General features: G+C 34.6%; 2 protein-coding genes across 2 annotated transcripts; both read right to left on the reverse strand.

Annotated features, from left to right (window-relative positions):
* Positions 1 to 19,992: 19,992 nt before the first annotated feature.
* LOC137825552 (uncharacterized) lies at positions 19,993 to 34,227 on the reverse strand. The gene is made up of 14 exons (XM_068631244.1): positions 34,051 to 34,227; positions 33,749 to 33,873; positions 33,481 to 33,601; positions 33,317 to 33,381; positions 33,081 to 33,194; positions 32,808 to 32,882; positions 32,295 to 32,333; positions 32,144 to 32,215; positions 31,866 to 31,979; positions 31,224 to 31,295; positions 31,085 to 31,121; positions 22,462 to 22,574; positions 20,911 to 21,117; positions 19,993 to 20,355 (listed from the first exon to the last, which is right to left on the reverse strand). Exons 1-14 carry the CDS (start codon positions 34,124 to 34,126, stop codon positions 20,278 to 20,280), a joined length of 1,308 nt encoding a protein of 435 aa, XP_068487345.1. The 5' UTR covers positions 34,127 to 34,227; the 3' UTR covers positions 19,993 to 20,277.
* A 14,866-nt stretch (positions 34,228 to 49,093) lies between these two features.
* LOC137823509 (phragmoplastin DRP1E-like) lies at positions 49,094 to 60,729 on the reverse strand. The gene is made up of 15 exons (XM_068628682.1): positions 60,332 to 60,729; positions 59,661 to 59,724; positions 59,471 to 59,578; positions 58,820 to 58,921; positions 57,232 to 57,282; positions 57,068 to 57,129; positions 54,014 to 54,104; positions 53,868 to 53,932; positions 53,568 to 53,762; positions 53,369 to 53,488; positions 53,214 to 53,284; positions 50,926 to 51,151; positions 50,795 to 50,845; positions 50,349 to 50,717; positions 49,094 to 49,457 (listed from the first exon to the last, which is right to left on the reverse strand). Exons 1-15 carry the CDS (start codon positions 60,473 to 60,475, stop codon positions 49,329 to 49,331), a joined length of 1,848 nt encoding a protein of 615 aa, XP_068484783.1. The 5' UTR covers positions 60,476 to 60,729; the 3' UTR covers positions 49,094 to 49,328.
* Between the last annotated feature and the right edge of the window lie 9,105 nt (positions 60,730 to 69,834).

Below are 69,834 nucleotides of genomic sequence, written 5' to 3' on the forward strand. Positions count from 1 at the left end.
ACTCATCTGCCTTAGGACCAAAAGCCACTCCAGTGTTGACGTCAATGTCAACATGTGTCTTCTCACCAGCAGCACGTCTCAATGCAAGACGCTTCAATCTAGTAGGTCCTTTACTGCCTCGTCCAGATCGAGGTCTGTCTGGAGTCTGGTCGTCATCCATGTCTTTGTTAAAAAAATTAGGTAACAAACATTAGTTAATGTGCATCAAATTAAAATCATATAAAAATAATACAAAAAGTTCTAAATGTTTATTTACATGTTGCATGTGGGTTGAATGTTTATATGTAAATTCCTTCATTGTGGTCTTTACGGGTTACATGTACATCATCAAGTACATCGTCATCTTTATTAGTTATCATTGGTGTGAATGAACGAGTTTCGCCATTTTCAATATCATCTATGGCTTCCCCTTGTTTTTTCCCGTGTAAAACGGCATACCAATGTTCTGACGTAGGATCTTTCACATAGAAAACCTGAGATGCTTGTTGAACCATTATAAATGGCTCATCTCGATATCCTATCTTTCGAAAGTCCACTAGTGTGAATCCTGATTCATCAATTTTAACCCCACTTTTATTGTCAACCCATTTACACTTGAAAACTGGAACGGAAAACTTAGTGTAGTCAATCTCCCATATCTCTTCTATAAACCCATAGTATGCCATTGATCCAAGTACTGGATTTGTATCTTTCAAAGTCGAAAACTGCATTGACTCGGCTTCAAGAGTAACACCAGAATTTTGAACTGTACTCTTTTCATCCATGGACTTCGTGTAAAATATACAATTATTCACTTCGTACGCTGTACATGAGATGACATCAAACTTCAATCCAGCAGCCAACCAAGTCAAGGTCTCTGATGCCGTTGAATCCTTGAACACCTCATCTTTAAACCAAGGCATGAAAGTTCTATTATGTTCCATCAAGACCCATTTCTCTGCTTGTCTTGGGTTATTTGCCTTCACAATGGCTTTATGAGCTTCTATGTAAGGTACAACTTCATCTGTGTTATTCAATATGTACAAATGTGCTTGCAAGACTTCTGATCGAGATTTGCTTACAATATTCACACCACGTAAACATTTAGTTGTAGAACGCCTGTGGTGCCATGAATTAGCTGGAACACCTATTAGATTTGCTTTTGTCATGTACTCTGAACAAAATTCAATACTTTCTTCAGCTATGTACCTTTCAATCATTGAAGCCTCTGGACGATAATGATTTTTCACATAACCTTTCAAAATTTTCATATACCGCTCAACAGGATACATCCATCTTAAGTACACTGGTCCACACAATCTAACCTCTCTTACCAGATGCACCACTAGATCAACCATGATGTCAAAAAATGACGGGGGAAAAAACATCTCCAATTCACACAAGATAACAACAATTTCATTTTGAAGTTCATCTAGTTTTGAGGGATCAATGACTTTACAACAGATGGAAGAGAAGAATGAGCACAAACGGGTTATGGTATGTCTAACATTTTTTGGTAAGATCCCACGGATAGCTACCGGCAACAACTGTTGCATCAAGATGTGACAATCATGAGACTTCAACCCAATTAACTTCAAATCTTGCATTGACACTAGGCTCTTCACATTTGAGGAATGTCCTTGTGGCACTTTCACACCCTTTAGACATTGACAAAAACTAATTTTTTCATCTTTTGACATTGTGTAACAGGCTGGGGGCAAATATGTACGCTTACCCATTTCTATGGGTGCCAACTCGCCGCGTATGTTCATCTCAATCAAATCTAAACGAGCATTTAGACCATCATTCGTCTTCCCGTTAATATTAAGAAGTGTACTAATTAAGCTATCACACACATTCTTCTCAACATGCATTACATCTATACAATGTCTGACTTCTATCCTCGACCAGTAGGGAAGATCAAAGAAGATTGATTTCTTCTTCCAAATATTTGTCACAGATGACTTTTTTTTTGACTTACCGAAGATGTGGTCTATGTTATTTACCTTTTCGTAAACCTCAATACCGGTTAACGGAGTTGGTGGACCACTACCCTCTTGGTGTCCATTAAAGGCTTTTTTCAACCTCCGGTAAGGATGATGACTTCTAAGAAACCTCCGATGCCGAAGATATACTGTTTTCCTTCCATGTTTCAATTGTTAAGAAGCAGTGTCTTCTTCGCATATTGGACACGCTTTATGACCCTTAACACTATAACCTGATAAGTTACCATATGCCGGAAAGTCATTGATGGTGCAAAATAGCATGGCATGCAGCCTGAAAGTTTCTTTACCAAATCCGTCAAATACTTCAACACCCTGATCCCACATTAACTTCAAATCTTCGATTAGGGGACTAAGATAAACATCTATGCCATTCCCTGGCTGTTTCGGACCGGATATCATCATAGACAACGTCATGTATTTTCGCTTCATGCACAATCCAGGAGGTAAGTTGTAAATAACCATTATAACAGGCCATGAACTGTGATTTGTACTCATATTACCAAACGGATTCATTCCATCTGTAGCTAAACCAAGTCGGATATTTCTTGATTCTTTACCAAACTCTGGAAACTCATCATCAAATTTCTTCCACTGAATAGAATCAGCTGGATGTCGGTACATGCCATCGCATTTCCTCTCATCTGCATGCCATCTAAGATTCTTAGCATCATCTGGGTTTGCAAACAAACGCTTCATCCTTGGAATGATGGGAAGATACCACATAACCTTCATTGGGGGTCCATGCTTTTCCATCTCATCAATAGAATCATCATCTTTTTGTTTCAACTTATAACGTGATAACCCACACCTCGGACAACTTTTCAACAATTCAAAATCTTTCCGGTATAATATACAATCATTAGGACATGCATGTATCTTTTTATACTCCATACCCATTGGACAAAGAATCTTTTTGGCCTTGTAATTACGATTAGGTAGAGTATTTCCCTCTGGAAGCATATCCTTCAACAGCTGGAGCAATTCCGTGAAGCTTTTATCAATCCATCCGTTTATTGCCTTCAAATTCATCAATCTTAATACCGCCGACAACCGTGTGAAGTTAGTTGATCCAGGATACAATGGAGTCTCTGCATCGCTTGACATACTTCCATATCCATGCACTTTTGCAAAAGACTCAGCTCCTACATCACGAATCATGTCTTCCAATCGATCATCATCGTGTACTGCTTCATCCATGGTGGACCCCACATATTCTTCAGTTACGGAAACACGTGGTAAATTTAATAATTCACCATGCCATGTCCAGGTTGTATACGATCGAAGAAACCCATCACATAACAGGTGCTCCCTCATTAAATTAACATCCAATATCCTTCCATTCAAACAATTAACGCACGGACACCTGATCTTTGTTCCATCATGACCACTATTAATCGCGTTACGTTGTGCAAATTGTATAAATTCTTCTACTCCTCTTTCGTACTCATCACTTATACGAACAGAATTTATCCAATTTCGATCCATATTCTGCAATAATCATTGAGAATCAGGGTTCTATCTAACATTTTTGACGAGGGTCAAACACCCCGAACTCAATACCAGCACGTATTATTGCCGAAGGTCGAACAACTTCGGACTCAAAACAACAACGATAATTCTATTCAAAACCTAACAACTAAACTAACATAATATAAATACAAATTATAATAAATATTGAATAATATAAATTCAAAAATACAAATTATAAATACAACTAAACTAACATAATATTACAAATTATAATAAATACTGAATAATATAAATTCAAAAATACAAATTATAAATACACTAAACTAACATAAAAATTCAAAAATCCATAAAAACTAAAATATAAATACAACTAAACTGAATAATTTAAATTCAAAAATACAAATTATAATACATAAAAAAAATAAAAATTCAGAACATTAAAAAAAAACAAAGAAATTTAAAAAACCACACCAACCTTGTGTGAGAAGCCTTCGTTGGTGGCAGCGGCAGCAGCAGATAGCGGTGGCGGCAGCAGATAGCACTCAATGAAGCTACGGGGAGAAAAAAAAACAAGAATGAGTGGTGCAATGTCAATGTAACAGTGAACCAAAACGTGAACGAAAACGAAAACGAAAACAAAAGCGAAAACGAATCGGTGCAACGAAATCAAAAACGAAAACGAAAGAGTTTTACCAAATGTGAATGAGAAGAACGCCAACGGGAATGAATGCAAGCGCGAACTGGAAGCAGCAGAGCAACAGTGAAAACGAAAACGAAAAGCGGTGAAGAGAAACTGTTGAGGCGCGTTCAAAAATTTTTAGGGTAAAAAATGATTTACAAATGCGGTCATTGGGTAAGACCGCATTTGTAAATCACGCGCATTGCTTTACAAATGCGGTCATTGGGTAAGACCGCATTTGTAAATCAAAGCGCATTGATTTACAAATACGGCCTTACCAATGACCGCATTTGTAAAGCAATGCGCGTGATTTACAAATGCGGTCTTACCCACTGACCACATTTGTAAATCAAAATAATTTCAAAAATGCCACCTCTTTTTTAACGAATGCGTTTAAGCGCTGAGCCGCGTTTAATAATGAGCACTCTTTTCTTATTTTTGTACTAGTGGACCATCCGCCCTGTTACTTGTTGCACCTCCTTAACTGAGATTGGGCTTCTTATCGCAAGGATTGCAGCGCACTTCTCGGGGTTCGCCTCTATCCCACGCTCGGTGAGTAAAAATCCCAAGAATTTACCTGCTTCCACCCTGAACTCGCACTTCTCGGGGTTCAGCTTCAGTTTGTACTTAGCTATTGTCGTAAATAGCTCTTCTAAATTAGCCATGTGCAGATCTTTCACCTGTGAGGTCACCACCATGTCGTCCACATAGGCTTGCACATTTCACCCTATCATGGGCGCTAGCACTCTGTCCATCAACCTCTGGTAGGTGGCACCTGCATTCTTAAACCCGAAGGGCATCACTGTGTAACAGTAGCAAGACAACTCTGTCATGAACACTGTCTTGCACTCGTCCCTGTGATGCATCTTAATCTGGTTGTACCCAGAAAAAGCATCCAGGAAGCTAAGCATCTTGCAGCCCGAGACATTGTCCACCAAGGCGTCAATGCTTGATATAGGACATGAGTCCTTCGGGCAAGCTTTGTTGAGGTCGATGAAGTCAACGTACATCCTCCACTTTCCTTTGGCCTTCTTCACCTAGACCACGTTGGTCAACCACTCAGGGTATTGGATCTCCCTTATGTGGCCAACGCTCAGCAGCTTCTTTGTTTCTTCTTTTATGACTTGCCGCCTCTCCTCGTTGAACTTCCTTCTTCTCTGGCGGACAGGCTTGATCTGGGGATCCATGGTGAGGTGGTGGCACAGGAAGTCTAGGTCCATGCCTGGCATGCCCGAGGCGGACCATGCGAAGACATCCAAATGTCATGCTATGACCTCAGCAATCTGATCCTGTGCTGCTTGACCTAGTGATTTACCAAGCTTAAACGTCTTGCCTCCGATCTCCCTCTCCAGGACATCTCCTGCTGGTTCGAGTCGCCTCTCCCGGGCGATCCCTACACAGGCCATCTCAACACGGGCATCCCCTTCTTCACTTGGTGCCCTGGTGGTGACCATGAACACCCCTCTCTTGGTCTTGAGGCTATTTTCGTAGCACCTCATATTCTCCTTCTGATCTGACTTAATGGTTATCACCTTTCCTCCCAAGTCAGGTAGCTTCATCTTCATGTGCCTCGTCGACGCCACCGCCCTCAGCCTGTTCAGTGTAGGTCTACCCAACAGTATGTTATAAGCGGAGGGGGCATTGACGATGAGGTACCTGATGTTCTCCGTGCGTTACGCGGCACCATCTGTGAAGGTGGTCCTCAGCTTTAAGTGCCCACGCACGTCCACCTGGTCTCCCGCGAAGCCGTACCAACAGCCGGTATAAGGCCTTAACTGATCAGAGGACAACTGCAGCTTGTTGAAGGTCGTCTAGAACATCACGTCTGCCAAGCTTCCTTGGTCCACCAGTACATGGTGTACCTTTCTCTCTGCGATTACTACTGAGATCACCACTAGGTCATTGTCGTGGGGAACGAAAACTCGGAGGTTGGCCTTGGTGAAGACCAGGTCAATGTCAAGGGCCTCATCTGCCTCTTGCGCCTCTACCGACATCACCGCTCGTGCATACTTCTTTCACTGAGAAGCAGTGCAACCTCCACCTGAGAAATCCCCAACAATAGTGTGAATCTCGCCATGCACGGGTATCTCGTGCCCCTGATCTTCTCCTAACGCTATCGAGTTCTGGGATCCTTGTGACTCCACCAAGTAGTCCTTTAGGAAACCATTCTTCACCTGCTCGTCTAACTGGTGTCCCAACGCCAAGCAGTTGCGTATGGGGTGGCCAAACGCTTGGTGGAACTCGCACCAGGCGTTCTTGTTAGGCCATAACTTTTTGTCAGTTTTAGCGGGTATCTTCAATCTCTCCGCTATGTTGGGGACGACGATTAGGTCTTTCAATTCTACCACGAAGTTGGGCCTTGGTGGCACATTCTCCCTCGTGCGCCCCCTGGTTTGGGGCTTCTTGGGCTGGTAAGGCTGTTGTTTCACTGGAGCCCTCTTCTCTGTCATTGCCTCATGCACCCTTAGGGGCTGAGGTCGACCTGGTGCTCGCGGGCGCGAGGGGACAATGCATGTGCACTTCTCGACCTCTCCTTCTGTGACAATATGCTCCACTGCTCGACGCCTAATTTCGCCGAAAGTCTTGGGGCGATTCCTGATGAGCGATTCATTGAAGGGTCCTGGCACGATACTCTTCCTGAATGTGTGTACCATCATGGTCTCGTCCTTGGTGTTCAGCTTGACCACCTGTGTCCCAAAGCGATTGAGGAACTCCTTCAGGGACTCTCCCTTATACTGTCTTACATCGAAAAGATCGTAAGAAATGGGTGGGGGAGCCGATTCAAGATGTACTGCTCTTTGAACAACTTAGAAAGTTGCGCGAACGACGTCACATGGCCATCAGGGAGGCTAATGAACCAATCCATCGCTTTGCCTACCAGCGTGCTCATGAACAACTTGCATTGCACCGCGTCGGAGCCCCTAACCAACATCATCTGCGTATGGAAGGCCGTGAGATGAGCCTCAGGGTCCTCTACACCTGTGAAGATGGCTTTGGGCCCCACGAACGTGGCTGGTATAACGGCGTCCATGAACGCTTGCGAGAATGGCATTGGGAAATCCCTGGGTGGTGTCGCAGGTTCTTGATCTTCCACCTCGCGTTCCCCTTCCTGATTGCGCAATTCTTCATTGGTTCTTTACAATTCTTCATTCCTTGTTAGCGACGCAGCCAGATCAATTTGGATGCGTTCTTGTTCCGCCCTTGATGTAGCTACCGTTTCTTGGAGGGTCTGCATCGATTCCACGATCTGTTGTAGGGTGAGGCTTTCACCTCCGTTTGGTGCAACGGATCCTTGCCTCATGTTTCTCATCTTGATGGATCTTTCTGTTCTTGTGAATGGGACAGTGTTTTAAATCGTGCCCCACAATGGGCACCAAATGTTCCTGTCGGTTGACTCAATTATCTTCGCGCGTCTACGATGATCATACGTCCAATTATCCATGCTTTCGTTCGTGTCTTTCTTCGATCAAACACATGGAAATGCAAAGACAAAGGGCGTCCTAGAGGTCGTTTGCACTCCGACGCTCAAGTTAGTATAGGGCTAGGAAACACCAAAACTTAGTTGTCAAAAGCGCTCTGTGTATCTGTGGTAATAGCGTAAAAGCTGCGTAAAACTTGCATACCCAGCTCTGCTGTTTGAGTCTCCGATGTCTGATGTCTCATCGCCCTCACTATGTTGTCGAGGACACATCAGTACATCCTGGTGATCAATGTCTGACCACTCTTTGGCACCTTGGCTCACGTGCCTTGCGAGACACTAGCCCACGCCGCTTGTAGGACCCAACTTACGTGGCCCCATCATTACTAGTGGTCAACGACGCCCGAGGACTGGTCAGTACAGGAGAAAAAGGGAAAAACAAAGAAATCTTATATAGCATGGGATGACAATGATGTCTCATCCTCAAGCTCTTCAGATGATGATAAAGTTAATCTTTGTCTTCTAGCATTAGTAACAAGTAGTGTGGATTCTACTTCAACAAGTAAAGGTACCACCTATGATCAATTGCTTAATGCTTTTTATGAAACTCATGATGAAGCCAACCAATTGGCCCTTTCTCTGAACCGGTTGAAAGGATTAAATAACGGGTTAGAAAATAAAGTTAAGGATCTTGAGAAAGAGTTGTACAAAACCAATGAAGATTTAGAACATCTGGATTTAATCTACAAGAATTCTTCTTGTAGTTGTGAGAAAATGAGTTGTGAAAATTGTGAACTTCTTGAAAATAAGATATGCTATCTTTTGAAAACCTTGGACAAGCTTACAACTAGAAAGTCCAACTTTGAAGATGTCTTAGCCTCACATAAATGTGTTTTTGGAAAAGCAGGTTGGGGATTTTATCCTCAAAGCAAAGAAAAAAAGATTGAAAAACCTTTTTCAAATTTTCCAGAAAAACAATCGGTTAAAAAGTTGTTTCAACCGGTTGTTACATGCTTTTATTGCATGAAGAGAGGCCATTCTGTTAGGCATTACATGTTTCGTAAATCTCTTGTACCTAAAGGAATTTATAAGTGGTTTCCAAGATGTATAGACTATACAAAGAATAAATCTAACACTGAAGGTCCGTCCCAAATTTTTAAAGGGATCAAATCTTAATATTTAACAAAGTGTTGTTTTGCAAATTTCTGATTTCATCTGAAAGGTTCAGCAAGAATTGGATGTTTTGTACTTGTCAACATATCAGTGTCTTGTGCTAGTCTCTTGAACCTCTATAATTAGAAAATCAGTATATCTAAGGGTTAAACAATCATTCCCTGTTGAGTTCTATAAATGTACAAATTTCAATTCAATATGTTTTTCTATGTTTCTATGAATTATTTATTTGTGCTCCATCTGCTCTTCATACATTCTATAACTTGTAGTTATGAGAAAACATGATAACCACATGCAACATGTGTTTCTGATTTAAAACAATTTTTTTTCCAGATCAGAAATTTAACTGATTGTTTCTTCGAAACAACTGATTATTTCTGTCAGATAAGCTCTGAATGAATCTGTTTTTTCTTTTTAATTTTGTGTTTGTGTTTCTGTAAAACCTAGTGACGTGTATGATCAAACTTGTTTTAATTAACGTTTGAATGCAGTTTAACACTGGTACATTAGCTTTTTATAGATCGGATCTCTACCTATCTTGAAAATCAAATTTGTCTTAAATGCTTGGTCAAATATCACATGTGAATCTGTACTTTCTGATTTGACTGACCATGTCAGCTTTATTGTTCAGATTTGATTCGTTTTTATGTTGAATACAATCAACTTTGACCAGGATTCTTTGCTATAAAACCCAATGCGTTTAGTTGTTGTTTCCACACACAAATAACCAGTTAAACTAGAACTGTTATTTTTATCTTTCTTCAAAGCCTTCTTTGTAGAAACTTTCTTTGATTTAAGCAATGGTTGGATCTCCTCCATCTGCAAAAAGAATCAAGTCCAGGGGTGTCAAAAGCTCTGGAAAGCTTGAAGGTTGGTTTGCAGGAGATGCCAATCTTATCAACAAGTATCTACAAAAGACTAGTAGAAAGAATGTGAATACTACAAAGGTAGTTTCATTCACTTGGATGAAACAGCAGAAGTTGGATTCTGTCAGAGTTGTTCTCAAAGAACAAATGTTGAAGAGATTCCTAGAACTTACTGGAAACATCTACCCTTATCTTATAAAGGTATTCTACATTAACCTTAGCTTTGATGGTGACTCACTTGTTTCTCATGTCAAAGGTGTGGATATGATCATTACAAGTGAAGTATGGGTTGTTGTGACTGGACTGAAGTCTTCTGGACTACGAATCAATAGGGGAAATCTTGGAGCAGTGGAAGATTTCAATAAGATTCAGTTTTATAAAGGTTGTCTCAAGGATCCCCACTCCAAAGTGAAGAATTTTTATGTTGGTGGGTTGAAGCTTGATGAAAAGGCTTGTGGCCATCATAGTTTCATGGATTATCACACCTAAGGGGAGCAACCATTCAACTCTTTCTGAAAAAGATCTTCTCATGATCTACTGCATCATGAATAAAGTGAAGATCAACTGGATTCACACTATCAAAGAGCATATGCAAAAAGCCATGATGTTATGTGACTTTCGTTATCCTTATGCTATTTTGATCTCTAAGTTCCTTCACTATTTTGAAGTGGATATAGAAAGAGAGCTAGCAGAAGTTATCAAGCCCTCCAGTGAAATTAATAGTGGATCCCTAAGCAAGATGGGATTTACCAAGATTGGTGGAAGATGGGTAAGCAAAGATGGTGATTATGTTGGCCCAAGTGGAACCAATGAGGGAGATGAAACTGAAGAGGCAGCAATGCAAGATGATCCTGCTGCTGGAACTCAAGAAGCAGTGCATCATGACCTCAACATGGAGGAAAGGATGCCAAGCATGTCATCCTTTGAAATGCAAATGCTTAATAGAATGGACACCTTTGTTGACAATCAAAGGAACCTTTATGAGATATGCGAATCAAGGTTTACAAACATGGACACAAGGTTCTCTACTCTAGATGAACATATTGAAGAAGTTCAGAGGCAGATTCTGGAACTACAATTTCAAAGGGAGGATAGCCCTTCTTTTTAGTTTAAAAGTTTTCTTTTATGTTGTTTTTAATCCTACCACTTGTCTATTTGATAAGACAAATAGGGGGAGAAGTATTAGGATGTGTAATGTTCCTAAATATTGCTTTATTGCTTTTGAACATTGCTTTATTACTTGCTTTTATAAACTTTTGTATCTGCTGTATCTTGTTTATTGTTTAGTTGTTATTTTTGTTTTAGCAAAATTTCAACCAGTTATCTCTGCATTATAACAGATTGTTCTTGTATGGTTTTGCTAATCTTGAAATCTGATAGATATTGCATATCTGTTTGGACTGGACTATTCTGTGTTTGTTCAGTGTTTGCAGGATTCAACAGATTCTAAACAAAGAACATTCCTAAAAGCATCCCAGGGATTTGTCTCCATCAAATAGGGGGAGATTGTTGAAGATGGGAAGCTTTGATGTGCCAAATCCTCTTGAAGCCTGAAGTTGTGTGATATTTTAGGTTTAGGTTTTGGTTTGAGGTTTAGAATCTTTGTAAGATCAATTTTGAAGCTCAGACAAATCTATTTTTAACTTATTTGCTCCAACGTTAGCATTTCAAGTGTTATAAATATGGTTTTGATTCAAACGTTCTGATGATGATGATGATAAGTGAGATTAAAACTGATGAAACAGAAACTTTTGATACTCTGAGTTGAGTTGATTTGAGAGATTACAAAACTATTTGTGAAAAGGTTTCTACCAATTTTTTAACAAGATTGCTTTGTGCTTTGTTGTGGTTCAAAGAACTGATCAATAGGGTGTTGGTGTATTGTGTTTAACCAGGTGTTTTCTAATCCTGTTCAAGTTCTTCTAATTGTTCATATAACATTTTGTATAACTGTGTAAAATCCTATAAAGTCAGTGTGATTCTGGCTTGAGGTGGTTGTTGTGTGCAAGAAGGGTGAGTAGGCTTTGTGGGATTCAAAGTCACCTTCTTGTGTGTGGTGTTTGTGTAATCTGTGATTGGTTGCATAGTGAAAACTCAGTGGTTTAACTAAGGATTGGATATAGCTCTGTGATTGAGTGAACCAGTATAATCTTTGTGTGTAATTCTCTCTATCTCATCTCTCATTAAACTGTTTGTATTTTCCGCTGTCATAAACAACCGGTTAAATCGCAACTTTAACCGATTGAATTTCTGATTCCAGTTTCTGTTTGACTATTGAATTGGTTTTCTGAACTGTTTTCCTGAGTTGTTTGTTAAAACTTCATTCTAAGCAAAGTATTTGTGAAAATAGTTTGAAAACAATTCACCCCCCCCCTATTGTTGTAGCCATCAAACCTAACAATAAGAAAAACTATAAGAAAGAGTACAGTTAAAGCTCAAAAGGTTAAAGCTTCACACAATGGAGAATTGCAAAGTTTTTCTCACAATCCAAAAGACTAAACACTCTACTCAGCAAATAGAAAGAGTGATTTTTCTGTAAATAGTTGTCGATTGTCTTCAACATTCTCTTCATCCTCTTTAAGCTTTGTTTCAACATCTTCTTAAATGCAAATCTTCATTTTTATTGTAGTAGATATTCGAAAAAGAAACATGATTGCTTTCAACGTTTTTTCATCAACCTCTACTTTTAGAAACATTTCAAATATATACGAAAAATATGACAATTAAAGCAATTATTTCAATAATCATATTCATAAGATCTTCCTTAATAAAAATACTTTTTTTAGTTGTTGACATTTTATGTTTGTTAGAAAAAATATTTTAGAAAGATATTAAATAAAAGATTGTTTTGGCTTAATCATATATTTAAGTAAAACTCTAGGTAGAAATCTTGTAGTAGAACCATGTCTCATTTATCAGTTAGTTCATAAAGAACTATTTGGACTTCTATTGTTTTAATATTTATCTGCACATAAAAATATTTCATTAGTATATAAATATTATATCTTATAGTGTTTGTTATTATCAAAATCTCTTAGACTCCTTATATTTATAAGATTGTCTAGTGGGGTCTTTGACCATCTAGAGGTGACTAGATCATCTAGAACACTTACTCCCTAAAACTTTCAAGTGTGTAATATTGGGTTTCGCCCCTTTAAAAATCTCATGGAGTGAGTTTCAAAACAGGTCTAATAAGAATTTTATTTGAAACATAACATGCAGTACTCACAACATCTATCCAAAAATATTTTGGTAAATTACTCTCATTAAACATTATTCTTGTTAGTTGCTTAAGAAAATTGTTTTTCCTTTCAACTACACCATTTTGTTGTGGTGTTTTTGCTGCAGAAAAATTATGAGTAATGTCGTTTTCTTCACAAAAGTTGTCAAAAGATTCATTTTGAAAATCTTCTCCATGATCACTTCTTAGAGATTTGATTTTTAAATCTTTTTTTTTCATTTTGTATGACCTTGGAAAACTTTTTAAAGGCTTTGAAAGCTTCATTTTATGTAGCAAGAAACAAAGTCCAAGTAAATCTAGAAAAATCATAACAAGAACTAATGCATGGGAGATTTTTCTAATACTTTTTGTCTTGAAAAAATAATCCATATGAATAAGCTCAAGAGGTTTTTGTATTGATACAATATTTTTGGCTTTGAAATAATTTTTCACTTGTTTTCCATTTTTGTAAGTTGAACAGATTTTATTATTTTGTAAACCAATTACAAGATCTTTTGAAACCATTTTTCCTAAGTGAGACATATGAATGTTTGCAAATTTCCTATGCTAAAGCCATGTAAACTCATCATTAGAAATTAAAAAAATGCATTTGATGCACTATTCAAATCAGTCACATAGATGTTATTTTTCCTCAAAGCAACTTTCTAAGAACATTCTTGAATAATAATGCAACTGTGCAATTCAAAGATTCTTTATCCCTTTATCATAAAGTTGACTTATGTTAAGAAAGTTGTGCTAAACCTTCAACCAACAGAACATCTTTAATCTTTATTGATCTTGCAATATTACTTTATCCTAATACAAGAATCTTACCCTTGTTATTGTCACCATATGACAAAACCGTTTTCTTTTTTCTTGAACTAGGTGAACTTGGTTTTATCTCTAATAGTATGCCTCGAGGATTCGTTGTCAAGGTACTACAAGGAGTTAGTTTCAATAGTTGAGTTTTCAGCAATACCTTTTGTGATGCAGTAGATTTCTTATTGAGGTTTTTCAACTTCAACAAAAATCTTCTATTTCTCCGTATATTTCTTCTAGTTTCATCCATATGTCTTTGACATTTCTATAAGAGAGAATCTTCATGCAAATATTCGTACATAGTGGTGAAAATATGATGTTCTTTACTCTAGCTTATGCCTATGCTTCCTGTTTAGATACCTCAACCTGCTCTTTGTTACTTACAATGAAATTCAAGTCATTGTAATCAATTTATTTTGCAAGTAATTTCATTTTTTTTCCAGTCCAAGAATTTTCCATACAAAACAAATGTGATCTTATTTCAGCCTCCTCAAAGAAGCGAAAAGTGTTTATCAAAGTCATTTTGATTAACTTAAGAAACCAACTCTAAGGCCAACTTTTATAAAAAGAGAATGGCTTAATTAAACCAAAAGGGAGGTGATTTGGTTTTAAAATCTTTTTCTGAAAACTTTAACTTTCTTGGGATTATTTTCAAAATCTTGAATACTAAAAAATAGAAGCCATTTTCAAGTGGAATCAAATTTGATGGTAGAAAAGGAGTGCAACAATATAAAAAAAATAAAGGAAGAAAGAAAAAAAGTGATGTGAGCTTATTTTAGATTGACACATTTTTAGTGGTTTCACTTTTGTTTAAGCTCTTTGAATTAGGAGAATATGGTGAGAAGCTCAAAGAAGATTGTTATTGGACACGAACTTAACCGAGTGGTTAAGTAAGTGTGAAGGTTCTCTTCTAGAAAGAAAAAAAGAAAATACAATAATATGGTGAAGATGATGAATTGGGTAATTAAAATAATATAAGATGGAAGGGAGCAAGATGATGACCAAATAAAAAATGAAGAGCAAATAAGCAAATGGAAATGATAATAGGCATAATGAATAAAAGGAAAGGAGAAAGATGAGGAAGCTTATGGAATTGATGGAATGAACACGCCACTTGGAATGATGAAGGATTCCAAGATGAATGGTTAAGAGTCGCCACTTGGAGTATGCTATCACAAGATAAGACCCACAATTTAGGAGAAAATACTCGCTAAACACTCAAGTAGAGTTTTTTTTTCTATTCAAATTCAATGTGTCAATAAAAAAGGCAAGACACTTTATTTATAGGAGAAAATTCCTTGGAGAACAAGAGTGAGAGGGGTAGGGGCAGAGTTATGGAAAGGCTTCTAGAAACTAGGTCTAGCCTAGCTAATGTTGCCCCATGTGGAATGCTTCTAGAAGGTAGGTTAAAGAGTGATGACATGGGCAACATATGGGAGTGGGGTGGATTTGGCACAAGCCCAAGTTATACTAAGTACACCTTAATCTAGCTTATTCTTCAATTTAAACCCCAAAGTGAGTCCAAATTATTTACTTAAACGTGTCCTGTAAAAAGACTAGAAGGGAGAACAACTGATATTTTGATTCATGTTCGATTCTTCTTCTACTGAGGCTCTTCTGAGGTTTGGTGGGGTCTTGTTTTGTATGTTAAGATGGTTGACCTAGGTGTGAAGTGTTTGTGGTGTCCTTATTCATCTACTTGTCGAGTTGGGTTGTATCATAAAGCACACAAGAATTTGTAATGGTTCAGATCTTACTCTAGTCTTAAGAATTCAACTTAAGAATTGTTGGTTCCACTAACTTAATCAAAAGTTATTACAACAATCAACTCTCGAACCCATAAAAGAGGATATACACTATCAACTTTTAAATCCTGAGAGGGTCTTTTGCTTTATCAACTTTTAATCACCAAGATTACAAACTTATACAACCAATCCATAAACACAACAAATTACAAAGCATAAAATATTACTACACAATAGAAACCAATTCAAAAAATCAACACTTGATCACAACCTTCTTTAAATCTTTGGAGTGCACAAATGAGTGTATGAAAATGTTAATAGCTCTTTGATTGCTTTAAAATTTTTTTCCCAAAATTCGTGCTTCAAATTTAGATCCAAGTGCTTTATTTGTAGATTTCGAAAACCACTAGATAATTTTTTTTAACGTATTTAATCTATTATTACTGACTTTAATTGAATATTCTATGTAAATCGGTTGAAAGAAGTTTATGTTTTAATATCGTAATTCATCAGAAAATCGATTAAATAAGTTCTTCATTTACTATTCATTATTATCGGATCAAGTTTAATCCATTATCTCAGTACTGTAATCAATTATTATCTTGAAAATTCTAAAAAACCTAACATGGCTCACTATTTTAATTCGTTGTCAATAGGATATTCGATTAACCTATTATGAAACTTATCAAAAATATTTTAATCATTAATCAACCATATAATCAATTATTTTTATTTTAAAATATTTTGAAAATCATTTTAACTCATTTTAATTTGAATGTGTGCTCGTGTTATAAATACCTTTGTGTGAGACACTTATAAACAAATACACAAAAAGTCTAAACACATCTACAGTAACATCATCTTCATTCTTCGTGAATCTTAGTCATCAAAACATCATCGCTTGAGGCTTGAATGTCTTCAAGACCAAAGTCACTCCTGGCTTAACCAAATGGATATGACATTTTCACATTTTCATTCTTAATGACCATAATGTCTACTCTTAAGAATTGATTTGTTGGTCTTGAAAACACTTTTAAAGGTTGATTTGTTGTTGAGCTCAAGTGATGATGTTTTCATGATGAAAATTCATGAAGAATGAAGATGATGTTGTTATAGGTTTATTTTTCGTTATACTTTTAAGCTTGGAGTAGTGTACCTTCATTTCATCCTTTTATGTTCTTCCTTCATTTTTCATAAACATCTAACAAATGTGTTTTTTCTCTATAAGATCTTCTCATAAGTAGACTTGGATTGTAAATGTCGATTTGCTTTGACAAAAATTTATTTCTCTTGTGGACATTTTATAAGCTTTTAAAAAGAGAGATGAGTTTGATAAAAGTTCATGATGTGCTTCAATGACTAAGTAAAGGTCAGAGAAGGCTATGTAGTCATTTGAGTTGTATAATGATGGTTTAAATGATGTGTTAACCATTAGTAAAGGTTGACCACATCTTCAGCCTCATTGTCTTCAAAGCTAGACTCGTCCATGTCTTTCCATATGGATATAATTATCATAATGTTTTCCTCCATAGAACCCTTACATGTCACAGTAAGAGTGTCCGACCTTTCTTTGGTTCCTTTTGAAGGCATGGACCCTTAAGTATTCTTCTTCATAGAAAGCACACATGAAAGTTTTTCATTCTTTGGAGTTTAGTATACATATTTGCTTTCGCTCATCGGTCCATAACATTTTTTGGGTATGGGCTCGTCATTATTATCAACTAGAATATAATTGGTGTTCTTTACCACATCCATCATATTTATATGGTATGATTCAAATAAACAACTGTTTGCTACTTCTAGTAGTATTGGATCGTTCCTCTTAATATAAAAAAAGCCTAACCCTAAGAAGCTTTGATACAAAATGAAAAGGACATGTAATCTATAGAAGGGGTTGAATAGAGCTTCTAAAATGTTTTGAAAAACTTTTCCCATGATGTTCTTGAGCAAATGGTCTATGGGTTTTCAAAATATTTTCACAAGACCCACGAAAGGATAACAAAATCTGGTACCAGTAAAATACCAAAGGCAAAAAGACATTTGATTTTTATGTTGGTTCACTCTAATTGAACTAGAACTATGTGCAATTCTAATAAGTGTTATATTTCAATAATATTTTTCATATTAAAATACAAACACTTATGGATATTAATTGATAAAATAATTATAATATAACCCCTAATTTATGAATTTAAATTTTTTTACATATTTTCTTATTATAATATGAATAAGAACGATTTATCTCCAAATTTGTGTTAATTTCAGGATTCTAGAGAAAAATGGAGATGAAAGGACAAAAGGAGAATATACAAGATAAAAAGGGAAAGCTGGAACAGTCCAAACACTCGTCCACACTCGCCCAAGCCAGAAGGTTCTAAAGGATCACGCCCAAGTGAGCTCAATCACGCCCAGACGAGATCACTCCAGAAACATTTGACCTATTTTCGTCCAACTCGTCCAGCCGAGCCCAATCACGCCCAAGCGAAAAGTCACTTAGCCCAAGCCCAACTAGCTTAAATATGAGGCGTGAGACACAACCCTAAACATAAATTGGGAGAATAGGAGGTGTTACAAAACCCTAGAGGAGGCATCCGTCAAGGAGAAACATCCTAGATCTTCTTTTCTTACTTTCCATGCTTGTAATGGTTAACATGATTAGCTAATTCTACCCTTATGGATTGAGAGTAATGATGAAAAAACGCTCTTCTTCTATTAGTGATCTTTGTAATTTCTTCTTTGGATGAATGATGAAGGAGATATGATGAGCGGAAGCATTAAAGAAACTCAAGAGGAGTTTCCATGGATTGAAGTGGAGTTAGGAATTTATGAGAGTGAGAGGTGAGGCCAACTCACATGGAAAGAGTCTAGGCTAAGTCTTGAAGGAGACTAACCTAGGGAGAACTTAAGAACAAGTAGAATGGCCAAAATTAGGCAGCATTTCATTACTAATTCCAAGTTAAAGAAATACATGTATAAGAGACTCCTATTTATAGGAGAAAGTCTCTCAAAAACTCTCAAATGAGAGTGTGACAAGTGTCACCACCTTATTGGTGCAAATCATCTCCATTAAGGAGAAGACATGTGGAGACTCATGCCTTCCTTGCCTACATTTCTTTTTGCACCCCTCTTTTACTATTTTACACATTACTTTGTTTTCTATTTACATCTTTCTCTACTTTGGCCCAAAATACAAGGCCCAAAACTTCCTAACTACTCTATACAATTTTTACAAGGCTAAGAAGAAAAAGACTTTACAAACTCTTCATTAAAGCTCGATCTTCGTCTATCTTCTTGGTCGAAAGTTTTGAGGCTAGACGGTTTCCATCATCCCCCCTCTTGAAAAGGATCTGTCCTCAGATCTGAATGATGCTCAATGACAGCAACCTCTGTTTATTTGATGTTTTCCTCCTGGGTCCAATATCAATTTACAATAAATATCAAACAAACATGAGATAAATTTCCTTTTTAAAAGAAAATTAAAACAAAAGAAAACTAAACAAAAATAAGGCCCTTTATCTTTAAATTTCTTTTAAAGAAAAACACAAGGCCCCTTTCAAAAATATTTTTGTTCACTTTGTGTTGTTTATTGCCCAAGCTAGGCAACAACATCACGAAGTTTGGTTTTTGAGACTTTTGTAAAGAAGAATGAGCATTATATAATTAAAAAGAAGAGTTCAAAGTATTGCAATCCCCCTTTAAGGATTCTTTCTCAGTCATGCGTGTATTTTTTTTGTGGAAGAAATATTTATATCTATATCTGGTTCAGCTCCAAACATAGATTTTTCTTCAAGCACATCCTCACAGGGGTTTTCTGGAGAAGATAAAATGTTATCGATATCTGATTCAACTCCAGAAAAAGAGTTTTTTGTACTTTCCTTTTTCTCCTTCTCTTCTTTCTTTCTAACAAGAGCTTGGAATTTTTCTCTAAACTCTCTTTCTCTTCTAACATATTCTTTTTCTCTATATATAAAATTTCTTCCTTTTTCTACAAGCTCTTTCATTTCTTCTCTAAGCTTTTTCTTTTTCACATATGAAGGTGAAACAAACTTTCTTCTCATACACATCTTCAATTCATCCCAATTAAGTACTTCTCATTTTCTGCCATTTATAACATCAGTTTCCCTTTTTGTCCACCAAGACCTAGCACATTCTTGAAAACGTAGGGTAGCCATGGAAAATCTGTAAATTCATCCAATTGATGTTTTTCAAAGATTTGATCAACTTTTGTTTTCCATTCTAAATATGCTTCAACATTTTTATTTCCATCAAAGTAAGGAATGTATACTTCAGGCTCGGTAGAATAATATAAACTTCTAGGCTCAAAACGCATCCCTTCCTTTTTTTGATAATGAGGGCTATAAATATTTCTTCTACTATGATGATAAGTATACATAGACATATTAAGCTTTGTATTTAAAAGATTTTTCACAAGAAGGAAAGTGAGTTTAGCACACAAGGTAAATTCCCAGGAAAGAGAGGTGGGTCACAATGGACACTCTTAAGTACCAAGTCTTTCCTAGCCAGAACTTATCCCAATGCACTTCACAAATCTCCTTCTAATGAAAACTTCTTCAACACAAACAAAGAGTTTTCTAAAGAAAGAAACTAAAAGAAAGCTTTTAAAAACTAAGAATTTAAATTGCAAAAATTTAAACTAGAAGACTCCTAATGGTGAGGCTTGTTGGCACTTGTGAACTTTTAAGACACACTCACCGTCTAAAGCGTGTATCTAATAAGAAAATTAAAGAAAACTTGTAGGAGATGGAAGAACACCAAAGGCTCTTCCAAGACACCTAAAGTAAAGATAAAGGTCAAATTACAAAACAATTGAAATCAAACAAAATTTTAAAAAATAATCTTCAAAGTTCTCTTCTCTTCTCTCACAAGTGAGAGTGGCACTTTTCACTTCTCCTGGTTGTTTCCTGTATCTATGATCTTGGCCATCTGCAAATTAAGCAGTTCATGCACCCTCTGCTTCAACTACACAACAAAAGCAACACAACGCTTATTGATCAATAAGCTCATTCTTAGTAACCTATAAATAGGGAACTCTTAACTGACTATAACTGTCTTTACCAGAATCAACAATACAGTTAGAATTCAGTTAACTAATTTCACTGAAATCTATCAAGACACATAATTTTAGTTCAAAAAAAATATATATAATGTGATTGAGCATATTTCAAACCCACGCCAGGGAAATGGCTTTAAATCATACCAAAGAGAAAGAGATTAGCAGTTGCCTCAAAAGGATGCATTATGCACTAAAAAATGGGATGGAGCACAAAGAGTGCCAATATGGTTATCCTTGAAGAAACTTTCTGTTCATAAAAGTGTGATTTATTAGGAAAAAAAAAGTGGTTATAAAGGCTGAGATTCTGCAAAACTTTCAGCACATCTAACATAATATCAAAAGTTTTTATTGTTTCACAAGAATTCCATAAACCAGCTTCAATGTGGTCATTGTTTAGCTAACTCTATAGCTTTATTAGAGATAAAGGTCAAAATATGAAAATTAGAATGGATTTTCCTCACCTCAGGTAGGCCTTCTTCTGTTTTCACAGATACATTAATAGCCCCGTCAGGACCTGATTTCCGGTAGTTCTCAAGATCAAGTTGTGAGGGATGAGGCTCATCTGTTGCATAGACCACAGGAGAAGTCCTCAACAGATCACATTTCGACACAACATCCAGCCATAAATGTCCAGTGAACCTTTCTCTGAGTTCTTTGTATATTGAAAACTGCAGAACCAACCGTCATCAATTGAATGCCTAATCAAAAGACAAAAACTTTCAAATGATTACAATTCTTTTGATTTTTCAGACTTTTTATACCCCATCTCCAACCTTGATTTATCCCAAAATGAAAATAATAACCAGAATTTATAACCAAAAAGCTTCAGTCTTTGTTAGTGTAAAAATTCAGATTAATTACACAGATAAATTTCCATTTGCCAACAATTACCCAACCAGCAAGGTTTCTCCATTAAACTGAAGTACACAATTACACATAGACAACCATAAGCCAGCAATGTGGTGCACAATTTGAGAATAATAGCATGTCTTAGGACCAACCTTTTGAACTGTTTAATTTTCTACCCCAATCTAGACTAACCACGGTGCTACACAAACAAGAATGGAAGGAAGTAGTGCTTAATACAAAAGGAACAGACCAAGAACAGATGCCCATCAACCCCAAACAGTGAGCTTTTTTTAGCTTGTAATGGCTAGTTTTTTCATTTCCCAACTACCTCAAATGGCTATCTTTTCATCTACACTACATGTAAAACTGTTCATTATAACAAACACATGTTGAGCTGTGATAAAAACAAAATTGCACCATTAGTTATCTGGGTAAAAGTATGAAATAAATCTCCAGATCCCATGCTATATCCCTATCTTATCCATTTTCCAGTGTATTTACTTTACATTGCAATCTTAAATACTATCAACACGGATGTGTTAGTACTCTTCATCATTTATCAAGTCCTTTAAGTTTTAATGACATTAAATAGCTTTAACAAAAATTCTTCAAAAATAAGAATTGTAAAATGTTATTTTAAATTTTTTTATCAATTCAATTCACTCCTATGTTAAGTTTGGAACCACTTTTAACTAGCATGACAGACTAAATATTTTCCGCTAAAGATCTTAATAGGTTGGTGACATTTTGCCGACAATCCAATGCCGGCCATAGAAATTATGTTCACTCGAGTCCATCCCTATTACTTTGTCATCTCTAATTTTGTTATTGTTTTATTTCTGACTGCTATCAGATATACCTTTCATAGGTTTCCATGGAAGTAATTACAGAATAAATAACCAAATATTGATAGCCCCACAATACATTAGAATAAAGAATCACTGAAATTGACCACAAACACTTGGCATCTAATTCTAATGGAGCCACGAGTCCAAGTTAAGCCTATATAGTCTAGATAAGTACATGATTCAACCGCTTGAATGAAAATTGTCCTTTTTGCATTATAAGTTTGAAAGCAACAGATTACCTTTATAGCCAGTTAAAGAAGATTTATACTTCACACTTATTTTTAGTTTTAATAATTCAGTTGCCAAAGAAGCCACCTGATCAGAAGGCGAGGTGCCACACTCCCCCGAAAGGTCATGGACATACAGAACTGCTGTTGGCAGGTGTGAAAGGACAGCCAGAGTCAACTTCTCCAAATTATTCCTGTCCTCTAAATATCCAACAAGAGAAACAAATTAAAGGAAAACTAAATCAATAGAAAAATCAATTCATAAATCACAAATTGTGACTTATTAGAGCTAACTAAGAGGTACAGGAGGTTTAAGATCCTTCAAACAACCCATAGTATTATAATCTACCAACTTGTAAGGTGCCTGTGAATTTTCAACCAAGTCAATATTCAATAAGTCCTGTCTCCACAGCCTGGCTTTCCCTTGAAAGCCATTTCTATACTCTTCTTCGGTATAATAATAATAATAATAATAATAATAATAATAATAATAGTAATAGTAATAATAATAATAATAATAATAATAAATCGTTAATTAAGAGCATTATAAATTCAGAACAATTAGGAATTCACCTACAAGAAAACGGAAAAAGCAAACCACTTTCTTTTCATGACATATAGAAGTTCCTAACAAATCTATGACTATTACCAGAAGATGAAAAAAAATAGTTCTTTCCCACGGTGTGCAGGGTAAAATGCTGAGCAAATATTTTCACATCTACAAAGTTTCAAGGTTCCACCTTTTCCCTCAAGTCATTTTTACTCTAAATTGTCGAACAAAACATAACACCATAACCATTTATACAGTATAACAATGCTTGGTAAAACCAAATTTGATGGAGGAGGGCCAAGCACATCCCACCATGAAAACCAAGACCCAAAGCTAGACCGTGATGAGCGTCTAGACTCAAGGAAGGAGCGTCTAGGACGTGAAGAGGGGAGGCTACACATGGAGCGTCTAGGGGGAGGCCTAGACCGTCTAGGCCCTATTACAAGGTCAATGGCTAAGCACATTCACGCCCAATTGAATGAAGCCACGGATGGAAGAGAGAAAGCCTTGTACATGTTACATGGAGGCCCATTAGGGGTACTTAGTAATTAGAGTAGTGTAGAAAGCATAATTGAGTGAACATTCTAGAATCTCTTTTGTTTGGCCGGTCATGAGCACATGTGCCATGTGCTTTGTGATTTGCATTTCATTTGACTTTCATTTCATTAGACATTAGCTTAGCTTCTACGGCCATTTAGCTTATAAATAGGAAGGCCTACACCTTGTATTTGCAAGTTTATTGTGAGTAAAGTTATGCTGCCATTTTGTGCCAAGCTTTGCTTCTCCCTAAAACTCTAGGCTCTAAACTTCACATCCTTCACCTTTCCTTGGGCTGGCCAAACCTCCCAATGATCATACACATCATGCACCTTCAAGATCAACATCACTCTTAGGAGGATCTTGCACACACACATCCATAGCTTCCGCACCATCTCTTACATGATTCAAGAAGAACTTCATGAATTTTGCCATCATTTGGTATCATGAGCTTAGGTTCTTCAAGATGAGTTGCTTTTGGTCTTTTCATTTTTAGTTCTTCTTTATTTCATGTTGTTCATCTTATTTCCATAATTGTCTTGCTGTTTTTTACATTTTAATTTGTTTTGGTGTGCTATTTGGAAGATCCAACCGGTGCACTTTGTTCAATTGATCTTGAACAATTCTTGTGCAAATTGTGATAGGATTCCATACACCTTTGAGTTGTTGTTTTCTTTTAAGCTTTTGAGTCTTTATTGCACTTTTAATTTGGTTCATATTATGCTTTTGAGTCTTTAATTTCTGAATCCATATATGTTTTGTCAAGTCATGTTCATCCACAATGTCAACAATTCTTAGTAGTCCTTTATTTGGCTTGATTGTTTCTTGATTTTGGGTATCTTTAATTGCTTTGAATCTGCTGTTCTTTGATCTTTTGGTGCCTTTTTAATTTTAGTTTGAATTCCTATTTGTGTTTAGATCTTACACAAATTCTATTTCACAAATTCCATTGTGTTTAAATTTTGGTATCTTGCTGTTTTTGTTTCCAGTTTCCAGAATCCCCTGTGTTTCACATTCTCTGTGCTGGCTGTTTTGTTCCAGAAAAATATTTTCACTCATAGGAAAATTTTGATTCTCTGGAATATGCAAGTTTGAAGTGTTATAGAAAGGACAAAAAAAGAATTAGTTCAAAAGAATCAACAGAAAAAAAATGATAAATCTTTTAAAATCAGTGTGCAAATCTGAGGCGCTACAGTTGGCGTAACTGAACACCAAAATTGCAAAATTTATTAAAAAAAAATGGTGCATGCGTTTTGAGTGATTCCAAAGCCAGATTTTAGCTAAGATCTTGAATATCTTGCATATCAAATTTCAGAATCATATCTTAAAAACACAGCTCAGCATAAATTGGGGAAAAACACGTTTCTGGCCCACAACAAATTTTCCAGTGGTGCTGTTTTTTATTTTGTAATCTAATTCTAGTGCCATTCTTAGGAATTCTTTTGTGTGCCTACCTTTAATTGAGTACCTTTTATTTGCTTGCTTAATATTTCTTGGACCTCTTTCTCATAATCTAACTCCTTTTGGTGGTACTGTTTTATTCAATTAAATTGTTTCTTGCTTTTGTTCTTTGACCTCTAATTTGGTGATGGAATTTATTCTCCTTTGGTGCTTAATTGAATGGAAACTTGACTTGGGTAAGGTCTAGTCTTTTGATAGGTGCTGGAATTGGAGAATTAAGACCTTCATTCTAAGGGGAAACAAAGCCAAGGCCGAATCAAGCTTTCTTGAAAAACACTACAAACACTTGAGGGCCAACAAGCAAAGACAACAAGGAAGTGCATTTAGCAAAAAGAGGATCAACAAAGGGAATTTTCTTAATTTCTTTGCAACTTAATTTGTGTTAATTACTTCTTAATTACGTTATTAGACGGTGAGTGTGTCTTCAAGGGCTCAAAGTGTCCAAGAAGCCTCACCTAGGGCCGACTAGTATAGAACTATTTAATTAGCAATTGTTAATTGTTCTTAGTTGTTTCTATATTGCTTAATTAGTAACGCTTTGTATGTGTGGTTGTTTTAAGTTTTGTTAAAACCGTCTAGCTTTGTTAATTAGTTAGCATACATTGTTTTTCTTGCATTGAAAAAAAAGTTTTGATTTCTCAACTTAATTGTGTTTTAAGTAGTTTACTAAGAGGAAGTTTTGTGTGAAGACATTGAGGGATAGTTTTTTGCTAAGGCAAAGGCTTGGTACTTAAGTAGTCCTTTGTGACTCACCTCCCTTACCTGGAAAACTACCTTCTTTGACTTTCCTAAATTTCCTCAAGGTAAAACACTTATATACACAAAAACTTTAGCCATGTCTTCTCCTCCTCACTCTCCAAAGTCAATTGAAAAGTGAAGTCAAATCTATAAAATCTCTATTAAAAGAAGTTTCACAAGCTGTACAAATGATTTCTTTTAGACAATTGGAGAATGAGAATAAAATTAATGAATTGGCTAAAGCCCAAGAAGAGAAATCACAAAAATCAAAAAAATCAAAAAAAAACTCATACTCATGCATCTAGGAGTAATGAGTTTCTAGGGGAGGGGAGCCTTAGAATTAATGACTATTACCAACCACCCCCTAGAAGAAATAGGCAAAGGGAGCAAGAGGTGCCAAGGGAAACTAGAGTAGACCTACCTCACTTTCATGGTAAGGAAAACGTAGAAATCTACCTAGATTGGGAGATAAAGGTAGAACAACTCTTTGCTTGCCATAGGGTGAGTGAAGAACGTAAGGTACCCCTAGCCACCCTTAGCTTCCAAGGGAACGCCATGTATTGGTGGACCTCTCTCGAAAGAGAAAGGCGTCTTCATAGGGAACCTCCCATTACATATTGGAATGACCTTAGGGGAGCCCTAAGACGCCGACACATACCTTCCTACTACCATAGGGAGTTGATGGACAAGCTCCAAAGACTCCAACAAAAATACATGAGTGTGGAAGAGTATAGACAAAAAATGGAGCTCTACATAATGAGAGCATCCATTAGAGAAGAGGAGGAAACCACAATAGCTAGGTTTCTTAGTGGCCTATCACTTGAGATAAGAGATAGAGTGGAGCTCTTACCTTACCAAGACTTGAATGACTTGGTTCAACTTTGCATTAAAGTTGAGCAACAAATCTTACGCAAAACGTCAAGTCAAAAGGTGAGCCCTTACTCTAACTTTTATCCCAATAAATAGTTTAGAAGGGAGGGTAGTACATCATAAGAAAAACCAAAAGAACCTACCAAACCTTTCACCAAAAAAACCTCCACCCCACCCATCCGAGCTAGAGATGTTAAGTGTTTCAAGTGCTATGGTAGAGGGCATGTGCAAGCACAATGTCCAAACCAAAGGACTTTGTTTCTTAAGGGTGTAGATGAATACACTAGTGGCGAGGATGAGCCTAGTGAGAGAGAGGAAGGGGGAGAGGATGAGAGGGTAGCTCCACTAGAGGGAGAATTGCTTATGATTAGGAGAACCCTCAACAATCACCCTAGCACATCCATTGAAACACAAAGAGAGAACATATTTCATACAAGATGCAATGTTTTAGAAAACATATGTTCCCTCATTGTGGATAGTGGATCTAGTTGTAATTGTTGTAGTGCTAGGATGGTGGAAAAGCTTAAGCTACAAGTAGTTCCTCACCCAAAACCTTACAAACTTCAATGGCTTACTGAAAATGGGAAACTACTTGTAGACAAGCAAGTGGAAATCAAGTTTTCCATAGGGAACTACAAAGATAAAGTTTTATGTGATGTAGTACCTATGGAAGCTTGTCATATCTTATTAGGGAGACCATGGCAATTTGATAAGAAAACATTGCATGATGGTCTCACTAACGAGATTTCCTTCACCCACAAGTATAAAAAGTTTGTACTTAGTCCTTTACCACATTCTCAAGTGGTGAAAGACCAAATACAAATGAAGCATAAGAGGGATGAGGAAAACAAAAAAAAAAGAGCGTTAGAAAAAAAGAAAATCCTTAGGGATAGGAAGGCGTGGGAGAAGAGTGTTCCTTCCCACATTGATCAACAAGAAAAGCCTCTTGAAAACGTTTTTGAAAATTTGCTTCTTGTCGAACAACCAAGCCTTATCTTTTGTAAAGGAGCACTTACATGCACTGCCACAAGTAGTGAACTTATGAATTTGACCCCGAGGAAACAAAGGAGATAGAATCACAAGTTCAAGACTTGTTGGAGAAGGATTGGGTTCAAAAGAGCCTAAGCCCTTGTGCTGTACCTGTCTTGTTGGTGCCCAAAAAAAATGGAAAATGGCGCATGTGTTGTGATTGTCGAGCAATCAACAACATCACCATCAAGTATAGGCATCCAATCCCAAGGCTTGACGATATGCTTGATGAATTACATGGGTCAACTCTATTCTCCAAAATTGACCTTAAAAGAGGATATCACCAAATTCGAATCAAGGAGGGTGATGAGTGGAAAACCGCTTTTAAGACCAAATTTGGATTATATGAGTGGTTGGTGATGCCCTTTGGGCTTACTAATGCCCCAAGTACATTCATGAGGCTTATGAATCACACCTTAAGAGATTGTATAGGTAAATATGTAGTAGTTTATTTTGATGATATCTTAGTGTATAGTAAAACCCTAGAAGACCATCTAAGTCACCTTAGGGAAGTTCTTCTAGTGCTTAGGAAAAATAGTCTTTTTGCAAATAGGGATAAGTGTACCTTTTGTGTAGATAGTGTAGTTTTCTTAGGCTTCATAGCAAACAAAAAGGGGGTGCATGTAGATCCCGAGAAAATCAAAGCCATCCGCGAGTGGCCCACTCCACAAAATGTAAGTGATGTAAGAAGTTTTCATGGGTTAACTAGCTTCTATAGAAGGTTTGTGCCTAATTTTTCTAGTCTAGCTTCTCCTTTGAATGAGCTTGTTAAAAAAGATGTTGCATTTTGTTGGAATGAAAAGCATGAGCAAGCCTTCCAAAGGCTAAAAGCTCAACTCACCAATGCACCAATTCTATCTCTCCCAAATTTTTCCAAAACTTTTGAGATAGAGTGTGATGCATCGGGGGTAGGCATAGGTGCGGTATTGTTGCAAGGTGGACACCCCATTGCTTATTTTAGTGAAAAACTCCATGGTGTCACCCTCAACTACCCCACCTATGACAAAGAGCTCTATGCTCTTGTGCAAGCCCTAAAGACTTGGGAACACTACCTTGTGTCCAAAGAATTTGTCATCCATAGTGATCACGAGTCTTTAAAATATTTGAAGGGCCAACACAAGCTCAACAAGAGACATGCTAAATGGATGGAATTTCTTGAACAATTTCTTTATGTAATCAAATACAAGAAAGGAAGCACCAATATAGTAGCCGATGCTTTTTCAAGGCGGCATACACTCTTTTCAAAATTGGGTGCCCAAATTCTTGGATTTGATCACATAAGGGAGCTTTACCAAGAAGATCAAGAACTCTCATCCATCTATGCCCAATGTCTACATAGAGCGCAAGGAGGTTACTATGTGTCCGAGGGATATCTTTTTAAAGAGGGAAAACTTTGCATTCCCTAAGGAACACATAGGAAACTCCTTGTCAAAGAATCACATGAGGGGGGACTCATGGGCCATTTTGGAGTTGATAAGACTCTAGACCTTTTAAAAGCAAAATTTTGTTGGCCACACATGAGGAAAGATGTCCAAAGACATTGTTCTAGATGCATCTCATGTTTAAAAGCAAAGTCTAGAACAATGCTTCCTGGACTCTACACCCCTTTGCCGATTGCAAATGCTCCTTGGGAAGACATTAGCATGGATTTCATTTTAGGACTTCCTAGGACTGCAAGAGGCCATGACTCTATCTTTGTGGTAGTGGACCGTTTTAGCAAAATGTCCCATTTTATTCCATGCCACAAGGTAGATGATGCTCAAAATATTTCTAGACTCTTCTTTAGAGAAGTGGTGAGACTTCATGGTCTCCCTAGAAGTATAGTATCCGATAGAGATCCCAAGTTTATAAGCCATTTTTGGAAAACTCTTTGGGGCAAACTTGGAACAAGACTACAATTTTCAACTTCTTGTCATCCTCAAACGGATGGCCAAACCGAAGTAGTCAATAGATCTCTTGGGACTATGCTTAGGGCTATCATGAAAGGCAACCATAAATCTTGGGATGAGTATCTTCCCCACATTGAATTTGCTTACAATCGAGTAGTTCACAAGACTACTAATGCTTCTCCTTTTGAAGTGGTATATGGTTTTAATCCTCTCACACCCATGGATTTGTTACCTCTTCCTAATCCACAAGAATTTGTGCATAAGGAAGGAGTCATCAAAGCCGACTTTGTAAAGAAAATGCATGAGAAGATTAAACTCCAAATACAACAACAAAATGAGAAGTACGCAAAATATAACAATAAAGGGAAGAAGGAAATAATTTTTGAGGAAGGAGACTTAGTTTGGCTTCACCTTCGCAAAGATAGATTTCCAACTCAAAGGAAGTCCAAACTAAGTCCCCGAGGTGATGGACCCTTTCAAGTCCTCAAGCGAGTCAATAACAATGCATATAAATTGGATCTACCTCTTGAATATGGAGTTCATGACACTTTTAATGTAATTGACCTTTCTCCATTTGTAGGTACCAATGACGATGACGAGCTAGATTTGAGGACAAATCCTTTCCAAGGGGGAGGGGATGATGGAGGAGGGCCAAGCACATCCCACCATGAAAGCCAAGACCCAAAGCTAGACCGTGATGAGCGTCTAGACTCAAGGAAGGAGCGTCTAGGACGTGAAGAGGGGAGGCTACACATGGAGCGTCTAGGGGGAGGCCTAGACCGTCTAGGCCCAATTACAAGGTCAATGGCTAAGCACATTCACGCCCAATTGAATGAAGCCACGGATGGAAGAGAGAAAGCCTTGTACATGTTACATGGAGGCCCATTAGGGGTACTTAGTAATTAGAGTAGTGTAGAAAGCATAATTGAGTGAACATTCTAGAATCTCTTTTGTTTGGCCGGTCATGAGCACATGTGCCATGTGCTTTGTGATTTGCATTTCATTTGGCTTTCATTTCATTAGACATTAGCTTAGCTTCTACGGCCATTTAGCTTATAAATAGGAAGGCCTACACCTTGTATTTGCAAGTTTATTGTGAGTAAAGTTATGCTGCCATTTTGTGCCAAGCTTTGCTTCTCCCTAGAACTCTAGGCTCTAAACTTCACATCCTTCACCTTTCCTTGGGCTGGCCGAACCTCCCAATGATCATACACATCATGCACCTTCAAGATCAACATCACTCTTAGGAGGATCTTGCACACACACATCGATAGCTTCCGCACCATCTCTTACATAATTCAAGAAGAACTTCATGAATTTTGCCATCAAAATTACCGGGAAAAATCTCATTTCTTTCTGGCCTAGAACAACTCCCCCAACTAACCAAGTGATCCTGCTACCACCATCCCTAAACAATACAACATTTCCCATAATTCTTTATAAGGAAAAAATGGAAATTGACGTCACTGTCCACACTCCTCTGTACCATACCCTTCCGCCTTAGAAAAACTGACCTAAAACCAGTTGTGAACTAAAAAGAAATTTCCCTAAGAAAATCTTTGGAAATATAACATTCACCAAATAAGAAAAATAAGTACTACTAGAAAACTAAGACAAACAAATGAAATGTTAATTACCATCATGCCTCCTCAGCAGGCCAGGAGTATCTGTTACCTACAGACATCCAAGGTATAAAATTACACCTGCATGATTTGCAGTTCACAATGAGAAAAAAAAAATGCTAAAAAGAAAATAAAAAATCACAAATTTACTAACCTGAAACTTCTGAATGTTAAAAATAATATGACCCATAAGAATTCCTCTTGTTGTGAAGGGATAGTTACAAACCTGAAATTTTATGTAGAAAGGAAAGGAGAAAGGGTGACAAATCTTAAATACTCAGCAACTAAAAGTTTTGCTTAAGCGTGAAGCAAAATATGTCAAGATTTTACTTAGTTTAGTATCGGCTGTACATATGACTAGTTAGGATCCTTGTAACTTAACTGTATATACATTAATAAGGGAAATTATATATACAAAGTGCTAGCTCACAATCTAGTAGAAACCATTCCTTCAAAAACAAGAGAAAGAAAAAGCACAATTATAACATAAGGCACTCGAACATTTCTGAACCACCAGCACATAACCATTGGAAATGGTCACAGATAAACCAAGTAACAAAATAGAAATATTTATCATTTAGTAGCAATTTTAACCAAGGTGGTTGTATGCTGATTGATCACCATATGCATATTTAATCTTTTAGGCAGACCAATAAGAAGGAAATTGAAAGAGATGTAGATTTATTGGAAACATTGATAGGATACTTAGTAGGATGAAAAATTCCATTCAAGCTCAGATTTTTAAAGAGCCTAATGAAATTTTAACAAAGAAATATTCTAACATTTAGTTGCATACCTCAGGCTTGCCAGTAGAGAGCACATGGACCAAAGAAGATTTTCCTACGTTAGGAGCTCCAACAAGACAGAGTGTTGGTGTTTCCAAATTAATTACCGGCATTGCTCTGAGAGTCTGTAACATTTATAACTATCAGATAGATAATATAAATTAAGTTCGGATGGAATATTATTGGAGAAAACAAAAATTAAATTTCACAGGTCACCCAAATTGTTAACACTGATGTAACACACAGACAAAACCAAAGAAGCATTTCATTTATTGAAAATGCAGAATACCTTGGCTATGTCTAACAAATCATCAACAACTTTTCTTTCTTGAGCAAAAATCTCTTCAATTTTCTTAAGACCCTGCATAAAATCATGGCACATACTGAAATCTTCAGAAAAACTAGGAAGCAGATGATTCCTCAAAAGATCTACACCTCACCTCACTCAACCTTTCCTCTGCTTCTCGCTTTGTTGAAGACTGTTACAAGATGAAATAAAATCAATCTTGTTAACAAAGCTAACAAAGCAAAGGATGAAAAAAGAAATCACCAATTTAACAAGATGATAACGTAAAGAGACAATGGAACAGTCCATCTGAAAGAATTCAATTCATTAAAATAACAGGCTGAGGCTCACATGATGGTACAAATAGTGACATAAGCAAGCTTCATACTTTAAGGATGAAGCAATGAAGACCATACAAATTATATAAAAATCTCATTTTCGAAAATGTTAAATAGCATAAAATCTTGCCATTGGGAAGACAATATTTCATACCTTCAACAAGAACAAAATAGTATTGACATCAACACCTAGCATAAAATATTCCAAATTTTTCTACTAAGACTTCATAAATATCAGTTAAAATAACAATTCAAAGCAGCATGATGACAACTACATAATTATCCAGCCAAGAAATAGAACAAAATCAAATGTGAATTACTAAATAAACCTTAGCACAAAATGAAGCATGTTCCTTTCCAACAGATACTACTCTCTTCCTTAAACCATCTACCTTCCGAAGCACCTGTTAAAAAAATTAAAAACAAATTAGACAAAGTATAAAATAACAATTTATATGAATGCAGCCATCATCCAAAGTATGTATCCATGCAGCCTTGGGAATGATAAATAATGATAAGATATGTCATGTAATAACAAAGGGAATGCACTAGTGGAAGTTATAAAACATGTCTAGTGCTGCAATGCTGTTTTACTAACATACCATTTCATAGTATCCATCTCCAAGAGTCAGCTCAATCAGAGATCTTTCATAAGGATGAAGGTATGTTTTGTTCGGAAAATTCTCCACATAAGTCCTCAAGGGAACAGCTATTTCCTAACAAGAGCAGCGCCGTTAACTTTGATACATTCTTTTTTCTATAAATTGGACGGTAGAAACTGAAATACACATTATAGCTCAAAGCATGACATATTCAGAAGTGACGTGGACGAACATACTTTCATCAATGCATCAAGTTGCTTTGCACCCTTGTTTTTCTCCCTTTTTGCAATGTTTGCAATTCCTAAAGTTTAAGCAAACTAAAGTCAATGTCAACCACAGGGTTTAAGATGTAAACACAAATGTCAACCTGGAAACAAAGAACGTAATTGCAGTCAAGAACCTTTTGTTGCAGAAACCCTCCTCGCCTTTCTCAGTGCCGATCCAATAATGTCAATTGATGGCATCACTATGGGCAACTTTTGAAATGCCCCAACAGATTCAATTTTCCTAGAAGGCCTCTCCTACAATTCAAAAGTCCATTCAAACAGTAAAACTAGCAAATTTTTCTTCCAAATTACCACAAAGACACTATTAAGTGGAATATTCACATACATATATACATCATACATAATACAGAAGCAATATACTCATACTACATACTCACATACCATTGTATTTTTTTCTGTTGGGTGTTGCACAGTGGGATGATAGCTTCCATTGGAAATTTCATATGAGTTAGTTTGGATGGCTTTACACAAGTACCAAATGGGGTGCATTTTTACATTAGGTGTTCCTGCATTATGAACCCAATTGCAAACAACGCTCTTTAAAGTGTATTAACACAAACTAACCCAACAAAATAACAGATTCAAGTTCACTGCAGCTATAGTTATAGCATGGAAAGGTCCAATTAAGATATGAAGGGTGAAACAAATAGTAAACAAAATTGAAGGAGTGAAGCGATACTTACGTTTGGTGTTTGTGGAGAGAAAAAGAGAGGAAGGAAAGGCATGGCCTTTGAGGAAAAGAGAATAAGGGGCTTTCATGTCTCTTCCTCTTCTCTTGCTGCGGCTAATGTTACACAGCAGCAAGCAACCACTTTTGTGAAACTCTCAATGCCGTTCTTCTCCACCGATAATATTGCATTCGCTATAACTGTTTCTTTTTTTTCTTTTATTTTACAATTTTTTTAAAAAATGGTCAGATTTTAATATTATTTTTTTTATTTATTGCAAAATAAAGAAAACAATATCATCTAATAGAGTGCCTTAAGGGAGATCCTTAAAATCACTATTTGGAGGTAGTCCAAAAAATAAAGGGGTTGTATATTTCCTAAATTTTAATATGGTTAATTATATGATAAAAAGGAACAAATATAAATATAAATAAAAGTTAATTCATATATTAATTCTGTATTATAAATTTTAAATGTTTATTTTTTTATATAATGAAACACTCTGTAAACACCATATTTAGATTTTTTAAAATTAATATTATATTTTTTTACAATAATAATTTCTCTCTAATTTTGTTGTTTTTGAAATTAAAAATAAACCAAAATAATTTTCATAATTTAAATAAAAAATGATTTAAATCTGTAATTATTTTTATTTTTTAAAAATAAATTTTGGATATTTTTTTAAATAAGAAAAAATTGATATTACTTACACCCTTTTTATGGTTTTCTTTCCTGAGACGCATAAGAGGCACTCAAATTAATGGATTAATGGAACTCAAATTATCTAACTGAACAAGTTTTTAACCCTATAAATACCAAAACCGAATAAGGTAAAGGGGTTCTGAAAAATTGAAATAAAAATAAGAGATAGAAGAATTGCAAAAGGAATCAACAATAGCAAAAGCAAAAAAAAAATCAAACCTGGACAAAATTAGAGGTGGCAAAGTATATGAACTCGTTATTTTTTAAAATTAAAATGAAAAAAAAAACTCGTTATTATTTTAAAAATAAAAATAACAAAATAATGTAAAAGATTAAAAATTCTCTGTTTTTTAATTGAATGAAATAAATACATGATGTATTTTAATTTAAATCATTAATATTTACAAATAAAGTTATAATTCTTAATTATAATGAAAAAAAATAAAGATAATAATTATTTTAATTTATCTAATTAGAGATATTAATCATTTAAATATTTAGAAAATATTTACAAGTAAGTAACAATTTTACTCCTTGAAACTCACTCTATCTTAGTAATTGATAAGAACACAATATAAATTAAATATCATAGTCGAGATACAATATATAGAGTTGTGAATATTATATATACACATGATTAAGAAATTCAAAGTCAGCAAAACCTAAATGTTGCTCTAGCTCACTTCCATTTTTATGAAGCCATTTTTAAATGAACTTTTCACATTCATTTAAAAGAGCTTGAAGTTCACTAAAAGCGTATAGGCAAGAAGCATTCACATTGCTTTCAATCTTGCAATAGAGGCATATCCATCATAATCAATATCTTCCTCTTTATTGTATCTTAATGCAACTAGTCTTGCCATGTTCTTGGTTACAAGTGTTGGATCAAGCATTTACCACTAGACAAAAGTTATAGTTGATAGTTAATGTGTAACTCTTTTTACCTAAGAGCACAACAACTCAAGCACCATGTTTTAATTATGAGTTAGTCACCTAGCCTCTGCCACAAGATAATTTTTGTAACCTGCAACAATCCCTCCCTTGTTAATTGCCACAAGACCTTGACTTTGATACAAATTTTTGGGTTGAGCGCTTACTACTAGGCCAAAAGATATAGTTGATAATCAAGGTGCTATTATTTCTACTTAGTGTGGTAACTTAAGCACCACAATTTGAACATTCATCACAAATTCTTGTTGATTTCAAATTCGAGTTTTGGCAAGCCAATGCTATCCCTTTTGGGATGAGTTTACTTAGAAGAGACATATGAATATGGGCAACACTTTTATGCCACAACCGTGGACTCTCTTCCTTTGACTACAAACATGATATGCTACTGAAAGATGCATGACCAAGTCTAACATTTAAATGTTATTGTGACTTTTTCCTATCAATGCAACATTATAACAATGTTAATAACGAATTATGTAGTAATTTACTTCAAATTTCGCCTTCAATCCTTTTTCACTGAGTTGATTTAAACTCATAAAATTATTCTTCAATCCTTCAACCAAAAACACATCTTGAATCCTTATGGAGGATGTACTATTAATATCTCTAACTCTTAAACTTTTTTCTTTGTATGTAACACTGTGTCTCAAACAACTGTTATCTAGGTACCATAATGATATTTTGGCTTTTCAGATACCCTAAAAGGCAAACAAAAAATATAATAGGTACCCAATTTGACTTTAGATCATTTGGAGTTAGTATCTTTGAGGTTTCCTTTGGAAATTCATGTGTATTTTCCACTATGAACACCAAACTTTCTCATGTAACACATATTTTATGCATGTGCCTTCTTACAATAAAAGCAAGTGATTAAAGGTTAGTTGGAAGGTTTTTTTGAAGTTGGAAATTTTCTTAAAATATTTTTTCTTTCTTCATTGAGTATTTTCGATTCTATCGTATTTCATCAAACACGCACTTTTAAGGGTTGAGAACAATATCCAAGTTTCACCTTCTCAATTTGAATTTTGCAAGTATTCACAAAAGATATTCAATTTTACTTTAATGCTCCTTACAAAATTCATAATTGAGAGGTTTTACTTGTGCGGTTTGTGAAACAATTACAAGAGGAATTGTTGTAATCCATTTCTAATGTATCCAAATCAATTTTTAGATTTTCATTTTCCTCTTTTAGAAGTTTCAACCTATTATCTAACCATTTATTTTCACCCTTGATTCTATTGTTATAGTAGATGAGTTTTTTACTTTCTTCGTGTAACTCATTAAATGCATCAAGTTGTTGATCATAATTTGACTTTAGAACAAAATAAAAATCACTTACATTGTTTCCAAAAGATTCAAGATCTCCAATAATACATATATTTGCTTCTTTGTCACTTTCACTTGTGTTGTTTAAATAACTTGAGGCATTATCTTGCCATGCCACATATTTTTTTTTTCTTTATGGGCTTATTGAATTTTGTTCTCAATTTTTTTTGTCTCGTATCAAACTTCTTTAAGGACTTACATTCATTTTAATTGTCAAGTCCTTTTTATTAGATTTCTTTCCCAAGCTATAAGATGATTCACCATATAAGTGAACCTCTTATGTACATCGGAGATTCTCTTTCTCCTAGTAGCATCCTAAGCACCTCATTACTATATTGGGGTTTTTGTTCTTGCCGGTTGACTCGACTCGCCAGTTGACTCGCCTCGCCGGTTGACTCCAACGGCTACTTTGGCCCTTCTATCCTTACTTGAGAACCGTGTGTTAGAATATATGGATTTAAACTAGAGGGGGGGTGAATTATTTAAAGAGAGTTTTCACAATCTTTTAAGCCTGGAATGAAATTACTTCGAGAATACCTTGAATTAGAATTCAGTTTTTCAAAACACAAAGCTTAAAGCACTACACCAGTAAAACACTCGGTTGTTTCGTAGAAACAATCGGTTGTTTATACCAGTAAACAAATATCAAAACTGAATTTAAAGAGTTAGGGATAGAGAAAATGTACACAGATGTTTATACTGGTTCACTCTAAACCCAGAGCTACATCCAGTCTTCTCATAGACTACTGAGGAATTCCACTAAGCAATCACACCTAGATCACTTACACCACAACCAAGAAAGTGACATTGATCCCCTCAAGACACACACTTCTCTTGGCCAACACACCAACACTAAGAATGTTGATCTTGATCCCCTCAAGAACACACAGCAATCCTCAGCAAACACACAGAAGCAGATGTTTAACAGAATTCAAGAATTACACTTGTTACAGAAGTAAATCTGAAATCAATACAAGCAGAATTCCTATCTCACACACTATGATCAATCTCAATCTCTAAGCAATCTCAATTCTTTGAAAAACTCAAAAACTTGTGTTCAAAAATCTTATTACTCAAATCTGTTTTTCTGAATATATTCAAAGATATTGTTTGTTATCAAATCTTAACAAACTTATTCATTGCATTTAAAAGATTGGTCAAAGCATTAAAGACTGGAGCGTAATCAATTAAAAACATTTAAAGCTCAGTCAAAGATAAAACAGTTTTTCTATTATGGTACCAAAACAAACAATCGGTTGTTTCCTCGAATCAATCGGTTGTTTTGGTTTTAACAGCTCAACCATTTGAAAAACATTTTTCAATCTTTTCTAAAAACATCTAAGTATAAAACAATCGGTTGTTTCGACAAAACAATCGGTTGTTTTTCACTTAGTTTGAAAAACACTTTTCTTTTAAAAAGATTGAGAATGCCTATGCTTTGGATTCAATCACAGAGTGGATTACAAAACTCAAACTACCCCAGATCCTAACTAAGACAGCTCAGCAATAGCAAGCACAACCAAGCCTTCAACATCCTTCAAAGGGTTTGGATTCTTCAAAGCTTGAACACCACTTGGTTCAACAATCTCCCCCTATTTGATGAAGACAAATTCCTGGTGCTTTTGTTTGATCTGATTGAATCTGAAGCAGTACCTGCAAAAATAGCATTTATACTAACCAATGCTTCTTACAGCAGCAGGTCAGATTTTTATACATTCAAAGCATAAAACTTGATAAACAATCGGTTGTTTACACGAAACAATCGGTTGTTTCTATCAGCAGCAGCAGAAAACAGCTTTAAATCAGAGATTTTAACAGGTTATACAGTTTCAGATAAAGATATACAAGAACTAATTAATTCTCCCCCTATTTGTCTTCACAAATAGACTTTAGCATGTATCAAAACAGATTTAGGAGAGATTATTAAGATCAAGGATACCTAACTCATTTCTTAGGAAGAAAAACCTCTCTTTTGGTAATGGTTTCGTGAAGATGTCAGCTAACTGCAGTTTGGTCTCCACAAACTTCACTTCATAGTTCCCATTGTTTACATGATCTCTGATGAAATGATGTCTTATCTCAATATGTTTGGTCCTTGAGTGTTGAATCTGATTTTTTAGTAAGATTGATGGCACTTGTGTTATCACACATCAAAGGAACCTTGCTGATTTGTAATCCAAAGTCTGTAAGTTGTTGTTTGAACCACAAAATCTGTGCACAACAGCTCCCAGCGACAATATACTCAGCCTCAGCAGTAGAGAGAGCAACACATGCTTGCTTTTTGCTATGCCATGAGATTAGGGTTGAGCCAAGAAGGTGGCAAGTGCCACTTGTGCTCTTTCTATCTAGCTTGCAACCTGCAAAGTCAGAATCTGAATAACCAATTAAATGAATTTGAGAGTGAGAAGGATACCATAACCCAACAAATGATGTTCCTTTGAGATATTTCAGAATTCTTTTTGCAGCTTTGAAGTGTGATTCTTTAGGATTTGCTTGATATCTTGCACATAGACACACCGCAAACATGATGTCCGGCCTACTAGCTGTTAGATAAAGCAAAGATCCAATCAATCCTCTGTATTTTGTTTGATCTACATTCTTTCCAGCAGCATCAGGATCCATGTAACAGCTTGATGACATTGGAGTGCTTGCTTCTTTTCAACTCTCCATTTCAAATTTCTTGAGAATCTCCTTGCAATACTTTGATTGACATAGAAAGATCCCATCCTTTGTTTGCTTAACCTGCAATCCAAGAAAGAAAGACAGTTCTCCCATCATAGACATTTCAAACTCACCTTTCATTGCAGCCACAAATTCTTCACACAAACTATCTTGTGTAGCACCAAAGATGATGTCATCAACATAGATTTGCACAAGAATTATTTCTGCATTTGACTTTTTGATGAAGAGAGTCTTGTCTACCATTCCCCTTTCATAACCATGAGATAGCAAAAAGTTGTTAAGCCTCTCATACCACTATCTTGGAGCTTGCTTCAGTCCATACAAAGCTTTCTTCAACTTGAAGACATAGTTGGGATACTTATGATCTTCAAAGCCCGGTGGTTGATCTACATAAACTTCCTCATTGATGTAGCCATTCAAGAAGGCACTCTTGACATCCATTTGGAAGAGTTTGAAACTACTCATACAAGCAAATGCCAGCAGCAGCCTTACAGCCTCCAATCTAGCAACAGGAGCAAAGGTTTCACCATAATCTATGTCATTCTCTTGATTGTAGCCCTTGGCAACTAGCCTTGCTTTGTTCCTTGTGATCACACCATCTTCATCTAACTTGTTCCTGAAAACCCATTTCGAACCAATAATGTTCATTTCATCAGTTCTAGGGACAAGAAACCATACCTCATTCCTTGCGAACTGATTCAACTCTTCATGCATAGCTTCAACCCACTTCTCATCTTTGAGAGCTTCGTCAATTGACTTTGGTTCAATTTGAGAGACGAAAGTTGTGTGCCTGCAGAAGTTTGAGATGGAGCTAAGTGTGGAGACACCTTCCTTTATCTGCCCTATGATGTTTTCCACTAATAGATCTCTAGGAATCCTCCACTTTTTGGCCAGCTCACTCTGTTGCAGAATTTCAATCGGTTGTTTTTGCGAATCAATCGGTTGTTTTTCTGCACAGATTTCCAGCTTCTCCAAACTGATGCTCTGTTCATCTTCTTCAGCACTGGTCTTTGGGATTTGATTGTTTCTGCGATCTACCTCATCAAAGACAACGTGAACTGATTCTTCTACAGTCATCAACCTCTTGTTGTAGACTCTATATGCATGACTTGTGCGTGAATACCCTATGAAGATGCCAAGATCCGCTTTCTCATCAAACTTCCCTAGATTTTCCTTTCCATTGTTGAGAACGAAACAGCTGCAGCCAAAGACTCTGAGGTGACTGATGTTAGGCTTCCTTCCATTGAAGAGTAAATAAGGAGTTTTCTTCAGAATAGGTCTTATAAGTACTTTATTCATCACATAACAGGAAGTGCTCACTGCATCTGTCCAAAAGTACTTAGGAAGAGATGATTCACTAAGCATTGTTCTTGGTAGCTCTTCAAGAGACCTGTTCTTCCTCTCTACCACACCATTCTGCTGTGGAGTTCTTGGAGCAGAGAAGTTATGCAGAATTCCCATCTTCTCACAGAATTTGCTGAACTTCTCATTTTGGAATTATCCTCCATGATCACTTCTAATAGAACCTATGTTGTTGTTCTTTGTATTTTGCAACCTTCTTGCTAACTTCTTGAATGCAGAAAAGGCATCACTCTTTGATTCCAAGAAAAGAGTCCAAGTGTACCTAGAAAAGTCATCAATAATAAGAAGAGCATAATAATTTCCTCCAAGACTCATAGTTCTTGAGGGTCCAAAGAGATCCATGTGAAGAAGTTCAAGAGGTTTCAAAGAAGAAACAACATTTTTTATTTTGAAAGAACTTTTCACTTATTTCCCTTTTTGGCATGCTTCACAAATGTGATCCCTCTCAAACTTGAGTTTTGGTAGCCCAATCACAAGATCCCTTGAAATTAACTTGTTCAAGTGATTCATGTGAATATGAGCAATTCTTTTATGCCAAAGCCAAGATTCATCTTGCTTGGATAGAAGACATCCAATTGAACATGGTGAAGAGATATCTAGAAGATACACATTTTTAACTCTCTTACCTACCAACATTACCTCTTTGGTGTTGGGTAGACAGATTTCACATGTGTTTGACTTGAACATCACTTGATATCCCTTGTCACATAGTTGGCTAATGCTCAGCAGATTATGCTTTAGGCCTTCTACATAAAGCACATCATGGATGACCAAGATGTCTTTGTCTCCTATGGATCCTCTCCCAAGAATCCTTCCTTTGTTGTTGTCCCCATAGGTGACATATCCTTCTTGCTTAAAGAAGATGCTCAGGAACTTTGATCTATCTCCTATCATGTGCTTGGAACATCTGTTGTCCAAGTACCATTGTTGCTTGCTTTCCTCCAAGATTTCCTACAAAAAAGATTTTCAAGTACAAAGATTTGGTCCCCTTATGAATGTGGGTCCATTTGGTTTACATTCATCAATTAAATTTTTATTACACTTAGGAATCCACTTCATAAAACCCTTAGGAACAGCATATTTTCTGATTTTACAGAACCTCACAGAATGGCCTCTTTTCATGCAGTAAAAGCATGTAACAATCGGTTGTTTCGATGGTCCAATCGATTGTTTTTCTAGCATTTTCGAAAATGATTTTGAAAATCTATCTTGCTTGTTTTGTGGATTAAAACCTAATTCAGCTTTTCCAAAAACACAGTTTTGAGATGCCAAGACATTCTCAATATTGGATTGACCTTTAAACAACTTATCCACAGTTTTAACAAGATAGTGGACCTTATTTTCAAGATTTTCGCAATTTTCACAAACAAGAGTATCACACTTGCAAGAGGAGTTTTTGTAGATGATTTCAAGGTTTTCAAAATCTGTTTTTGAATTTTCTAATTCCTCTTCCAGTGTTTTTACTCAATTTTCAAGCCAGCTATTCTTTTCCTTTAACCGATTGTTCAAGAGGGCCAATCGGTTGGCTTCTTCATGCGTTTCTTGAAAGGCTTGAAGTAATTGACCATAATTTTCAGAGTTTGAGGAGTTTGATGAACTTACACTACTTGAGTCATCCTCCTTTCTGGCCATGAAGCAAAGGTTGAGGCTCTTCTTATTTTGCCTTCTTTTTCTCCTTGCTTGACTCTTTGACATTGCCTCCTTTGGTTCATTGTTTCCATGAGCAGCCTTGAGTGTGTCCCACATATCTTTAGCAATTTTGTATTTTGATATCCTGAAAAACTCATTAGTATCTAGTGCAGAAGCTATTATGTTTTGAGCAGTACAATCAAGCTTGACCATCTTACATTCATCATTGGTCCATTGAGACCAAGTTTTTGCTATGAAAGAACCATTCTTTTTAAACTTTGGAATGTAAGGACCATTCTCAATTGAGTCCCAAATTCCTTGATCAATAGATTCCACAAAGATTTTCATTTTGGCTTCCCAGTATTGGTAATTCAATCCACAGAATAAAGGTGGTTTGTAGATTGAAGCACCTTCCTCAGAAGATTGTTTTCCATCCATAGAAAAAAGATTTTGGATCAACTTGAATAACTTTCAAGAACCAAGCTCTTGATGCCAATTGTTAGAATATATGGCTTTAAACTAGAGGGGGTGAATTGTTTAAAGCGAGTTTTCGCAATCTTTTCGGCCTGCAATAAAATTACTTTGAGAATACCTTGATTTAGAATTCAGTTTTTCAAAACACAAAGCTTAAAGCACTGCACTAGTAAAACAATCTATTGTTTCGCAGAAACAATCGGTTGTTTATACCAGTAAACAAATATCAAAACTGAATTTAAAGAGTTAGGGATAGAGAAAATGTACACAGATGTTTATACTGGTTCACTTTAAACCCAGAGCTACATCCAGTCTTCTCATAGACTACTGAGGAATTCCACTAAGCAATCACACCTAGATCACTTACACCACAACCAAGAAAGTGACATTGATCCCCTCAAGACACACACTTCTCTTGGCCAACACACCAACACTAAGAATGTTGATCTTGATCCCCTCAAGAACACACAGCAATCCTCAGCAAACACACAGAAGCAGATGTTTAACAGAATTCAAGAATTACACTTGTTACAGAAGTAAATCTGAAATCAATACAAGCAGAATTCCTATCTCACACACTATGATCAATCTCAATCTCTAAGCAATCTCAATTCATTGAAAAACTCAAAAACTTGTGTTCAAAAATCTTATTACTCAAATCTGTTTTTCTGAATATATTCAAAGATATTGTTTGTTATCAAATCTTAACAAACTTATTCATTGCATTTAAAAGATTGGTCAAAGCATTAAAGACTGGAGCGTAATCAATTAAAAACATTTAAAGCTCAGTCAAAGATAAACTAGTTTTTCTGTTATGGTACCAAAACAAACAATCGGTTGTTTCCTCGAATAAATCGGTTGTTTTGGTTTTAACAGCTCAACCATTTGAAAAACATTTTTCAATATTTTCTAAAAACATCTAAGTATAAAACAATCGGTTGTTTCGACAAAATAATCGGTTGTTTTTCACTTAGTTTGAAAAACACTTTTCTTTTAAAAAGATTGAGAATGCCTATGCTTTGGATTCAATCACAGAGTGGATTACAAAACTCAAACTACCCCAAATCCTAACTAAGACAGCTCAGCAACAGCAAGCACAACCAAGCCTTCAACATCCTTCAAAGGGTTTGGATTCTTCAAAGCTTGAACACCACTTGGTTCAACATCGTGTCTTCTCTGTCAAGAAACTTCTTACCTCCAAAGACGAAGGGGCGCCCTAGCGACCGTTTGCACTCCGACGCTCAAGTCAGTATTAGGGCAATGAACACTAAGTGTATAGAATAGCTTCATTCTTAAAAACTGCGTACCTTGTTAGGGTTCTTAGCACCCTTTAAATAGGTTGAAACTAAGGTTTCCCTCTATTTTGTTACCAATGTCTAGGGTTCGTTGGAGAATGTCCTTGTGCCGTTATTGTGTAATCTTAGCGTATCTAGCACATGAACTTCCCTAAACTGGAGTGCAACATATAATCAGAGTGGCCGCCTAGGTACCAACTTGGTGCACCTAATATCCAGCCCCATCTGTTTCGTGGGTGCCCTAAGTACCCACGTGCCATGCATGCAAAAACCCTAATTCTAATGGGCCCTCACACCTCCTAGGATTATTCATGGTGTTGCGCCTTCATGCGTCATACACACCACGTGCATGGATCCCTCGTGACTTAGGCTTCACACATATCTTTTGTCTTTAACTGTTTATCTTAACGAAGTTCTAGGGCCCACCTTACGGGGCCTTCCGTTGCATCCCGACAACCGATGTTCGATCTTCTCCCTTTACTGGCGAGGTCTGATATCGATCTCCAACATCAGGCTTAGCGTAACAACCTCAAAGACTGACTGATGTGCGATGTCTGAGGTCAGCCTTTGAGTCGATGACCGAGGACCGGTCAGGACAGTTTTCTTTCTTACTCTTTTCACTTATTTCGTGTTATCATGTGTTACTTCAATAACATCTTACATCTCCCTAACACTTTGACATATCAATACTCTATAGTACTCATCAAGTGTGAGGTTAGATGATATAATGATCTTACCTCTTACATCAAATTAAGCTCTTTTGTTTTCTTCTATTGTCTAAGTTGAGAGATGTTTTAGAATCTATATATTTTCACAAGTGAAAAAAAGAATGAAATGACCATTTATAAAAGCATCCCAAACTCTTTATCAATTGGTTTAAAAAATATTTTCATCTGAATTTTTCAAAAAGAATAATTTTCTCCATTAACAAAGGGAGTTTGTTAACATATGCACTTTTAGCAAATGTTTGGTTTTATCCAGTGATAACATGATCTTTTAATTTGAAAGACTATCCAAAACCAACTCAGAGACTAATTGTAAAAAAAGTAGGGTTGTACACTACCAAATGGGAGATGAATTGGTGGTTTGAAACTTTTTTTTCCCAATTAATGGACCTTGAAAATCTTTCTTTGAAACAATTAATTCAAAGAACGAGTTTGCAAAACACAAATAAATACAAAAGATAATAAAGGATTAGAGGAAGAGAGATGCACAAAGAAATTTAGACCGGTTCAAATCAAATTAATAGGCCCAGTGTCAATCTAATCAATCTTATAGAGATTCTTACATATATTTTATTACAACTACACTACACATGTGAAACATGTAAACATGTTAGATATGAACCAAAAACCTCTTAACAACCCTCAAGAGATAGTAACTAAATATAGAAACTTATTAATACCAAATAAACCTTATCAGGTGTAATAAGAGATCACAAAGAATAATGAAAAAATATCACTTGTCTGTGATGAATGTCCAAAGATTGAGATCAAAGAGTAAAGAATAAATTTAACCACAATTATCCTTTATTAAAAATTTTAACAAAAGGTATAAACTCGATAAATTATACGTTTCTTGAAGAGTTTCTTGAAAGTATGAAAACATATTTATTTAATGTCATTGTTGTTTACAAGAGAGAATTTAAATATATATATATATATATATAATTGTAGAAAGAAATGTATAAATTATGTTTATAGATAACTGATTATACGCTAATGATGTTTTGAAACTAGTTTCAGCTAATCAATTATTACTAAAGATAATCAGTTATATTAACATAATTGATTAATACTTTCTTAAACCATTTTTAAATATTTTCAAAAATATCTAAGAATATATCAATGTTGGTGATGATTATGCTTCTTATTCTAAGATAAATCTTCTTCCCTACATGCATGATTCACACATTCAAGCATGAAAGCTATGAACACTCAATACAATGTTCTTTCATCATCAAAACCAAACTTAGAGAAAATTATGTTCAATCTTTAATATCCTTGATCAGTTTGATCAACATATAATAAACATATTTATGGCTTTTATGGAGTGACTCAACATACAACCAAACAAATATCTATAAACATATCCACCAATCAACACCTTGCCTTCAGGATACTCTTTAGTGGATCCATCTCATTCACACTTTAGCTTACCAAGTCATAACTTCTTTTACAATCGACATGGCATCACATTCCCCTTTTAATTTTGTCTTACTATGATGTTCATTAAGAAAAATTTTTCCATAATATTCTTAAATTTTTTTATAATTTTTATATTCTCCTTTTCATCTTCATCAATATTTGTGACCTTCTAAACTTTTTATAAGGTTGTAAGAAATTCAATTCTAAGTAAATCTTTAACTAAACATAACACTCGTGATAACCTTGAATATTGTAAAAATAAAATTTTTACTTAGTGTTTTACTTATATCGATAGTCTTGATTTTAAGAAAAAAAAACATTTTAACTTGATTCAAGAAAAGAATCTTTAAGATTATCATGACACTAATAGTTTTTTTATGACTAAGAACTAGATTATATGAAAGTGAAAACTATTTTTTTTAGTAAAAAATTATAGGACATAGACTTACAATGAAGTTTTAAGTTAATTGAAAAGTAAAATATAATGCGTAAATTAAAGAATTCAATCTTCGAGCTTAAGTAATTTCCCACTAGTGACAATGATACTATTATTTTCTTTGAATTTAAGAAAAATATTATTAATTGAATAAGTAGGAATAAGTTTATATTTTTTACTTTATATATTGATGATATTTTCCTTGTATTGATTTTGATCTCTTTTAAGAGACTTAAACGGTTGTCTTTTGGTAATTTCAAAACGAAGGATGTATGTGATTAAAGCTACGTGACAAGAATGCAAATGTTCTAAAAAAACATATAATAAAGGTTGAAAGTCTTATTTCATAAAGCATGTATGAATAAAGTACTAAATATATTTAGAATGGGAAAAAAAAAACATTTGACATTCGCATTCAGAAAGGAACTATTTTAATTTTAATCTCATACAGTGTCTTAAAATTATTTAGAATAGAAATAAGTGAAAGAAATTCTATATGCTTAGATTTGCACTCGAAACTCAAATATTAAGAAGATATGAAAGCAAATTAAGAATGGAACATTCAAAAACTATACAAAATGTTAAAGACGCTTAAAAGGAATGAAGGATCACATAGTTATACATATAAGAGAGTTAATTGAATGCATAATCATAAAGGAATTCATCCTTAGTTATGTAATCAATCTTACCTACAAGTTCAGTATCATGGAAAAGTTCAAAGCAAGTTATAATTGTATTCGTTATGGAAGCTAAATTTATAACATTTTTTTGTTACAATTAAGACTAATTAACTCAAAACTTTATTCTAGGACATGAAAACATCATCAAGTCATTAAAAATGTATTTTGATAATTTTGTGGTACTACTTTTATAAAAAAATACAATTATACTGAGGATATTAAGCATATCAATTTGAAATCCTTTTCTTTTAAAAAACTTAGTAGCAAAAAGGGTCAACATAAGCCTTTCATAAAAAAATTATTGCATAAGACACTTATTCAACAAGTTCAAAATGTAGACATTATTAGTAATGATAATTCTTAAGTTTAATGTTTATTTTATTACATAATTAACATCTTTGAACTCACTCAAGATGTAATTTTGATTGCATGCTCTGTATGTTTGTACGCATGTTTGTATTGGAGTAATATAATAAATACTTTTACTAATAAAAACATTATGTTACATCAATTATGTGTTTTTTTGTTAAACCATATATTCCAATTAAGTGATGCCTAATTGTTATAACTCAAGCTTGGTTTTTAGTTTTAATAATTAAATTATTATATATCAAATGTGTTAAACCATTTAGTAATTTCAAAACACATTATGTTAGTTTAATTTGTTGAATATGTTATACTATATTAGGTAATTTCACATACATACACTTCTCCTTTTTAGACAAAAAAATACATACAGTTTTCATATATAGTGAGAACTATAAGTTTTTCATGCTCTAGATCTCCAAATTAAGGCACGGGGGAGGTGTTAATCTAACATCTAAAGTTTTATGGCCCATTGAACTGACGATCATATAATAATAAATCAATATTTGAAGGGAAATCTTCACAGAAAGAATGATGATAAAACCATAACAAAATACATATGGCTCTAAAAAAGGTTAATATATACATACTAAACAAGTTCAACTACAAAATACAGCTATTGACTACATAAAGCCTAGAGTCTAAAACTAATGGAAGAAAACTGGAATCTACAATTCAGGCACGCATTTCTTTTGCTCTACTCTAGTCCATCCCTATCAAACATGACTCTTCTTATAGGTGTCCCTGGATTCCTTCAACCTTGGCAAACGAGCACTTATATAATCTTCAACCTTGCCACATTAACATGATCAGTTGAAATACCTCCTATTTTATTAGATGAGTTTTTGTTGGCTCTCAATTTGTGTCTCTTCCTCGTATCTCTATTTTGCCGATGTTTGATCAGTTCTTGTGGAACTGCCTTCTCAACCCAGTGTGTTGTTTGACCGTTTCAGGGTCAAGAAAAGAAAACAAGCATTGGAACACCAAATTCAAGGCTCGATAATGTAACACAACCAAGAATAAGATTACAAAGAATACACAAATTATACATATCAAAGTGAAGATCATCATTCTGTGTGGATGTACACTACAGTTCAGACAACCAAATTAACTCCAATCTTCTTACCCTACAGTAAAAAACCGCGATACTAGAATAGTAAATAAGTGGATTACATCAGGGGCCAACCCACAACTGATCGCTATAATAAAAGATTAGGAAGACACTCAGTTAGCACCAAGCTCATCGTACCCAGGAAACAGAATCAATTTCATCCCTTGCTGCTTTATATAGTTCAAGCCTTTTTGCACACTGTTGTCTCCTCTCCATCAATGCAGGGTCTTCATCTAACATTTGCGATAGCTGTTTACCCTATAACAGGTAAAATCTTATCAAGGATATATTGGAATTACTTAAAACAATGAGTACATAATAATGTCCAACATAGCAGAGTTAATTATATATAGTCAAACATCAAAACAAAGGAGAATATAAGGAAATAAAAGGATTTATCAATATTTATTATCATTTCAATCAATAAAATTTAAACTTTAGAAGCATTCTATTCAATAAAAGCCAACTATGCGAACCTTTCAGGGTAAAGCTATTTGGAGTATACCATAAAGAAAAAAGATGTTTATGTGCAATTGTTCTGTCTCCAAGAGTATGTGACTAACCCTAACAAGTATAACATAGTTTTTGTCTAAAAGTGTGAATGATAAGATAAATAAAATATAAGAGGCAACTCAATACTTAGGGTTGACGTTGTCAAAATTTGGGTTATAACTTACAGCTTAACTGAAGTTACTGAACTACAACAATTTGTATGGTACAGTTGCAAGGTATGGGACTTATGATGTCCCACACTGAAAGTATGAAATTATAATTTGAGGTTAACGAGACCCTAGGCTCTCCAACTACAACAGAAAAATTTAATGGTCTGGCTCTCCTTAGGTTATTATCAATAGGGATAAAGGTTTACGAAATCTCTGCAAGGTAACAACAGATGTGTGGTGACATTGATTATTGCAGTGTCTGCCCAGGATTAGTTGGAGTCGGCTAATGCACAGCCATCCTAAGTGGATGCTAGTGAATATGGGGTATGGGATCTAGTGTAGGCTTTTTATGAGGCCTTGGGCTCTCCAACTACAACAGTTGGCCTTCGTAGTGTGATTTACCTAATGTTATGATTACCCATCAAGGAAAAAACTATACTTTCTTAATAGATAAAAACAGAGAAAAGTAAGAGAATACAGAATGTACCTCCTTCTTCCCTATTTGTGTGTAGAAATGGTTTAGCAAAGACTGTTTTGCTTGTCTGACCTGACAATAAACAACAGCCTTTGGAATTGTGATTCTAAGCGAGTCAGCCACCAACCCTATATATGATGACACATTTGATGCAATTCTCCTGAAATGACCCTCTGCATAACGATCAATATTTGAGGGGGCAGGAGTTCCAGATTTTTCCACTTCTTGAGGAAGTCTCCGGAAGAAATCCACAGTGAGATAAGAAGATTCCATATCTACAAGCCGAAGATTTGTCTTCTTACTCTCTTCACGAAACCTTTCTAAAGCCTCATTTGCAGCTGCAGCTAGTTCAGCTTGGAATGTTGGGAAGCGTTTCAGTTCCTGCAGTCACATGTTAATACCTTCGCAAGCTATGCCAACAATTCATGAACAAGGTAAAACATACTTCCAAAAGTTACCTGTGTTTCAGCTATTGATTTCCTCACAAGTTCTTTTAGAACAAAGTTAACCTACACAAAATCAAAGATAGTTAATTTAATTCTGTGTTAGATCAAAATTAAAAATCAGAGAATACAAGTGTAATGCATACAGCATCAACTGAAGCTTCAGCTGGGCCTCTAAAGTATCCAAGAGCCCCCTCAATCAAGCGCCTGTAACCTTGCTCGGGTGCAATCAAGTGAGGTTGATAACCATCAGCCTCTGACACCACTTTCCTTACATTCTGGAGAGAAAGATGTCGATCAAATGGAAGCTTCCGTAAAGCAGCAGGAAGCTGATTGTCAAAGACATGATATATCCTATCTCCTCCAGGCCGCCTAAGAACAATAAAGAACATTATTATTTAAATAAATAGACCTATCAACTAGCTCATCAGTGATAACAAACTGACAATCAAGTCAATCAGATTTTGGCAATGTTCATTCTAGCTTATGCAGTGGGCAAACCACATCACAAAGGTTCCGGTTGTTGAAAGCCCATTCCTCATAAGTGTTAAGAAGTATATCATTCATCATTTCAGTTAATAAATAGTAAACTAAATGTTGACGATCTCACGTCAACTAGAAATATGATGAAATTATAATATTTAAACAGATACAAATCTCACCGTATAAGCTGATTCCGTAGGGTTAAGTTAAATTTAAAGTCGACTTTCTAATATGATATCAAAGTCTATCCTAATGGGATATGTTGGGTCTATCATGCCACCCATGAATATTTATTCACCCGATAGAGATGTCACGTTCTCAACATGAAATGTCTTGGAGATCCCACATAACTAGAGATATAACCAATTATAATACATAAGTGGGTGTAAACCTCACCCTACAAACCAATTTTGTGAGGTTGAGTTGGATTTAAAGTTCACTTTGTTAGACTAAATTTTGACTTCTTCAAGGAACTAGATAGTAGTTTGTCTACAATATTAGCAGGCAAAACCAAGGAACTAGATAGTTGGGAAAAAGATTGTGTATTATTGCGAGACTGCAAAATCTCATGATATATAGATCATACATCAATGTTGAAAAATTGAATACTTCAAACCATATGATTTTTTGGTAAAATATCTCCATTTAGGAACAATAAACACTGACCATTGATAATCTGTTCAGTGGTTCAATATTGAACTTACATTCTTGCCCTCACAATCTGAAGTTGTTTTTGAGGGGATCAATAGAACAGCTGTTAGAACCCCTGCAAACAAGCTCAATGAGCATATACAATAGAGAACACCTCCTTTCCGAGAAAGAAAAAGCTACTCCGAGAAGATACTTTCTCTTCCCAGCTAAAAGGCCTAACAAACAAAAATAACTCTCCTCCCCTTTATCACACCAACCCAGCCTCCCTCCCTTTAGACATGGTAACAACCTGGCACCTAAGCTCCTCCACAACCCAGACTCCTTATACTCCAATAGCTGGCCTTTCTGACCAATTATCTAAACCAAGACATGCTACAATAGCATTAAGACCAAGGATCCTATCAATAGCCTTCTTGGCTTTTGTGCAGGCTGAAAGTAAAGATACTTCTCAGGGACCTTTATTTGCAGTGGGCTTGCGCAAGACAGAGGAGAGGCTACTATAAATCCTAAGTATAAGTTTAGATTGACGGAAAGAGATGGAAAGAGATGGAAAGGGAAGACAGTAGGATGGTAGTTTTGTTTCATTTTGCACCATTCTATTTATTCCAAACATAGACTAGAAGTTGGTCAATCAATTGAAGTTAAAGAATATGAATTTGTGAGGACAAAATTTAATAGATTTCCTTAGATTAAATGAAGGAAAAACAAAAGCCCCTTTAGTATACATGCGCGTAAAATACAAATTTTGTTTGCATAAGTGCGCATTGAAAAGGAATTTTGTTTTGAAAATAAATGAAAATCTCTGCAGAATCATCTCAATTCTCAGCTCATAATTTGGGCTGCAACTCCACTGTGATTCATGTATCTATAGAGACCAAAGAAAATAAACTGGCAACAGACCTATGCAATGTTACTCTCCACTACAATAGCACTGCTATTTGGCACAATTGGCTACCGTAATGTAAAGAAATAATTTAATTGAGGTTGGTATTTATATTCCAACGTATGATTTAATATTATACATGTTTATACCTTATACATCCTCCGTAGGATCTACAAGTTTCATAAGCTTGGTAAACTCTTATTTGGATGATCTAAGGATAAGACAAGAATCTTATTCACTAGATCAATTTTAAGTAAATGCTTAGCTCCCAACTCGGGACGAAGAGAAAGGAATCAATTTCATTCCCCTTCTACAAATCCTTCCAATCAAAGATGCTTATCACCTTTACCCTCCCTTCCCCTTTTCACATTGCACTCAAACATAGCATAAAAATGGAATACAGTAAAAGATATTTACCCTCCATCTAAATGCTCCTTGAATATCCGTTCAAATGCTCGGCAAAGTTCTAGGATGGAGTATAATTGAGCCTGAATGAGAAATTAACATTCAACAAATACTCAGAAGAACATCATGGAATTTTAAAGAAACCATCACAAGTTTAAACAACTCACTCCAGCATCAAGAGCAATAGGCCTCCCAAGATGATCCATCTCTGATTCAAGTTCCTCAATGCTTTTGTTTATTAAAGATGTAATACTGGGTATCCTTGCCCTAATTACTGACTCCAAATGCTGCAAAATAAGTCCATAGGATTAAAAATATAACTTATCTTAAAAAAGGATTAGCAAAGACTATCTTCCAAAAGAAAACCTGTGAGAGAAGTTTTGCAAGGTATTCTGAACCCATTTTGTTGGCCAAGTGCCCGTAATCAGAACTGGAAGCAAAATACTCACGTTCCTTACGTCGAGCAACAATCATATCAACATTTCTATTGATGTCCGCTTGGGATCGATTTACTATACCAACCCAAGGATGTTGCAAATGATAAGACCTTCCTTCAAGGACCTTGAGGGAATAAAAGTGAAAATGAGGATAAATTAGTATAATTTTACATGCACAGTCGAAAGTTTAACATTAAAGGTACATGCATCAAATAAAAAAAAAGATTACATCTAAAGCATTAGTTCCTTTGTCCATCAAATCTAGCTTTGTCAACACCCCAAATGTCCTTTCACCTAGCCATATTACAGACAAAACTTAGTAAAATATGACAAAGCAAGGCCATAATGTCCATTCCATGAAGCAATCAAAAGTACCTGTGGCGTCAACTTCCCTAGAAAGTTTAATAGCATCAGAAGTGGCAATGTCTTGATTAGCCGGAGATATTGCCAATATGATGCAATTAGGCTGTTAAAGATAAAGAATTGATTAAAGAAAATACCGAACTTGGCAGTACATCATGCAAGTAGTTTATTTTAAGATACAACGAGGAAACAAAATATTCATCAACTGAAATATAGAGAAAGCAATGTAGTTCAGAAATAGACATTTCATAATAATGAACTCACAAAATAAGTGAAACAAAAGGACATAATATAAGAAGTTCTGATGTACCATTAAATAAAATTATAATAAGACTTAAGTAATAGACTTAAGAGCATCACAACAACATTGCAAACTACCAACTGATTCCCAGACTCGTGACATAAAACAAATGAGAATGTTAACACATTATTGTTATCTATTCAATTAGGTCATACTAAATAGTTTCTTAATGTTGAGACATAATCACTTCTTGACTAAATTGGAGTACATCCTACAGGAAAATGGTGTAGCCAGAGATGGAAAAGTGTACCCACATATATATATATATATATGTGTGTGTGTGTGTGTGTGTGTGTGTGTGTACCGTGTGTGTGGGTTATGTAACTTAAATTCAATTTGAAACTATTATATTAAAGGATTATATTTCCCATATTTTTTGTTGTCACTAACATTTTGATGACTTAAGGTTGTAGTTTTAATATTATGCTTTAATACTTTTGATGTTATGTTTGAGCAATTAATAGTAAAATTTTAATAAACTCTTCCTATTTGGAATCTAATTTAAAAAAATTATGATTACAAAACAATGATAATTGTAGAAATAATATATCTTTTACTTTTTATCTGTGCATAATATTATATTTTTCATTTTATGTGTGAATATATAATAATCAATTACTTGTATACTCTTTTGTGAGTTCTAATTTGTAATACAATTTCTCCAATTTTTATAAATTATAATTTTTTATATATTTGTGTAATTCTTTGTTCTTATAAATGTGATTCATTGATCTTTGAGAACCTAAGAAAAAAATGGTTTTGTTTTCGAAATGGACTGTGTTATACAAAGAGGAAGAGGCAGAATGAAAAATTATAGTGAAAATCTTTTTGTCAGAAAAATGGTAAAAGGTTGGGATTACATATATCTACATCTTTTTCATAACGGTGGTGTCTTTGTAGAAATAAATCAAAATAAAATGTAAATAAACCAATTGAAATTCAGAAATTAAAGTATAGTCTATTAACAAATATCTACATTTACACAATTTTAAATTTGTATAACTAATAAACACAAGTTAAAGTGACAATTTCAAAATATGATAAAATGTTTACCATGACAAGTGTCTCAGTATTAGTTATTTAGTTATATCTAATATCTATATCTAAAAAATATCAAACGTAAATAACTATATAATATATAATATTTATTGAATCTATGCATTAGTATGGATGGCAGGTAGGAGTATGAATATATAGGTACCCAGCAAAGACGGGGATTAAAATTGATACCTGTGCAGGGATACGAAGCAAGGATGGGGTTAAAAATTGATACCTGTACAGGGGTGGGCCAGTACGGTTATTTTTTCTAAAAATGCATGTACAGGGAAGGGTACTACCCTATCCATTGTCATCCCTAGGTGCAGCTGACCCAAAAAATGCAAAGTTAATTGCAATGAGACCTCTATATTGAAGATAAGGATAGAATGCAAGTGATTTATCACATACCTGTAAATACTAAAAACTTAACTACTATAAAATTTGACGCACATTCATCATTAGCCTCAATAGTCCTAGCTTAAAAGGAACAATAACTAGCTTCAGGGATAACTAAAAACAAGTAATTTTTCCTGTATTTTTTCCCATGGCCTGATATTTTACTAAGAGTTTCGCGCAGGGGCTGGAAACACTGCATGAGAGTGGAAAGAGACTGAAAAAAGAGTGGACTTGTCCAATGTTGTTAAACTTGAGGATCGTGATAGGATCGGAAAGGAGATAAAAAAAATGTAACTCAAAGACTGTAACTCGAATCGTAAGAGTTAGTGGTATATGAAAAATTAATGTGGTATATGAAAAATAATATTCAATTCATAAGACAACTAAAAATAGGTTCATAATTCATAAGAATGATGCATAAAACAATTAATAATTTTATAAATATAAATATATAAATATAAATATCTAATACAAATAAACCTTCCACAGATATTCCTAGTATTAGTAAATTCTGACTGCTTGATACCATTATAAAACAAGGCAAGGTGGAGCAGAGCATTCCAGAGAAAATAAACAAGGAGCATGAGAGACAGTAAACAGAGAGAAACAGTGCAGTGAGAGCGAGTGTGAGCAAGCGGGAAAGCAAGTGACGGCGAACATCGCAAGCAGTGGCGAGGGCAACGACGACGAGAGAGAGCAGTGGCGAGCGCGAGGACAACGAGAACAAGCGGTGGCGAGGGAGACAAGTAGGAGGATCAAAGAATCTTTCGATTCACCGAGCAGCATGCCTACTCGCTTTGATCCGCACAGGTGAGAATCCACTGTCTGAGTCACCTTGCCTTCTCCAAACTCATTGAGTCATACGAGTTTGCGAGTATACTTGCGATTTTAACAACATTAGACTTGTTTGAAATGACTATGTATGATCAATTAACTATCACACTTAGTTGGCACACAAAACAAAATACTCACTCACAGAGTCAATGTTGGACTATTAATTCAAGATGTAGTTGAACTATTAACTCAAACTACAAGTAGCAAATAATTCCTTAAATTAGATCATATGATTGTTTGTATCTTTCTCACCTGATTGGTAACGCAAATAAATTATTAGAAAATACTCGAAAATTTGGGTATTATATAAATTTTAAGGTCAGGTGTGGCTGCTCTGTCCGTGAAAGCTTCACAAGCTCAAGGAGCACTTGCACATATACTTAAAAGGGATCCATTACGTGTTGTAATTCAAAAAGATAAAAGGAAAACTAAGTGTGATCACACCAAAGATATGTTGAATATATATTAACTACATCAATGAAAAAACATCTTTTTACCTTTTCAACATATGATCGAACCATAGCTTCAATCTCTTGAACAATACTCTCAGGTTGTCCCTCTGAAAAAGACGGACACAATTGTCAATTGAAGATATAAAGATCATCATTTGATCCAAACATTAGATTTCTAATTAAAAATAGGAGTTAAATACAAAGCATACCTATGGCCACTTTAGTCAAACCCGGTAAATCAATTAAGGTTAGGTTGACAACTGTTCAAAAGACAAAAAGGAAAAGGCGGTAACAGTAGTTAGAAAATAAAGGAATCATATTAGGTACGATAATTGTTCAAATAGTCATGCTTGTTAACTTTTTTTGCAATGTGTTAAAGTATAGTTTTATCTTAGGAATGAGGAAGAAGAAAAGAAGATAATTAACAATAACATGGAAAATATTATTGACTACACATAATATAATACAATACACAAGCCTACTATCATAACACTACCATTTAGATATTAATTAGGTCTGTAAGTGATATTTGAAAAGGAGGGGAAAATAACCTAACGGTTAAGTGGCACTAAGAGAGTGGGGAGGGTGATATGGGAATCACACAGTGGGGGTAATAGGGAGATAGAGGAGAAGAGGTATATAAGGAGGGAACGAAAATGGGGGAATTATTGAGGTTTTGGGTGGTGATTTTGAGTAGAGGCTAGCTCTTCTCATCATCTAGGTGTTTGTTTGTTTTTACTTTCTTACTGGCTATGGCCATTTACTGTTTATTAGATTTCTCTAATCCATTATATAGAGGAATTTTATTCTTATATGCATACTAGTACAGTTTAGCTATTTCTCTTGTTTGATACCTTGGTTCCTATCATACTTGGATCATAGACTACTAGTACTAGTCCAAGCCCACTAAATACAATAAGACTACCTACTCTAATTTCGAAAAGGTTCTTATAATTTAAGCTCGGGAGGGACATAACTCAAACCCAAAAACTCATACCATTAGTTCATGGATGCTACACCAGCAATCCATACCACTAGTTCTAGTCCAGGGTAAACTTGTCTTTAATGAGTATATGGAATTGGATATCTTTTCAGTCAGAAAAGGTGTAGCTCACTCTTCTTTGGTTGTCTCTAATATACCAGCTCAAGGCCAGCTAGTATATATTCTACCAAAGCCTTTATCCCAGACCAGATTCTGCCTTTTGATAGACAAACTTGGAATCATTGATCATTACATCACCCTGAGTTTGTTTTGGGATAGGGGGAGGCAGGATGCGGGGGTAGAGATATAGTGCCTGCATGTATCACTGCTGCGGTTTTCTGCTTTAGTATGGCAATTGTATAATAAATAAATACTCTAGTCTCTGTAATCTCAGTTAGTTATATTTCTGTTGTAACTGTCCTGAGTATGCACAGCAAATATTCTAACTGCCTTAACTAACTTCTTCTTCTTGTATCCTGACACATTGGTTGAAATTTGTTTGCCTTAGATTATGAGTAGTGTCATTATATTCCAAAGAGTTGTGGTGTTTTTGGAATAAAATTTAAATGTATGACAATATTAATTAACATTCTAGGGGTCTTGATGACTAAGATATTTGTTTCTTATATATAGGGTCAGGTAGTAACATTCTAGGGCATTTAGTCCTTTTCACTCTCAAGAACCACTTGAACCCATCACATTATTAGATGTTAAAATATATAACCGATACAAGTTTAAATCTATTTTATATGTTTAGTTTCAATTTTTAAAGTATCTTTGATGAAAAGCAAGAGACAATGAAAAGAGATGCGTACCATTTGGTGAATAGATGCTAAGATGAATTGGAATGGGAGATATTTGTTTCGTCTTCCCTGTTACTCTGTCAGTTTCATCCTGAATTTCTTGGCGGACCAAAGCTGGAACAGGAAAAATTGTTTTAAGAATGAAATAACATAGCTTATATATATTATGCTACAGAAACTAAGAAAAAAAAATCAACTCTAAAAACTCATAAACCCTGTTAGAATGTGAACAGTGTCACAGCGATCAATCATCATATGATAAATTGCTAGCCAAACACAATCGTGACACTTGACCAAAGGTTCTGTTCAGAGTATTGATTTGAATCTCAAAAAGAATTAGAATTTGTTGAACATGTTGAAAATTGATTGTCTGTAACCATGGGGACACATGAGGATAGCTATAATAATATCATGAAAAAAATGAGAGAAATACACCAGACACAAAATAACATAATGGAAAATTAAAAGAAAATGATTCAGGTGGCAGGGGGCACATGAACATGCAATTTACAAACAAGCACAAAAGATGCTAACAAGCCTTCAAATTCTTTTATAAGCAACCACAAAACAAAAGTCATCCTATAATTACTCAAAAACATGCCATTCCCCCGTGTGTGTGTGTGTGTGTGTATATATATGGAGGGTAGTGGGTTACAATCGTACAAAAGTCGGTAAACTTTCTCCTCGGCAGGTGAAGAAACTCGGCATACTCTTGTGACCCAGTTTCCAATTTATGAAGCTGCAATACCAATGGACGCCTTGTCACAATCCCTGCAGTTCATTCACAAAAAGGGAAAAAAGATAAGTCAAATAATTCTTTAAAATGAGAAAAAGAAGAAAGAAGATATCAAACCTGATCCTCTAGGCAAAAAGTCACGACCAACAATGCTCTCCAAAACTGAAGACTTCCCTGAACTCTGCTCAAGTTTTAAAAGAAATAAAAAGAGAGTGAATTCAGACATACACTCAAAATACCGCTGTTAAAATAAAATTAAGCAAAACTAAACAGTTTTCTCAAGCTCTACTAATTTGTTTCTGAAAGAAAAATGGAAAATACACACTCTGCATACCCATATATCCAGCACAAAAAATAAACAAAAAACAAAAACAAAGGCTCGTAAAAACAACTATCTAGTCAACTCTAATACTGAAAAAACGATAGAACTACACCCTGAAAATTACATTACAGCAGAAAAACGAAAAGAACCTATTTCCAACTATCCAATTGATTCTACTTTCTCCGCCGTAAGTTTCAAAATTTCATACATACACACAACCACTGAGCAAAAACACAATAAAAAAATACCTACCACCCGAACCACTCTCTAAACTAAACACCGAACTCAACTCAAATCAAAATAAAATATAATTCAGAAGCACAACTATTTTGCTTGAAAAATCGATTGTTGAAAAAAGCAAAGTCGGTTTTCAGAATTTCGACCTTTCATTCTCCACCGCAAAATTTAAGACCGTAGAAATTTTAAACTAAAAAGGAAGAAAAAAAAACCATAGGTTGAGACGAACCTGACCACCAACAACAGCAACGGAAGGAAGAGCTTCCCAGAGAGAAGAGAAGGTGTTGTTGTCATCACCCCCATAGTCACCGAGCACCGTGCAAGCCCTCTGAATTCGGTTCACCAGCCCAATCAAGCTCTCCATGGTCGTCATCTTCTTCAACAAAACCCTAGAATCCCCGAACGAGCTGAAACGACGACGTAGAACGCGAACGCGAAGAAGAGCACCAAAACGCAACAAGATTCTATAGAGAGAGTGAAGTGAGAGAAAACAGAGTTGTGTGAGGCTTTCGTTTTCCAACAAAGGTCATGCACTGGTCACAACTAGTTGAGTAGAAAACCTGATAAATACGAATATGCGATTATATAGCGTGGTGCGCACCGTTTTAGACGTTTTCTTGTCTTAACGAAAGTTCCATTTGCGTTTTCGAAATTTGAAAATCTTAAACACAGGTTGGGTCCACCAACGTTGTCGTGTGTGACTTTACACGAATTCATTCGGAACGTTATGGATAATGCTCTGTGTGTAAGGAAATCAGCAACGCGCCAATTTGAACCGTCATTAACATTTCCGACATTAAAGAATAAAGCACTTAAAAGGTTTTTTAATTAATTTCATGTTTTATTTTAATTATGTCTAATAATAAAATGTAAGTTATCAAAATAAAAAATTTAAATTTTATTCAAAAACAGATTCAACTTATTTATAATAAATTATGTCCTTTATTAAATAAGAGTAACTTTAAAGTTATTTCAAAAGTAATTTTTAACATAAGGTAGGATAATAAATGATAATTAAACTTGTTTATATATATATGCAAATCTGGGGTTAATTTTCACATTGACTTTTTGATTTCTATATATTAATAATATCTATAATTATCAACTCAAAATATAAAATATTGAACAACAAATCAAAACTGATAAAATGGGGAATGGGATTTTTTTCTCTGAATTTGGTTGGTTTTGAATTTAAAGAAAATAATAAGTTATTTCCCATAGTAGTTCTTGATGATTGTGAAAGATAGGGAAAGAGTGATAAGAAGCGATAATTGTGTGCATTCAATTTTGGAGTCATTAACCTTTTCTATTGTGATGAAAGTTTCATGTAGGTGACGAGGGCCGCTATAGAAAAGCCATTTGCCTAGAATATAGAGTTATTACATTTGAAGTGTTAATATTTATAAGTATAATTAAGTATTGAATTAATTAAATTATATTATATAACATTTTTTTGTTGTGTTTAATAAATAATTTTTATATTCTCCCACAATATGCTTAAATATTATAAAACAGACTATTTATCCAGTTATATATATATATATATATTTATTTATTTATTTTGGCGTTGGTGTTTTCTTTGTCTTTATTTTTTCTTCATTCTTCGGCTCTTCTCTTGTTTATCTGTGTTTGTTGTTCATTTTTTAGATGTCTTCTTCTATATTTTCTTCTTATTCCCTTTCATCCTTTGGGAATAACCCTTTTCTCAGTAGAGAAGTCTCACCCATAAGAGAAAATGTTTCCACGAATGACACAAACTCATTTTTTGTTGAGGGGATACTGTAGAAGAACTATTATAGAAACTACCCCCATGGTGTCTACGATGGTTGTCATAGTGGCGACTGCCAGTGCCTCAGGGATAAACGATTAAGCAAAAGGCTTCCTCCCAAGATATTGGTGAAGCTCCTATATCAAGCCCTGTCAAAAAGACTAGGAAGGACAAATTTCTTTCTATCTTTAATCCTGATTACTCTTGGGTACTCTATCAGGTCGCTTCTTATGCCTCCGAAGGATAAGATAGAGGAATTTATATCCACTTTTAGTATATGTTCTGACGCAAAGGATGAGTTCATTGTAGTCAAGCATTGTACTAAGAGTGATCGGGTGTACATGAAGTCTTAGCATGATGTTGGGGACTTCACCTTTGTGTACGAATACTTTTTTAAAGAACTTGATGTTATGTTTCCTTTATCACCTTTTGAGTGTCGCGTGTTGACTGCTATGAATGTATCACCGTTTCCCAATAGTTGAGCTTTTTTTAAGGCTTTCCAAGTTTTTTGCACTTATCTCCATATTAGACCCTCTTTTAATACTTTTATGTATTTTTATCAAATTAAGCACAATGCGGAGGTTGGTTGGGTTTCTCTTAAAGAAGCCCAACATGGTCCTCTCTTTACTGTTTACCATTCTTCTTTCAAAAAATTCAAAAATAAGTTTTTCAAGTTAAAATGTGCATTGCAAGACCAATAGAAGCGATTTTTCTTTTATCCCAACTTAACACCTTGTTTCCCTCTATATTGAGAAAGTCTAGACAAATTAAGTCCTAAGCGGAGTATTTACTCTCTCCTGATGAGAGGGTAGATATTGAACTAATAAAGAACCTAGCTTGTTTGATTAACAATAGGGCATTACTTAGCGTCCCTCTTGCCCAGGATCCTTTTGCCTTATTCTTGCGTAATACTCTTCATAATGTTTTACATCCTATCTCTTTGTATTTTATAGTAATGTTGGCTAACCTTGTTTTGTACCTTTATGCAGATATCATAGGCAAGGATTTTGATAACAAGAAATTGTGTGCTAAGTTTGGAGTTCCTTCTTTGGCAGGTAAGAAAAGCTTGGAATCTTCGTCGCCAAAATATATGAGGGATGCTGAGATTGGCACCTCAATAGATGCCCCCACAAAAGATCAAGCACCAATCTCCAGAGTCATCCCGACGACAACCAATTCTGAGATTACTACAATAGAGACTCAATCGGTGCAAAAATCTTTGTCTCCTGAAGCTCCTATGCCACTGCCAAGTGGGTTCTGACCTTCCGAGCTACCAATGTCGAGCTTAATTTATCAAGGAAAGACTCCAATCACATGTGTCGACCTAAGTCTTTATGGCACATCAACTTGAGTGTTAATTAAGTCAGAGGTTTGGGTGGTTTCCCCAATTCCTATGATTCTAAACTTCTAAACAAGGTCGAGACAATGGGGACTTTGGACTCCGCTGATAAGTGTCATCATTCAGTAATATTTCATATAAAAAAATAGACACTTATGGACTTTAATTTATAAAATAGTTATAATTCAACCCCTAATTTAGAAATTTGAACTTTTTTTACATATTTTTGGATTATAAGATGAATGTGAACGATTTATTCCCAAATTTATGTTAATTTTAGAATTTTAGGGGAAAATGCAGATAAAGGGGCTAAAGGATAATGGACAAGTTAAAGACAAGATGAAAAGACAAAATTGGAACATTAAAAACTCTCCCAAACTCGCCCAAGCAAGATCACTTTAGAGGAACTCGTCGAAGCCTTGCTTAAGCGAGTTCACTCTAGTGAAATTGGAATTTTTTCTTGTGAAACTCACTTAAGCAAGTAATATCTCGCTTAAGCGAGATGTCACTTAGTGAAAGCCCAATTAGGTTAAATAGAAGGCATGAGGCATAACCCTAAACATCATTGGGAGGATATGAAGAGATAGAAAACCCTAGAGGAGACAACCGTTAAGGAGAAACACCTTGGATCTTCTTTTCTTGCTTTCCATGCTTGTAGTAGCCAATATGAGTGTTAATTCTTTCCTTTGAGATTGAGACTAATCTATTCAAACTCTTATGTATTGAGATTATATTTATTTATAATATTCAGTTCTTAATTGATTATTGGTATTATCATTTTATTCTCAAAGCTTGAAACTATTCAGGATTTTGATCCTTAGATGTGACTAGAAAATACTTTTGAGTATGACCTAATAATGTTTAACATCTTTGAATGTCATGAATAAATTTGAAATGTTAATTGCTTTATAATATTTGTTTGTATGCGAAGAATCGATATTTAGAAGACTCTCTTAATAATTTTGTATGCGAGGAATCAATATGAATGATTTTTATATGTGCATCAATGTTAAACAAGATGGAATTTTATATGTTTTAATTCATTGAAACTACAAACGAGTAAGAATGATTAACCTCATTCCCAATTTTCTCAATTGACTCAGTCAAATCATTTACTTTGCTTTATTTAATTTTCATGCAAACTTATGTCAATATCTTTCAAATCAAAATATTACACATATTCTTATACTTAGTGAATGTTATTATTAGAATTTTAAATAGTTGTTCCTTGTGGGTTCGATATCTGTCCTTAGGAACAAATTATTATTTTTGACTCGGTACACTTGTTGTAAAAGAGTCATCAACGTCGAGGTGATGATGACTCAGAGTATCTGCCCTTAATTTATGAATTTAAACATTTTTTTTACAAATTTTGTGATTATAATATGAATAAGAACGATTTATTCCCAAAATTGCATGAATTTCAGGATTCTATGGGAAAATGGAGATGCAAGGGTTAAAAAAGAATAAACAAGATGAAAAGGGAAAGCTAGAACATTCAAAACTTGCCCAAGCCAAATCACTCCAGAGGAACTCGTCTAACCGAGCCCAATCTCACCCAAGCGAGACCACTCTAGAGAAGTTGGATTTTTTCTCGTCCAACTCGCCTAAGCGAGAAGTCACTTAGCCCAAGCCTAACTAGGTTAAATATGAGGCGAGAGGCATAAATCTAGAGATCATTAGGAGAATAGAAGGAGATAGAAAACCCTAGAGGAGGCAGTCGTCAAGGAGAAACATCCTGGATCTTTTTTTCTTGTTTTCCATGCTTCTAATGGTCACCATGAGTGGTTAATTTTGCCCTTTGGGATTGGGAGTAACCTATTCAAACTCTTGTGTATTAAGGTGATATTTAAACATAATATTTTTTCTTGATTGATTGTTGGTATTGTCATTTTATTCTTAACTCTTGTTTTATCATGATTTTGATCCTTAGATTTGACTAGATATTACTTCTAAGCATGTGACCTAAAGGATAATGCTTAACATATTTGAATGCTAGGAATAAATTTGAAATGTTAATTGCTATCAACATTTTTCGTAATGATAAGGAGCTTTTATAAATATGCGATGAATCGATATTTATGGAACTATATTAATAATTTTATATGTGATGAATCGATATAAATGAATTTTATACAAACATCAATATCAATCAATGATAGAATATTACATGCTTTTCAAAATACAAAAGAGTGAGAAGGATGGACCCCAATCACAATTTTGCCAATTGAATCAAACAACTCTTTACTTTACTTTATTTACATTCTTGCAAATTCATACACAAGAAATTTTTACTTATTGTTTTTATCTAGTGAATATTATACTTGAGAATTCAATTGTTCCTTCTGAGTTCGATATCCATCATTAGGGACAAATTATTACTTCTGACATGGTATACTTGTCATAAAATAGTCGTCAACGTTGAATTGGTCGACAAATGGATTGTAATTGTATTATAATGAATAGTTTTTTTTCAATATCGAGTATAAGTAAGAAAGTAATACCTAATAAATTTGACTAACTATAAATCATAATCAGTTAACCTTGAATAATTTTTAATCAACTAACTTTGAACTGATTGAAGAAGAGTCATAATCAGTTAGTTTTGAATCGAATAACAATTTGGAATCGACTAATTTTGAATAGTCTGAAGTTCATATCTCCTGACTTGAACAAGAAAGTATCTTTTGTAGACACACTCTCTTTGTATCTATGGAGAAGAGCACACTTTAAGATAATAGAATTCATGAAAATCTCGGTCAACTTTAGTCCAATCAACAAGTAATATTTTTTAACTAAAAAAATAATTTATGAAATGAAAAAACATGATAGATTAAAATATCTTGTTAAGTAGTTTATTGTACCATGAAATTTCTAATAATGAAGTAGGAACTAATAAGATTTTATTTCTCACATGTTTTGCTTCCATGATATATTCTGATAAGGTGTTTCCACCCTCCTTGGCATGCATGGTACCAAAGTGGAATAACATCGATGTATATACAATCTAAAAGCAATTGATCAATAAATTTGTAGATAATATAATACCCTTTTTTTTATAACTTTCAATTTCTTTGTTCCGAGGTAGGGAAAAATATATGTTTGAGGGGTTTCTTTTATGAAATTTGATATAAAAAAATAAAAAAATACCATACAATAAAAAAAACAAACAATTATGTGGATCTTTCGTTTTCATTATCAAGTTTAAAACGATTTTAATTTAAATGATTAGGCTAATAAAATACTTTCTTAAGTTTATTGGAATTTAATAAAAACTTGAAATATCGATAAAACAATTTATTTCTGATCACACTATCTTTATGTTTATTTTTATGCAAGATGATTGAATTTTAAGATAAATATGCATACAAAATTGGGGCATTGTGTATAGTAAATTTTTGAAGACAAATTAATACAGGAGGGGAAACTGGATGAAATAAAACAACACTGAAATTAAGAACTAAAAAAAACTATATAACTAGAAAATGATTTAAATAAAAGTTAAATGGTAAAGAACTTGATAAATAGAAAAAGAGAAGTGTAAAAGTTAAACATAAGGAGAAGAAAAATTATAAAATCATTTTAGAGATTTGTGAACACGATCATCACTACCTATACTTTCTTCTAATTCTCATGCTTGGCTTTTATAAAATTTTATATATACTAATTTGTCATACTCAATTACTATTTTATTCTTAATTACTCTACACAATTATCTTGTAGAAGATTTAATTGGCATAAGACACGTTCATTTAATAGTTAGAATTTTAATTTTACAAAGTAACGCATTGAATACGAAAGGTAATATGTATTTTTTTTTCATTCTTGCTGTGACAGAACTTGTATTTTGACATATAACTTTTTTATACATTTTTTCGATCTTCTAAATTTATATAATTTGTTTTTTTTATCATTGCATTAATTCAACCTAATTTCAACGCTTTGAACTCAGATAAATATATTTATTGAAGTAAGAGAAAATTAAGTATACATTTCTTTCTTAAACTTTTGAAACGTTTATTAAAAATAAAATTGTAACAAAACTCTAAATTTTAACGCGAATAATAATGTCGTGATTGTTGAGATATTAGTTATTATGAGTATCAATGTACGCGATGTACGATAAACACTGTAAGGCTTCATTCTTATTTTCTTGATGTCACAATACTTTTAGACTATTGTTCGTAAGTTCTTTTACTTTCATAATTACATTGCCACCTTTTATGCTGTGTGTTTGTTTCTGCTTATACACGGTTGGCGAAGATAAATTTACGAGATAATATAAATTTACGAGATGAAGCGTGTGGATGTGTGAGGAATTGGAAGCCGAGATTTGTGGAATGGTAGGATTTTGACGTGCTTTGTGGGATGCAAATATGGATAGCAGATACAAGGGAAGTCCACGTAAGTAACAACTGAAATACTATTTTGATCTCACTTTTTCCTTATGCATGTGTAGTTTATTTTTCACTTTTAAACCTTTGTGTTACTGTGTATGGAGTAGTTCTAGATTTATTTTTATATTTTAACGAGTTATGATGGTTGAATATTTATTTAGAGTATTTTTTTTTAATTTTAAAAAATATCGTGTTTTGTATTTATGTTATTAATTTTGATTTTGTTTAGAATTTGTATGTTTAATTTTTTTTATACAAATTCACGTTGTTAGGTTATATTAAATTTTTTTTTATTGTAGTAATTTATAATTTTGACTACTACAATTTTTTAAATACAAATATTTTTAATATTTTTTTATATAAGTTGTGAATATTTTATTTATTTATTTAAATTTCATTATTTAATACAAACACATAAATATCTCATATTTTATTATTTATAAAAGTTGTATTATAAGGGTTAAAATTGTAAACTTATATTTTACACATTTAAAAAAAATTATAAATTTTCTACCAACCATCACATCACTCATAAACTCCGATAAACTTCTTTCATTCTAACATACTTCAATCCAAACATGCTCACTCTCTTCACATTTTTCTCTCAAGTTCTCACACATCCGTTCTCTCAAATCCTCACAAATACACTCCTCTCAATCCAAACAACCTTAGTAAATGTGTGAGAAAAATTGATTGAAGTTTATGAGTGATGTGATAATTGTGAGAGAATTTTAAATTTGTTAAGAAAATGTAAAATGTAAGATTCAAATTTACTTTTGTTTTTACAAATATTTGAATAATGAAATATGAGATATTTTTGTATAAATTTAAATTAATTAATTTTTTTTTATTTTTTTTCAATATTATTAAATAACTATTTTTGGAAAAAAATACGAGTTATTTAACTTTTGTAAAAAGATAAGTCATAAAAGTAAATTTCTCAATTATAAATTTAAATATATAATAAATTTTAAATTTTTTTATTTCAACTTCAAATAAATTTTTATCTAGAAAAAATAATTTTATATTATAATTAAATTTTTTTACATTAAATTTTTTTATTACTAAAAAAATTAATGTTAATAGGGGTTTGTTAACTGAGGTTATAATAACATCTGATGATAAGTGATGTGCATGTCGGGGGTTTCTAAACTCCAAATATTCACGGTTATTTAAAATAACTACAATAAAATTATGCATTTTAATTTTTTTCCTAATTTTTTACCTTTTCACGTTTTTTCAATACAGGTGTACCCTTTTTAACCAAAACTCCAAAGTACATTCATTCATAATTCAAAACAACACTTTCCATTCTCGTCTCTCAGAATTTTTTTTTAAATTTTGTTGGCACACACAAATTTCTCTATTCTTGTATTAGGTTTCATTTGGTAATTTTGTTTACCGGATTTGATTTCTCAGAATTAGTTTCTTTTCCAATTTCTCACGCATTGCCTACCTCTTAGAGGTGTGTTTTCCTTCTGACAGTGTGATTGGTGGTGGATTTCCTTTCGACGGTGCGGTTTACAAGTGGTAGGAACACTCACTTCGATTCGTCTCTCGTTTCTCTCTTCTTTAGTTTTGATGTGTTGATTATTGGATTATTACACAATATTATGTTTACAAGCCTCTTAGTATTCCTATTTTATAACTTTCAGTAATTGTAATTTTATTATATATATTATTGATGTAAATCAAAATCAAGAAGAATCAATTTAGCAGTTTTGCAATTTTGTGCAATTACCTTCAATCAGTTTCTACAACTTTTTGCCTTCTCTTATTTTCTTCAATTAGTTCCTACAACTGGTATCAAGAGCTAGTCTGTTATCCTGAACTCTACCCAATTATCAGTCTCTATCCTTGATGAAAAAAATTACAATCGGTGGTGTGTGCAAATGGGAGTTTTGTTTGATTATCATGAGTTATGTGATGTCGTTGAGAGTGGAGTGTCTGCATTAGCTGCTAATGCAACTAAGGCGCAACGAGTAGCGCATTGTGATAAGAAGAAGAAGGACAATAAGGCTTTGTATCTCATCCATCAAGGGATGAATGACAAGACGTTTGAACAGATAGAAGGAGCAACAACTGCAAGTGAGGCTTGGACCATTTTGTCAACCAATTATAAAGGTGATGACAAGATCAAGAAGGTGCGTCTTCAAACCCTAAGACGCCAATATGAATTGCTACAGATGGAAACCACAAAGACTGTTGATGTCTATATAAATAAAGTT

Source organism: Phaseolus vulgaris, chromosome 8 (assembly GCF_000499845.2).
Source record: "Phaseolus vulgaris cultivar G19833 chromosome 8, P. vulgaris v2.0, whole genome shotgun sequence".
Taxonomy (NCBI): Eukaryota; Viridiplantae; Streptophyta; class Magnoliopsida; order Fabales; family Fabaceae; genus Phaseolus; species Phaseolus vulgaris.

Excerpts from the sequence above, each read along its gene's own strand:
- LOC137825552 (XM_068631244.1), bottom strand. The coding sequence starts at position 34,126 with ATGAAAGCCCCTTATTCTCTTTTCCTCAAAGGCCATGCCTTTCCTTCC. Across the intron at positions 32,216-32,294 it reads CAGAGGAAAGGTTGAGTGAG|GGTCTTAAGAAAATTGAAGA; the intron begins GTGAGGTGTAGA and ends GATTTTATGCAG. Across the intron at positions 20,356-20,910 it reads CAGAAGAAGGCCTACCTGAG|TTGAAGCAGAGGGTGCATGA; the intron begins GTGAGGAAAATC and ends TTTGTTGTGTAG.
- LOC137823509 (XM_068628682.1), bottom strand. The coding sequence starts at position 60,475 with ATGACGACCATGGAGAGCTTGATTGGGCTGGTGAACCGAATTCAGAGG. Across the intron at positions 54,105-57,067 it reads TTCGATCATATGTTGAAAAG|CCTAATTGCATCATATTGGC; the intron begins GTAAAAAGATGT and ends TATCTTTAACAG. Across the intron at positions 51,152-53,213 it reads AAGGAGCATTTAGATGGAGG|GCGGCCTGGAGGAGATAGGA; the intron begins GTAAATATCTTT and ends TATTGTTCTTAG.